Here is a 72,089-nt window from a genome sequence, read left to right as displayed (position 1 = left end):
ATATACTGGAGGGCCATGCATTATTCATTGTTATCCAATGAAAAAATTTCTAAGGTGCTTCAATGCTGAATGTCTGATTGATTAATTGATTGCTTGATAGTTACTTCCAAAAAGTAAGGACTAGATTTAATGTTTAGAACCAGGCGCTGGAAGCCAGAAGCCCTAAGTTCTTCCTCTATTGCTAACTAGCCTGCTGAAGGACTTAGATTTCCAAGCCTTTAAACGATATCTTGCTAATAGAGTGGTTTTCAGGCTTCATGGTTAATAATTAAGAGGACTAGTTGGATCTTCCACTGAAAACTGCTAGGTGTCTGGCTGCTTCTCCTCAGATCAGTGTGGAAAAGCCAAATATATTAATACCTAAATGCCCACAGCTTGTAGGCATTATGTACATGCTTAATGACTGTATTTTATGAATTCCATTAGATTCAATTATTTTTACCTCGTTTTATTATAGGAACGTCTCACAAGGGAAGAGCCACTACCTAACTTAATTTCAACTGTAAATGAAACTGGCTGCAATGGAGACCCCATCACTAGCACATGAACGGAGTTGTCTGTAGCTAGCTGACTCTCATCACCACTCACACACATTTGGGTAAATGCAATTATGGGAGAAAAGCCTGGAATATTTTACAGACCCACTCTCTCCACACTGGCACAGCAAATTTAGGGTCATATTTAATAAATGTACTTCTTCCCTAAAACTAAAAATTTTTAAATAAAACTTTCTGATGACTTATTTGTTTTGGCTATAATGAACGTTCTTCTATCTTGTAGGTATGTTATCTGCTTTTCCTATGAAGAAAGTGAGCACAAAAAAAATAGTTTGAACCCACTTTATATGGGTGCATCTGATCTCCCTCTTTCCCCCTTTGGACAATCTGGCCTCCTCTAGAGGGAGGGCTGAAAGGGTTAAAGGTTCTCTGGTCAAAATAGCCCAACAGAAGGAGCTGGGCCCAGAGCTGAAATCTAAGTGCTAATGACCGCTGCCCTTCACCCCACTGCTGTCCACCGGCCGGACCTGCGGCCGGGTGGGGCCCGGGACTGGGAGAGGGCACAATGTTCTGCATTTAACATTTGAACTTCTCATATCCGAGGCAGCAGGCCGTTTTGTCCTGGGGTCGCTGACCCTGGCTCCCCCATCAGCTGCCCTGAAACCTTAATTGAATGACAGATGGTCATTTTCGGGGGCGCCAGAAGCTGCGGGCGGCCAGCGGCGCGGGGGCTGCTGCCCCAGGCCCCAGCGGTCCTGTCCGGGCTCTGCCAGCAAGGGGCGGGCGGCAGAGGTAGCAAGAGGCTTGCGGGACCGACTCGGCCCCCGGGCGCGACGGGGTCTGCGGGCGTCGGGCGAACGCGCGGCAACGCTCACCTGGAGGAAACCCGGGCCTATGAGGCCGCGCGGGCGGTAGATCACTGGGTCCTAGAGTCCCTGCCAATTCCCAGACCGAGGGCCAGACGCAGACTAGGCCCGAGCTAGGCCACCCAGTAGCTTGGCCAGGCCTCCGGCCCGGGAAGGCAGCAAAAAGCGGACAAAACCTGTCTTTCTAGGTCGAAGGCCTGAGTTCCAGCATCCTGGGTCCCCACGCGTCGAGGTCTAGGGCCAAGTCTGCCCATGGTCGGCGTCCAAGCCCAAGACGCCCATCCCGGACCTGTCCCTCCCGCCAGGGTCCCCGCGTCCGGCGGGGAGAGACCAGATCCCGCGTGCTGCCTCCGCTACGCGCCCAGCAGCGCCTTCTCGCCAAAGCCTTGCCGGGCCGGAACCCACGTGGGCCTCCAGGTCCCCGCGGGCAGCCAGGTGGGCCCTGGCTAATGGCCTGGCGCTGCCACCGCGCGACCACCCAGCTGCCCGGAGCTTTCTGAGCTCTGGGGTAAAAGACAGGCGCCCCAAAAGGTCCCCGGAGGCACCGCAGCCCAATCACGCTGCCTCAGCCGCCTGCCGGCGCCCTGGTGTCCTATTTCTTTAAAATAAAAGCTGCGAGCCCTACAATTACTGGGATTACAGTGAGCGGGTATTGATCTGCAGTCGGCATTGTAGGATCAAGCTAGCGGGCGGAGGCAGACATCGCCGCCCCAACCCCCCGCCGCCGCTGCCTCGTCCCGCAAAGCGAGAAAAAAAAAAAAAAAAAAAAAAACACATTTCTAAATGTTTGATTTCAAACGCACGATCAACACCTGCTGCAAAAGAATGACTCCCCCCACCCCCACCCCACAGCCGAAGCGACTGCACCTCCTCCGGTCTCAGCCCGTGGGCCTCCCAGGCCCAAGCCAGCTACACCATCACCTTCAGCCTTTTCTTTTCTTTTTCTTTCTTTTTTTTTTTTTTTTTTAATTGCTGAGGGAAAATATACACATAAGCAAAAAAAAAAAAAAAAAAAAGGCCTCCCCTGCAAGCGCGAGCGGGGGTGGCGAGGAGGCCGACCGAGGCGGTAATGCAACCCTAATGCATAGATAGCTGACATCAACTTCCGTCAGGCAGCTCCTGGAGATCGAACCTTTCGATTGTAACTGGGACAATTTGCATAGTGATTCCCTTTCAGAGCTTTCCCGGGTCCATAGCAAGCCCAGGCAGCTATTCAAATGCAAGTTGCATCCCCAAATGCGAGGCTGGCCTGACCAAAAAGAGCCACTCGGCGCGCGGGAGAGGCGAGACTAGCGCTCGGGTTCTCATCCTTCTCTTTTCTCCTTTCTTTTTCCCTTTCTCCTCTCCGGTTCCTGATTTAGCTGGGAGCTGTTTATTTATGGCTGCAAATGTGTGTGTGCAAGAGAGAGAGGGAATTGATCTTTGCCTGGACTTAAAGATGGAGCGGAAGAAGCTGGAGGGAATTTGGGCTTGTGCGTCTGGCTCAGACCCTGGGCGCCTAGGGGGGCCGCTGGGCGCCAAGCCCGAGGTCTATCCTCCACGCACCTCTCGTCCCGCGACCTTGCAGGAATCCGCGGGCCCGGTTGCAGCCCGGCTGACCCTCCTGCTCCAGGCCCGGCTGCAGAGAAAGTCTTCGGGCAGGAGGCCATCCGGTCCCTGTCTTTAAAATGAGCACAATAAAAGGTATCACCTGCGACTTGCGCTGATTACCTTTTTTTTCTTTGCGGTGCAAGGGGCGTTTGGGTCGGGGTGCGGGTAATTTATAGGTTCGGGGGAAGGGAGGAATTAGGGGGCTCGAAATTCATTTCCCTGTTTCCCTATTTCTTTCTCATTTGAAATTATGAAGATTGACTCTTCTTTCCCTCCCTCCTAGGGGGCAATCCTCGAACGCGAACCTGATCTCATGTCACAGAAGCAACTTGCCATGAAATCCGCTAATGCGCCGCGACTCGCCCACCAGGGTAAGCCGGTCTCACAGGCGTATGAAGGGGTGGGGAGTGGGGGAGAAGTAGGGGGCGGTAGGCCCGTGCTAGGGCTCCTGGGGCCCGGCCACGCTGGTCCACCGCTGATCTTGTGGCCACGCAAACAGGGTGGAAGCCAGGGGCGGAGGGCAGCAGCAGCGTCACGCCCCTGGAGCCGAGCGGGGGGTGCCCCCCTCCCTGCCTGCCAGTCCCGCCACGGCAGCTTACAGTTCCTCCCCGCGAGTTTAAAGTAACAAATGAGAGCCTCCCCCGCCCACCGCCTGAGCAGGGTGTAAATAACACGGGCGTGCCCCGAGCTAGTGGCCAGTACGCGAGCACGCGTCTGCGGTTTGTGCGCGTTTCTCCCGCCAGGCAGCATGCGGCGGCCGAACTGCACCTGCGTTTGTGATCCTGGTAGAAATGGAGCCCGCAGGATTCCCTCACCCGGAGAAACCCCCAAATTGAAACTTGACTACACTTCCCAGGGCTGGTTCACGGTTTCATAATCTCCCAGGTTTGCTGGCTGTCTCACCAAATCCAAGCCAAACCTGCTACAAACATGATCACAGGCCACTGACCTTGCAGCACTGACAGTTAACTCGGTGGCAAAACCAGCTCCTCTGGTCAGAGGGCATTAAAGCAGCGGCTGAATTCGTGTTTGTTTGCTTGAATGGTCAGAAAAATGAAGTCTTCTTAAACCTACAAAAACAGCCAAAACACATTTTCAAATGTGTTTTGCTTATATTGGTTCGAGTGCTGGAAGCTGTGTGGCGGTGAGCTTTTTCGTTGCGCGTGGTTTATGCGGAGCACCCGGGATGTTTTTCTCATCTTTTACGTTTTGGTATCTTTTAAAAATGCAGAATGTGTCTCTGGTTCAGAGTATGTTCTTTAAAAACCAGATTTGTAGGAGAGCATTTGAAATTGAGTGTTGAGAAAAGCAGACTGGAAAGTACAAATAAACCCAATCCAAATTGAAAACAAATTAGATGAAATTATTATGAAAGAAGATGGGGGATTAACTTGTCTGGAAAAATCGAGTTTATAATCTGAACTTTACAGATGTAGTGGCAACACAGAACAAATCCAAAGGAATTATGTCTATTATTTTGCCCTCCCAGTCATCTGGGTCAGGTGCACATTTTGGGGCACTTTGAAGAACAGATAAGCTTTGGGACACTTCCATACTTTTTTGATAAACTGCAGTCAATTAGGTGACATTTAGTGCTGGTGGAAAACAATTTAAAATTTATTCCTGGCTTTAGGGGACAAAAGAAAAATTTTTAACCCTGGCAGTTAAATTATTACTGGTTTCTACAGGATTAATTTGATATAAATAATCTACTCTCCTGGAGGAGAAGGTGAGGCCTGGCATTCTAGAAGGGCCAGTCAGGTGGTGACAAACCTCTCTGCCTTGGGATTTTGAGGGGCATGTTGGGTGGCTCTGAACCTGGCTTTGGGTTTGTTGCATCTCTCGCTCTCTTAAAACAGTAACTCAAGATGTAAGTAAAAGTGTTTTCATTTTTTATTGATCCCGCTAACATCTTTCATTATCCAGCATGTAGCCACAACAAATTATTGCTCATTTGATACTGAGAATTCTATTGACCATCCCTTTCGTTGGAGAGAGAATTCTAACTACTCGGCTGCTCTGTCGTCAGTCAGAACTAAAGCTAAGGACTTTCCACGACTGAAACCAAAATAAATTGAGCCTTCTGCCTCCAGAAATTGATAGAAATGTGTTCATTACATTGTGCCACGTGACCATGCATAGAAATCTGCTTTTTACTCTCCCAGCCTTGCCCCCACTCAGGCAATAGGTCGGCCCCATGGAACAGAACTGCCCATTTGAAGGGCTGGGCATTCTTATGCTTTACCTGTATCCCTTCCGGCAACTTCTTTCCAGCTCTGACCAGGTTGGGGCAATGAAATGATGCAATGGGAGACTGCTCCTAAGCCCTATGATCAAAGCCACCTCTATTTGCTTAAGCTTAGAGAAATCATTAAAATCTCAACAAAAAAAAACCCTCCTAAAATGTCCAGATAACTGACTTTATGGTCTGGATATAATTTCCTAAATTAAACTGCTCCACCCCCATTAAGACCCCACATAATCAAAGAGAGCTAAGTTGGGAAGTGAAGGTTAAGCTCTGAGATATGCATCTGTTCTCTCTGGAAATGGGCGCCCAGCGGGAATGACAGGCCTGGGCAACTGGTGCGCTCACACCAGCTGCAGAGCAAAAAGGAAGCCTGTGGCCTAGAGAAGGCCTGACCTTTGACCCTTGGCCTGACAGCTCCAGGGCGCTAGAGTCTGCCAAGGGAGGGGGGTTAGGAGAGGAGGCTAGAGAGAGGGCCCCTCTGGGCAATAGGAGAGGCCGGGTTTGTTTCCCCGGGAAGCTGGTGGAGGAATCTACCTTGACGCCGAAAGGAGCTGGAGCTGCCCCACAGCAGGGGTCACCCAACGCCCAACCCTCGGGCTGCCTTCACCATCCCAGAGGCGGCCAGGTCAGGCCTGTCTGTTGGGACCCATGCTCCCTTGTCGCCTCCCTTCCAGCATCTGGGGAAAAGGCGCCGGGACTTGAGGGTGTTCTGGCCCCACACGACAGGGGCGAAGAGAGACAGAAGTCGAGCCAAGAAGCAGGTGGTGGCTGAGCTGGTGGGGCTTGGGCCACTGCTAGTCCAGCGTTGGTGCCCAGCAGGGCCTGTCACATTTACAAGCGACGGGGAATACGTCCGCTTCTTCCTAAGCCCTCGACCCCAAGAGGAGGCCAGGACGACCTCGCAGGAGCCAAGCCTCCTGGGGATTCTATGGAGGAGATGGTTTGGTTGGGTTTCATTTGCACCAGTACCAGGGAATGGACCCTCTCGGTTTGGTTTCAGAACAAACGGAGGACCAATTAACGACTGTACAAATTAGTCCCGTGTGCAACCCGCCAAACAACGCCAGTTCCAAATCGGAAGGCGCATTTAGGAGCTCTCAGGGACCCGGCTTGGTAGTGATGTTTCCAACGGTGCTATTAAGTGTGAGTGAAGCTATTTGTACCCCTGCCGGCCTCGCTCCAAGACCCTGGCTCAATGGGGAGCCACTTTGTTCTGAAAGAAGGCAGCGGATAAATAGGAGCTCTGGCAGCGCACCCAGGACCCTGACCCAAGAGCAGCAGCAGCAGCATCGGAAAGACGCGATAGTCTGATTCAGCTTGGGGAGAGGGAGAGAGGTGTAAGATGAGATACACACCGGATTTTTTAGTTTTTCTTTTTTTGTTTCTAACGTAGATAAATAACCCCAACGTCCGTGTAATCATCCCGTTCCCAATGAAGTCGTTTTCCTCGAATACACTCTCTGCCTGCCACACTTGAGGAATCCAGCCCACAGAGGTTTCAGAAACCCCGTTTGAGTGATTCCAGTCTAGACTGAAACCCCACAAGCCTCCCAGGAAAGGGAGCCCGGCCCGGGCCAGGCAGCTGGTCACACACACACACGGACAGGACAGTGTAGCTCCTCGCAGAATCGAAGGCTGGATGCGAATCTGGGAGGCGGTGACTACAAGGGCCAGGAAGACTGTGACAGAAACCAATACAGCAGTGTCATCTTGAAAGTTCCTTGGAAGAACAGGACCTGGGGTCTGGGTTTGAATCGAAAAATTATGAGCAAGGGACAGATCACACAGCACTTCTTTGGAAGGAGACACAACTGAGACCTGCCCAGCTGGACCAGCGTTGCCATATATTGGGGATTAGGAAATTATTCTCACACACAGTAGCACACGCATCCTCTGACAGCGAGCTCACTCCTGAGCAGTGGGTTTCTGGCCCCCCCACTCCACTCCACAATGGCCCTACAGGCCACCTCCAGGTTTTGCCAGGCAAATGAAACGAACAGAACTCGATAGTAAATTATTTTGTTCAGCCTTCTCTCTTTTTATCAAAATAAAAGGCAACACTTTGTCATTTTTAATCACATAAGTAGACAATAAATCTAATTTTGATATTGATTTTTTTCCAGAATCCAGTGACTTTTTTGTAGTGGTAGTTGTGTTTTCTTTCTGAAGAAGAGCTGTTTCCTGGTAGATTGTGTGGCAATGGGGCTGTGTCTATGCAGGCTGGTGCTTATCTGAAACATGCTGTGGACTTTGAAGCCAGACAGCTGATGGGGGATTCTTCCTGGTGACAGGAGGTTTGGATTTTGTCTGAGATAGCGATTTGAATGGGCTGCCCCTGGTGCCCTAGGCTAGATTCAAGGCTCCGATGGTGCTTTTAGGGGTTACAGCATTTGAGTTGACAGGTTTAAGTTTTTCTCAAAATAAAATCAAATAAATCAAAATACAAACAACCCCAAATCTTGCTGATGTCAGGGGCCCAGATGGTACCATGGGAATATTACTTCGAAAAAGGGATGCATCCTCTACAGATGTCAGAAATATACCAGGCTCAGGAAAGGGGCAGGACCCCGCCCGGAGCATGGACTGAAGCCTAGCTGAAAAATATCAGGAAAGACCAGTTACAGCGAAAGGGCCCCAGAAACGTAGGTACCCCCTCTGCTTACCTGGTGCTTTCCTGTCTTTCTCCTTTTTTAGAAACAGGATACGTTTCTCATGCCAAATGAACTGGTACCTTTCATACGAAAGTCTGGAGGTACAGAGATGTGCACGAAGCTCCCATGTAGAGAAAGAGGGAGGGGATGGGGGAAGAAAGCTAGGGAGAAGGAAAGAATAAGATAGGAGTGGAGAAAAAGAAAGAAAAAAGAGGAGGGGGAGGAAAGGGAAAAGAAAATAAGAAAGGAGTGGTAGAGGAGGAAGAAAGAATGGAGGGAGGGAACCAAGGAGAGAGAAAAGGAGGGAAGAAAAGGGAGAGGGAGGAAGGAAGACTCGAGGGACAGAAGGAAGAAAAACAGATCTTAAAAGACCTAATAAAGAAAAAAAAACACAAAATTTCCCGGTCTTTTCCAGGAAATTGTAATTGCCCTGGTGGACGCTTGGGCCTTTGCCTGCAGTACCAGACGGCCTCTCCTCCCCTCTGAGGCACAGACTTACAATAAAAGCCCCTCAACTTCCCACACCAATCCGATAGATGGCTCAGGGCACCCCGGACCGGACCGCCAGGCCGGGACACCGCCGGCTACCCCAGCATTGCTGCACCGCCCCCATCCCACCGCGGCCAGGGTTCGCCCCGCTCCCTCACCTAGCTTCGCCTCCGAGGGCCGGGGACCCTGGCTGGGGGAAGGGTACCTGGCGGCTCTATCCCCAGTAGTGGGGGATGTGACCTCGAGCCTGAGATTGACCCCCGGGCTCTGACCTTTCCCGCGGTCCTCCAGGGTCGGGATTTAACCTTTCGCTCCCCCACCCCCTCCGCTTCCTCTCCTCCCTCTCAGTGGCCCCTTGACTAGAGAAATTGGAGAGGGGGTCGATATTTGGGGCCAGTGGGCAAGTGGGGGCGGCGCCTGTGCCTAATTACAGGAGAATGGGGAGCAGACCTGAGCACTCACTCTCCTCCTCTAGCCCGGGAACTGCTAGCCTGAAATGTCCCGCGCTTGCTGGGAGCCTTATGCCAAGACCCAGTTAAACCCCAGGCCTAGTAAAGAATCCACGGAGGCACGGAGGAGGGGGGAGAAGGGTGAGCACCTTCTCCAGTTTCCCGACCGTGTTTAGAATGGTTTCTTTTCACATAAAGCCTTCCCTCTCCCGCCCAGGTACTAGCCACCCGTTTGCATTTTGGGGATCCCGAGATCTTTGATCGGATGCGCAGGAGGCCACAGTGCAGAGACCGACCTGGGTCCTCGACAAAGCCGCAGCATTTCAGCGGGTGCCAAAAGAACCAGGGAAAAAAGCAAGCCAAAATCCCAGACTGCTGGGCCCCACCGACCCGGCTTTTTGTCCCCTCCTGGACAGTAGGGACCAATCCTGTCCCTGCCCCATTCCACCAACTTCCCAAAGCTTCTGCGACCAGCGCCCCAGAGGGCTCTCCCTGCAGGGACGGAGAAAGAGGGACGGAAAGCCGGAGTCTGCCTAGGCAATCGGAGCGCCCCCCGTCCCCCAGCTCTCCATGGCTTGGGGTTTTCGCGGTCTCCCCAGCTGGAGCCGGGGCCGCCAGGAGCCGAGAGAGTTAGGTTCAAATGCATCAAGGCTCTGAAGTCATTTATCCGGTTTCATAAATAATTTTCTTATTACACTTAAGCCCGAATCCTGCCCCTTCCCGTTTTTATTGCGGGGTTTCAGAGGCTAAAAAGTTTCTAAGTCGGGTGGGCCGTTGTTTTCCTTTTTCCATCATTAACATCATTAATATAAGCTATCAATAACCCTGTCGTTGGGAGCCGAGTTTCACGGTATTGATCCACGCAGCTATTCATCTCTGCCATGCAAGACACGGAATAATTTTCGCATTACAGTAGCTTGGATTTGCTTTTAATTCATATTTAAAGCTGCAACCGGCTCAGTGGAGCGCTCTGTGAAAGACTAGAGGCGCCTAATTAATAATAAGTTAGAAACGAAGGAAGGCACCAGCGAATAAATAATTAATACAGACATCTATGTCTCTTTGAATATTGCTCCTTTAAAAATTTAGACTTACCAGGACCATACTATAAGTCTGCAATTTATATTGCGGGGATGATTTAAGAAAGCTATTTTTTTTCCTTGAAATACAATACTAAATTATTTACAGTGTTTTGCAAACCTAAGTTCCTTCATTAGCTAGCTTTTCCGGTCTGTTTCTTCCAGGTGGAAAACACCAATTTTTTTTTTAAATAATCAAAATAAGAAGCATAAACTCTCAACAACAATTGCCAGCTGAGATTAGCTGCAGGTGGCAGCTACATGACAGCAGAATGTGGGGTCTCCTACCCTAGGGAAGTGCTGGTGGCTGTTGCACAGGGGAGATTGCCAGGGAAGGAAAATAACAAAAGTGGTTACTTTGGGCATTTACAGGTGCTGGAAGGGATGAAGTTTGAGGTAAAATCGAGGACTTAAATGGCCCAGGAGAAAGTAGGATGGAATTTGAAGGGTCCCAGATTCCACTCATGGCCGGGGAAAGAAAGAAAGAAAAGGAGAGAGAGAGAGAGAGAGAGAGATCGGAAGTTTTAGAGAAGGGCTGTTGACACCCCTGATTGGACTCCAGATTAGCCAGGGACAGCCAGTAGACTAAAGGGGAATAACAAAATTCAAGGGGGTAAGAGTGACTGAAAATCGGAGGAGGTTTTTGTGTGAGAGCAACCAGGATTTGTTTGCAATGTTGTTAGCAATATTGATTTTTTTTTTGTTACTCAGATTAATGTATGTTAAACAGGAAAATACAGGCATTAGTCAAGTACATTATAATCATCTATTGCTGAGAGCGAAGTTTCTCAGGTGGGTGATAGAGAGGGGAACTGTGTGGCAGCTCTGGTGGTGTATAAACATTCCAGGCTCAAATTTGGGGCAGCCAGATCCCCAACTGTGAAGAGGAAGACACAGCTTTACCTCCAGCTCACTCCCCCTTCCCCATTTTAGAATTGCAGCCTCTTATTTAACCAACCATGGTGCATCAGCCTCCAACCTCGACCTCCCTGCTGAGCTAAATGATTATTGGAATTAAGAGTGGGGGTGTTCTTGGCCGCTAGCTTGGCCCAAAGTTCCTCACCTCACCCGTCCACCTGCCCCACAGCCCCACCTCCAGGTCTCTTGGCCCTGGTGACCATCCTTCCACCCTCTGGAGCCTCGATTCACAGCTGGGGGGCTCCTGCATCCCAGCGTTGAAGACCTGAGGGTCAAGCATGGCGCACAACCAGACTGTCTACACATACACAGGCGTCCACACCTATTAGGCCTGAAAAAGACACCAGGTGAGGAGGGAGATGCAGGAGCAGCTATACAGAAGGGCCTGGAGAACCTCCTGGCTGCACCTCCTGGACCTCCAAAGCTAACCTGGCCCAGAGAAGCATGTATCAGAGACTGCAGTTACCACACAACAGGCAGCTGGGAAGCCCCCACACATTCCCCCCGCCCCTAACGTCTTCTCTCCCGCCCCTAGGCCCAACTCCGGGCCGGGAAACGGGTTTTAGGGACCAAGGCTGTACTCAGCTTTTCCTCTCAACCCCCTTCCTGTGCCCTGGGTCACGGCATTTACCGGGAGAGACTCAGGCAGCCCCCACCCCCACACAGCACGTAAAGGTTTTTTTCAAAGCTCCACAGAAGCTAAACAGCCGCATAGAACCCCTCAGGTCTTGGGCTGGTTCCGGAAGAGGTAAGAGGGTGAGGGTCCAGGGAAAAGATAACTGGATGCTTGATGACTCCCTAATTCTACGCCCAGATGGCTCTCGGGCCAAAAGGCGAGTGCGCTCGCATAGAGACCCAGGTGTCCGACACTCAGAGGCCGGTTCTAGCGCCAACCAAGGGAGTGAAGAATGGGGGGACGAGGAGACCGAGGCTCGGAAGGCCGACAGGGTCGGAAGGGCAAGGAAACAAGGTAAAGTGTGGAAAAGTATGACCGGGAAGGAGGGCTGAAGAGAGAGGCAAAGAGGAGATTAGGCCTGGAGAAAGCAAAAGCCCGGATCCCGCCGAGCAGGTCCTGGAGCTAGGGGAAGGCAAGGGGTGGGGAGCCGGGAACACTGGCGTTTCATTTCAAATCTTCTAGGTGTCTGCGGGTCAAATAAAGACAAGGGCGATAACGATTATTCTGTTAAATCTACGGTACTTGACTGGGCAAACACTAATTGATTAGACACCAAAATGATTTGTTTAAAGAGTTTTCCTTCCCAAGTGCAGCTGTTGCTCTTGGGCCGGGGTCGGCATTACTTGGCGTTGGCTAAGTGAGCCGCGGGCCGGGCGGTCCAGTCCCCAGTCCGCCTAGGGTGGGGTGGCTGGTCCAAGCCCCGCGGATCCCAGGCTCCCGGCTGGACCGTGACCCTCAGTTTCCGCCCTTCCCAATCCCTTCAGGGCAAGAGAATGGTGAGCCTGAAGATTGTCGTGGGCCAACTTTGCCCTCCGTCAGCCCTTTCTGGGTTTTCCTCATTTCGGGTCGCCTGAAACTGCATCAATCAGTGGAAGGTTCTCTCGTCCTTTCCCTCGTCCTCTCCAGCACCTAAACGTGGCACTGTCTACCCCGGCGCGCGCGGCTAAGGGAACGCAGAGCCCCAGCGCGGGGAGGCACAAGAAGAGAAGCATTAACTGCCATCCCAACTCTGGATAATTCAGCCCTCGAGGCCTGAGCTGGTGTCCTTTGTAGACTATTTCAACGACATGAAGTTATGATCAAGAAAGAAAACCCACTGAACTGTTGGTGAGAGGAGGCCGACTCCCCCGCAATTGGGCTGGCCGCAGCCAGCTCGGGGTCCAGCTGCGGGAGAGCAGTCCAGGAGCCTGGAACCCCTCCCTCAGCCCTAAGGCATCAATGCCCTTTCTCCCTACAGCGCTCTTGGCTAGAAGCCATGACAAAGCCCTCAAGGAAGTAGGAGACCGCCAAGAACAGATTCCAACCCAAGAGATGCAGCCTCTAGTTTACCCCAGGACCCAGGAGAGCAGGAGTTTTTTTGTTGTTTGTTTATTTGTTTTTGGTTTTGTTTGCTTGTTTTGTTTTTTAATCCGCCCATGAAGTAACCAGAGATATGAACGGAGTGGTCTGATGTCCTCGGATGGCCGCCCAGGCAGCCCTCGGCAACTCCCAGAACCTGGAGTCAGTTACGGATGGCACGAGCTGACAGCCCTTTAATGGAGCATCTTCTCTTAGGGATATGGAAGGGAAAGAAGTAGATAAAACAGAGAAAAGTGCAAAAAGTGCCCAATTAAAAATATTTTCTCGAGCAAAAATTGTAATTTGAGAAGGGAAAATGTTGCCAAAGGTATAAATAAAATTATACGCTAAAAAGAGTAACAAAGATTAAAGTAAGGGGCTAGCATAATTAGTTACCACTTCCGTGGTCCCCAGAGAGTGAAGAGAAGTCATTGAGGGATTTTTTTAAAATGGTTTTCAATAGTGAATCACCAGGCCACCCCATTCAGAATTTCTTGGTGTTCTACTCTAAGCCAACAGCAATTTTCCGAATAAAATTTCTCCAGAGGTGCAACAGGAGAGCTTGACAGAAAGCACCCAGGACCGAATCCTTCACTCTCCAGTTAGCTAGTGCCCTACTGTAGCCAGACACCAACGAAATGATTCCTCCCCAAGAGTTTCATTTTAGACTAGCTATTGGCATCAGAAATGCTAGTAAGTTATGTCCTGGGGCTCTAGCCAAGGAGGCAGCCTCCCCCTGGATCCCTGGGTGGAGGAATTTGCCCTGACATCCAGGATCTCGCTGTTTGTGAGTCCAACAAATAGGAGGTAGACATTTCATGGTTCGGAGGAGCTAGAAACATTTCTTTGGAATGGTCCTGAGAACTGAGACTGAACCATGTGTTACATCTCTACTACTCACAAAAAGAACTAAAGCATTAATTCTGAAACCGATGTAAGGTTTTCAGAGAAGCTCATGTGGCCAGCATTTGGAGGAATGGTTTTATTCTCATTTCACCTTTTCTTTGCTAAACCTGGTAGGGTTGCCTGGTAAGCTCTAGCCTAAACAGCATAAGAAGGACAGCACCTGCTCACCCCACATCCCAGGTTCTTCTCCTGACATTTACAAAATAAACATCCTCAATTCCTTGTTTTCACACTGAAAATACTGTCAGCAGCAAGCATCCAGTCAGTCTTATTTTCTTTTTTCTTACATATATACATGTAATTTTTTGCTAGTGATTGACACTATTTTTTTTCTTTAAATTTCCTGCAGCTACTCAAAATCTAAGTAGCTCAAAATAAGTCCTCCCCCTCAATCACACACATTGACTTGACGTATGCCTACTAAATTTCCAGAGACTCTTAGGTGGACTCTAATTCCTTCAATCCCTATAGTGTACCTAATGGGTGCCAGGCTTTGTTCTGAGCACTGGAAGGGGGAAAGGAGAGGGATAAAACGACAAAAAGCAGTCCCAGCCTTCCAGCAGTTGACAATCTCTCTAGTGCCCCTCCTCCCTCTACACATGCAGATTCACCTCAATTAGGCCTAAGAAGAGCATTCTTCCTACCCATCACTTCCTTAGTTAGAAGACAAATTTTTAGAGGTCAAGTAAGAATACAGTAAATGTTGTTTCTGACTGAGAAACCACTGCAACTCAGTCAATTAGGGGAGAACAATGGTTAGATAAACGGTGTGAATAGCCAAGAAAGATTAGGGAGATTTGCAAACCCAAGCAAATCCTGCACATACGATTTTTTTTAAAGGTTTTAGAAAAAAAATCAAAAATTACTGAGCAAGCCCAACACATATCATGCTTGTTCAGATCTTTTCTTTGGCTCCTTCTTCAGGGACCAAATAGAGCCAGGCCCCTTTTCATAAATCCCCTTGGAGAAGGGGGGAAGTTGAGCTCACATGATGCCAGCCTTCTTCAGGTGGACTCCAGAGGCTCAGCTGAGAGCCTCACATAAAGGAGGGTTTCCAAGATCAGGTTCCTAATTAGCTACACAAAGAGAAAACCATGAACAATTTGTGCACTTGGTGATATTTATTTCTTTCTTTCTTTTAACAAACTGCCTTTTGGGAAGAGAGTTGTCATAAGGGCAAATCAATCATTTCAGTGGGATTAAAATGTTGGGGGGTGGGGGGACAACCATTTAGCTGGAAGACTGCCTGCTACTTTAACCCATTGTTTGGTCTCTTATGAAAGGCCCATGCTCTATGCTGTAGGAAATGAGAACAGAAACAAAAAAACCAAAGATGCAGCTTTCCACTTATAATCTACTAGGCAGGAAATACATGTTTGTGTTTGTGTGTATGCATGTATGAATAGGTAGATATAGATATAAGTTTAAAGAGTAATTGTGTTCCCTGAGTTCCTTTACATAAGTGTATTTTCCATCAAATGTCATTTCTTCTGTGGAGGTTCCTAAATTCCTAAATGTTCCTTATGCAAGTAGGCATGAAATCCATTGAGGTGAATTATTTGCAGAACCTCCATATGCAGTGTTTGGACAGGATGGGGTGATCAAACCAGCCAGAGTATTCAGTCCCAGGACATGGCCACTTTCAAGGAAATCACATTGACTGTACCCACTGAACTTGACCTACCTGGATCAGGATGTTGCCCTGGTGGTAGCAGGAACCTGGAAAAAGAGATAGGCCTACTCTTGCCTCAGCCAGTGGGGACTTTCCCCCGAGGGTTGTCCAGCCCAAACTTTTGCCTTGGAAACCTAACTCCCACCTCTACCGCAGCCTTGACGTCTCCGAGGCCTTGGGAGCATTTGCAGTGGAAACACCACTGGTGGGCTGCAGTTCCTGACCCAGCAGGCAAACCTACGGTCTGAGTTTGACCCAGCACATGCCACACACACTTTATTTCATATCTGAGTCTAGATACCCGGGCTCTACGAGGCTGTTCTCATTGTGACCACTGCTTGCCTGGGGCTGAGGCTCGGCGCTGACCCGGCCATAACTGCCACGGGCTGGACAATGGGCACATCTGTCCTTTCTCCAAAGGATGAAAGCACCTAAGCAGACACGGCTCTGCCTTTTGTTGCGGATTTTTTTTTTCTTTCTTTTGTAAATGAAAGAAAGCCGCGGCATGTGGCGGCCGGGTGTACCTCTCAAACTGGGGGCCTCCGCACGCGTCCCCACCAGGCCCAAAGACCAGGTTCGATTCCGGATTGGAGCGTGACTCCGGGAAGAGCGAAATTACTCCCGAAGCTGAATTAATTTTCAAATCTGGAGGCTTCTCTCGGGGACGCCGGGAAAAGGGAGTCCCTATGGGCCAAGCAGAGGCCCGCGCGCCGGCGTCCACCCTGCCTGCGTCAGTACTCCTGGAAAGCAACCGCCTCTGGGTGCTTTAGCAGGAGGGCCTTGGGAGCAACCGCAGGAACCGCCCGAGGCTCCGCGGCCTCACCAGCACCCGGAAGTTAACACGAGTACCCACCAGGGCACTCCCTCCGCTCTCCCTCGCCTCCCTCCACAGGCCGAGTCTGGCGAAGCGGACGCACAGCTTTAATTAAGAGCTGAGCGGGAGAAGGAGCCAGGAGGCGGGGGACAGTGAGGTATGGCCCAAACTAGGACTCTTGGCACTGAGTGCGTCATTGCACAGGGCATGGATGAGAAAGAGTGAGCAGATATGTATCCGGGAGGACGAAGGGTGCCGGGTCTACTGCTGCCAAGCGGACCCAGCCCTTGAAGCAATTTGCACCCACCCCACCCCAGCCCAGCTCCCACCCGCAATAGGCTGAGCATTCAAGGGTGGGAAAGCGCACTCCCAGCAGCCCCCCAGGAAATTAAATCTGAGTGAGCCAGAGCCAAAGGGGTGCTGACACAGTCCCCAGCTCCCCGGGCAACCTGCACCGGGAAGCAGCAATTGGAGGGAGAGGGGCGATGTCTCTAAGCATAGCGCGCCAGCCCCTAGGAGCCCAAACCGAGCGTCCCGGGCCTGGGAGGACAGAGCCCACCCTAGCTAGGGAGGCGAGCCAGGCGCGAGTCTCCTGGGATTGCAGCGGCGGCCTCGAGTCGCGCTCCGCGCTAGTCCTTCGCACGTGCCCGCAGCTCCCGGGCTATCCGGCGCCGCTGGGAAGGTGCTAGACCCCCTCCTTCAGTAGTACCGGGATGTCCAGGGCCAGCCGCCCGGGGATCGAGGGGGCGGGGCTGGGCTGTGCGCATGCGCGCTGCGCCCGGCGGGCGTGAGGGCGGGCCGCGGCGGCGGCGGCGGCAGCGGCAGCGGCGGCGGCTACCGAACCGCTGCCAGAGTCTGCAACAGTAACCGAGCCATGGCTCGAGCTGGTGAGCGGCGCGGGCAGGCAGCAGCCTTGGCAGGCGCGCGGGCCGCGGCGGGGGAGCCGGGGGCCTCACAATTTTAAGAAAGAGAGGGGCGAGAGGTGGCGGGAGCGGGCTGGCTGGGGCACTGCGCTCTCCCAACGGCGCGGATCCTTTTTTGGAAATTAATATTAAAAAAAAAAAAGGCCGAGGACGCAGAAGGGAAGGTGGGGGGTAAGAGGGAAGGCGAGACACACACACACGCGCGCGCACACACACACTCACTCACACACACACACTCACACACACACACACACGGAGAGAGAGACAGAGCCCCACAGTGAGAGGAAGGGAGGCAACAGTCGCCAGCAGCCGATGTGAAGACCGGACTCCGTGCGCCCCTCGCCGCCTCTGCCTGGCCACATCGATGTTGTGTCCGCCGCCCGCTCGCCGGGATCACGATGAACGCGCAGCTGACCATGGAGGCGATCGGCGAGCTGCACGGGGTGAGCCATGAGCCGGTGCCCGCCCCTGCCGACCTGCTGGGCGGCAGCCCCCACGCGCGCAGCTCCGTGGCGCACCGCGGCAGCCACCTGCCCCCCGCGCACCCGCGCTCCATGGGCATGGCGTCCCTGCTGGACGGTGGTAGCGGAGGCGGCGATTACCACCACCACCACCGGGCCCCCGAGCACAGCCTGACCGGCCCCCTGCACCCCACCATGACCATGGCCTGCGAGACTCCCCCAGGTATGAGCATGCCCACCACCTACACCACCTTGACCCCTCTGCAGCCGCTGCCGCCCATCTCCACAGTCTCGGACAAGTTCCCCCACCATCACCACCACCACCATCACCACCACCACCCGCACCACCACCAGCGCCTGGCGGGCAACGTGAGCGGTAGCTTCACGCTCATGCGGGATGAGCGCGGGCTGGCCTCCATGAATAACCTCTATACCCCCTACCACAAGGACGTGGCCGGCATGGGCCAGAGCCTCTCGCCCCTCTCCAGCTCCGGTCTGGGCAGCATTCACAACTCCCAGCAAGGGCTCCCCCACTATGCCCACCCGGGCGCCGCCATGCCCACCGACAAGATGCTCACCCCCAACGGCTTCGAAGCCCACCACCCGGCCATGCTCGGCCGCCACGGGGAGCAGCACCTCACGCCCACCTCGGCCGGCATGGTGCCCATCAACGGCCTTCCTCCGCACCATCCCCACGCCCACCTGAATGCCCAGGGCCACGGGCAGCTCCTGGGCACAGCCCGGGAGCCCAACCCTTCGGTGACCGGCGCGCAGGTCAGCAATGGAAGTAATTCAGGGCAGATGGAAGAGATCAATACCAAAGAGGTGGCGCAGCGTATCACCACCGAGCTCAAGCGCTACAGCATCCCGCAGGCCATCTTCGCTCAGAGGGTGCTCTGCCGCTCCCAGGGGACCCTCTCGGACCTGCTGCGCAACCCCAAACCCTGGAGCAAACTCAAATCCGGCCGAGAGACCTTCCGGAGAATGTGGAAGTGGCTGCAGGAGCCGGAGTTCCAGCGCATGTCCGCGCTCCGCTTAGCAGGTGAGCCCGCCAAGGTGCTGGGCGCGCGGGGGATAAGGGACCCGAAAGCCGAAGGGACCAAAGGAGGGAGGGTAGGAAAGACGGCCGGGTGCCCTTCATCCCGGCCGTCCCCTACCCGCAGAAGGGGGACTCCCTGTGCCTGGAGGGACCAGCACTGTGGGAGAAAACTGCCTATTCCAAGGCTCAGTGTGTTGGGCTGTTGAAGGCTCTGAGAGCTAAGCGGTAGGGCCTTGGCGACTGAAGAGGCGCAGTTGTGTTCCGGAACAGCGAGGGAAACGCTCGCACCGCCTGAGGCGGAGAGAAATCCCTGCATCTGGAGAGACACTGCGCCGCTTCTCAGTTTAGCGCTCCGGGTTTGGAAGAGGGAGGCAATGCATGCGTAGAACTCCACGTAGATGTTCCTCGCAGGTACCTCTGACACATCCCCGGCACTGGGCTGGAGCGTGCCGGAGGTGAGTCCATGTTGGCTGAACTGACTGCTGTGACCCTCTCCCGAGCTCATTCTTTTGACGCTGGCTGGGGTGACGGCAATCTACGAGTGTGGGCAGAAAGTTCCGAAGCCACTGGGAGACAGACGACGTGGAAGGGTTAGCACTCTCTCTGAGCATGGAATCGGCTGTGGAAAGGAGAGGGGGGCTGACTGTCCCAAGGTCCCAGTGAGAGCTGCAAAGCGATAGCCAAGTCCTGGGACTGCCTTTGCTGCCGACTCCCTTAGGACTTTGCATTTCATTTTATTATTCCTTTTCACAATTTTCGTCTGAATCCCCGTGCGGGGCGGGGGGGGGGGTGTTTGGGGATGGGAGTGTGTAAATGACGAACAGAGGTCTGCTGCCCAAAACCTCAAGCCCCAGGTGTTTCTGAGTTCAGCGGGAAGGTCTCCTTGGTGCGGCGCAGATACGGCGCCTGGCTCCAGGAGACTGAGGATAGGCCGGGAAGGCGGCTGAGCTCAGCCGGAACCCCACCGGGGATTTCAGGAGGATTCGGCGACCCTTGAGGATGGAGAACAGGAGGGGACGTAGTGCTAAGGACAGCGGAGGGTGGCCTGGGTTTGCTGAGATCCGGGCGGCTGTTGCCAAGTTGATTGACTCCTGGGTCCATCCCCAACCCCCCTCCACCTCCACCTCAGCCCGGCGCCCAGGCCTGAGCCTTGGCGTAGAGAAAAGGTAAAAGCCGGAATGGGGGTTTGTTAATTAACTGATCGTTCTCCATTAATTCGTCCCTGGAGAATGAGAGACAGTCAATCCGCTCTGAGCCGAGGGCACTGAGCCGTTTCACAGTCTAAAATCAAAGCGTGAGGCCAAGGCTCCCTCCCCCAACTCTTGCCTGCCAATGAGAAGCTAGGGGGTGGCAGGTGCCGACCAGCCTGAGATTCGTGCCCCAAAGCGACCCAAAGCTTTCTTTGGGTTTCAGCGCTCCAGGCCTCCGGTCCCAAAGCGCTATGTTGGCTGAGACTGCCCTGCCAGGTTTTCCAGCCCAGCCCTGCCTTCATTCGCCCCAGGCAAAGTCCTTAGGCTGGTTCCTGCAGCCAGTCTGGGGAAAAGAGGCTGGCTGGGTGCCTCCGCGAATTGCTGGCTCCCGAGTTTCCACTCTCTAGCCCTGGTGCTGCCAGCACCAAGTCTCCACCAGAGGGCTAACCGAGACCCCGCGAGCAGCTGAGGTTCCGGAGGGAGTGGGCGAAGGGGCTGCTCCACTCCCTGACTTATCCGCCTCTCCGGAGCCCAAAGTAGTGCCTTTTCAGACACCCACACCACCCCAGAGCCCCACTTCAGGGCCTCTAACCCAGGCAGTGCCTGCGGAAGCCAAAGAGTGGGGCAGGGGAATGTGGGAAGAAGATAGAAATGGAGAAGTGTATCCCTCCGGGAAAACTCGTTCCCCACCCCCACCCCCACCCCCTGGAGGCTCTTGCTCTGGACTTCCAAGTCCCACCTCCCCCTCTTTCCCCGCCTGCTGTCGCCCCCTGGAAGGACAGACTGACACGTTCCACTCAGAGGCGACCTCTGAGCCTTGGAAACCTGGCTGCAGGAGCGCCCTCTGACCTCCAAGCACGGAAAGCTACAGAGCTGAGCTTAGGGGACAGCACTGTGGAGGGGGAGGGAGTCCGAGTGCTGGGTCTCCCAGGCTAGGGGAGCAAACCTGGTGCTTGGCAGATGCTTATGGCACCCAGGGAGCTATCGAAGGAGCGCCTGCCTGGGTACCAAGCAACCTTTGGAGAACCATGCAGCCCTCAGTCCCAGATCCATGGCCTTTTCCTCGAAAAAATGAAACTCCCTGCTGGAGTCTCCATTTCGCACCAAACACCAAGCAGACCTGTGTCCTGAGACCCTGAGGAAGTATGTCTATTACATTTTTGTTTCCTTAACTAAAAGGGATGGTGGAGAGGGCTAGGATTCAGGGTGCTGTGCTGGTGGAGGAGGATCTCCTGCAAGGAACCAGGAGCAGTCCCTTCACAACCTATTTTTAAGTTATTGAAGAAAGCCATCTCATTAACATTTTCATATTTTAAAAAGAGTGGGTTGTTTTCTGAACTTTCCAAGTGATCTCTGGCGGGCTGAGTGCAAGGGCCTTGAAACGGATTGAAGAGCGCTTGGCCGTTGCTAGTTGCTACGGGATATTAGTGCCTGCCCCCACTACCAGCTCCCATATGGGGAAGTGCCCCTGGCAGCATTCCTTGCTGTTGCGCTCAGAGACCCTCCCCCAGTCTCGTTTCAACTGCTTTTCGCTTTTCGAGGTCAGAGCTCACTGAGTTCAGTTCCTTCTCTAAGCATTGAAAGAGTGGTGGCTTCTCCACGCCCCCCCCCCCCCCCCCGTCCTCCAGGTCCAGACAGCCTGTTGCAGAGGGTCTAAACCCTCTGCACGTGGCACGGTGTTTGGGCAGGCGCCTTCTGGTCACGAAATAAGAGTGGCTGGTGGAAGACCGGCAACGGGAGAAAATTCTCACCAAATTAACTACCTTTTAAAAATCAATATATGTTCCCTCCATGTACTACTTGCTGCAGCCCCATTAAAGAGCAGAGCGACAAGGTTCTCACCGCGTCTCCTCCCGGATGAGGCGGGAGGGTAGGTGGGTGGCCCGCCTCTGACGTGGGCACCTATCAAGATGCAAGATTAGTTTCCAATTAAAGATTCCAGAGGGCTTCAGCCTCGGCTGGGGCTGCCAGCTCGGAAAGAGACTGCGACACACACCCACCAGCAAGCGCAGCACCGCGGACCCAAAAGAAGGCGGCGCGCAGGCCCGAGGTTCAGGCGGGGGTGGGTGTCTGGCACTCCGACCCTGCGAGACTTGGAGGGGAGGATACCTCCAAACCACCGGAGGAGTTGGCGGGGCCTCCAGCACCCGGACTGCGCCCCCTTCCTGTCCCGCATTTGCCCCAGAAAGACCTGAAGAAGGACCTGAGCCCGGGGGGGGGGGGGGGGGGGGGGGTTCGGTCGGGAAGCGGCCATGAGAAAGTCTCGCCCAGCCCAACCTGGGCTGTGTTTGCCCTGAGTGGCCTTGCCGCCTGGTTGATTGATAACTGACCCCCGCACAAGTCCATTTGCTTTTTTGTTAATATTTATCCCAGGGGTGACATTTCAACTGTCCCCCGCTTTTCTGGGCCATGGGAGCCAGGCAGGAGTGCGGGCCCCTGGGCAGCGCCCTTAAATCCTGGAAGACTCCTGGGCGGGGAGAGAAGCCAGGACTGGGCGGGTGGGACGCAGGAGCTGGAAGGGTTTCTGGGCCCAAGAGCGGGGGGGTGGGGGGGAGAAGGCGTCAAGCGCAGCGGTTTCCTGGCGCTTCGCGTCTCGGGTTCTGGAGCCGCGCAGCTGCTCCCAGCTAGCTGCGGGGCGAACAAAGGGCCGACAGGGCGCGACCAACCGTGTCAGCCTCGGAGCCCCGGCGAGGGGCGCTGCCTGCGGGGAGCGCCTCCTCCGAAGGCCTGTGATAGCTACCTGCGGAGACCAAGGGGTCCCAGAGCCTGCCAGGCCTAAAAGTGGCAATGCGTCCCAGAATTGGGCTGGGGACACACAGACACACACAAACACACACACGCACACACACACACACACCTGCCGATTGCGAAACCAAAAGGTCTCGCTCTTGGGACAGTCACCAGAAGGCTCTGCATGGTGCCTGTCTCTCGGCCAGTGTCTGTCCCCTCGAGGGTATGGGAACATAGTTTTCTCCGTGTAACGGCCACAAACCCCGATGAGGAGAGGAGGTTGCGCTTGGGGATAAGAAGAAGTGGGCTCGTGGGGATGACTGGAGCCGCTAGTATGGCTGGGGCAGGGGAAACCTGCTTCTGGGGCTTGAGGGGGCCTGATGGCTGTTGTGTGGCGACCTTGGTATCAGCGCAGCTAGGACGCCTGCCAGAGACAAATTCCACTACCTGTTCAGAGGGTGTGCTGCTATCCCGTCAGCGGGTGCAGCCCCTATCACCTTGGAAACATCCGGAGAGGGATTCCGGTAATTGGGGTGACCCTTCTGGCCCAGGGCACCGCGGTCGCTAACGGCTCAGCCCCGATGTCACCGCTTACAATCGACACTTGGGTCGGACAGTGCCAACAATAGCACGGTTGAGTTATAGCACAGAAGACCCAAATCCCAGGATGCTCCTCTCCTTATCTGCAAGACTCGAGCCCTCCACACTCCCTGCTTCCCTCCATGCCGCTCCCCTTCTTAGGGTAGCCCGACTGAGCTGCAGAGCGGCGCGCGCCCCCTGCGGGCCGTCGGGGCAGGGCGCCCGGCAAGCGTCAGCGGCTCAGCCCGCTGCGGAGAGGAAAGGGATGCTTGCTGCGCCTTTGTTTTTAAAACGTCGGTGTCCTAGTGAATTTAAAAACATTAACTATTGTAATAGGAAGAAGGTGTGAAGGAGGAAGAGAAGGGTATCAGAGGGTCTGTCGAGCTCCCCAGCAATGCCTGGGTATTACCCAATTCATGAAGATGAAATTCTCATCCCCTGAAGTACAGCCTAGCTCTAACCTCCCCAAACAAGTTGCGTGGTTGGAGTTTGTATCCGAAGTATGCTTTTGTTGGCATGTTTTCATTATTTAAGAAAAGCAGGGTCAGAGTAGAGAAGGTGACCCTGGCAGTCTGAAGTCCGACGTTGGAGCTGAGGAATATAAGACCCGGCGGATCGGTCGTTCCTTTGTTTTGTTGTTTCCTCTTCCTGCAAACTGACCGGAGTCAGGAGGCAGCCCTGAGGCCTTGAGCTGGGAATTCTTTGTTTCCTCTCGAGTAGGGTGGGTGAAAGGGCCTTGGAAGGCCGACTGGCCTGGAGCCCTGGCGCGGCGTCAGGACCCTGGACAGGGTCCCACCGCCCTGTCGCTTTGTCCCATTTCTCTTTGCCCCTGGTGGGCAGATAGAATGTCTTTGGGAAGTCAGAGTAAGAAAACAAAAATTAACAGCTAAAGTTCCAAAGTTTATAAGGGCACAAGGCCCAGCCAGGAATATACACTGGCACAGTGAGGTAATCGGAAATATCAAACCTATCCTCGTCGATCCAGTGGTTAATCTTTTCGTCCCTCCATGCGGCTTTGTGCATCTAAGTACACGTGCGCACCTGCTTATAAAATCGGAATTCACGTCCCTGTGGGTGTGACAGGGGTTGGATCATTAAGCTAAAACGTTCAATTCAGTCCTTTTGATCCGCGCTGGGGAAAATCTATAGTCACCTCTAATCTACGAGGTCTTTAAGGAGGCTGTTACACGAGCTGTTTTGATGTCATCATTTCCACATTCATGGCAAATTCTGCTAATCAAACAAATGCTGCTATCCCAGGTTATCAGAAGAAATCGTTCTTACAGAGCATACCAACAAAATTTATTCCGGATTTTCTTGTAAGACAGAAAGCCCTCAAGTCTGGTAGAGGTGGGTAATTAAAAAGGAGGCTCTCCAGTATCCTGCTTCTCAGTTCCAGGCCTTGTTTCTCAAGTGACAGTGCTCGTGCTCTTTGTAAAGTCCATATATTGGAATATGTAAACACCGACTTAATATTTTATATCAATCTAGGAGCCTTGATGGGTTGAAATAGAAATGACTAGTTTCATTTCATCCCCTATTAAAACAGCAGGATTTCCACACTCTTGGTAAAATTGAATGGCCCCAAACCTAGGGTAGAAACAGAAGAAAGGTGTTCATAAAGTTGTGGTTGTTAAAGAGTGCATTTCTTATAATGCTGGAGAAAAACATTTGACACATTTATTAAATAATATTCTCATTGTATCGCTATTTAAATAAGATGGCATTTATTTAAATAGATATTTGTATGTAATTGGTATAGGACATGACATGGGCATCTTTGAGAGAATAAACGCACATTATTTCTACATGAAAAAATGTCAGTCTCATAGAGTTCAGTAAAACATTTTTTTAAAGTATTTCTTATGTGAATGGATTTAGTGCACAATCATAAATTCCTGCCTTCTATCAATAGGGTTGTACAGGTTTTTATTTTAATACAAGTGTGTTAATACTAATAAAGCTTAATTTCCTCCTGGGATAATAAAACTGGGCAAGGTGACTAGACCAATCACAGGCAATCTGTTTATTTTGATACAAACATAAAAATTATTTATCACAGGGCCTTGCTATAGAATCATCCACATGTCTCTCCCAAGAGATGTTACATTATCATAAAATTGGAAGAAATTAACTTCTAGAAATGTTCTTCTCTTAATAGCTAGTGGATGCTGGGCTTACTACCAAGCTGATGGGTTGATCTGTGCAGCAAACCACCATGGGACATGTTTACCTATGTAACAGACCTGCACATCTTGCACATGTACCCTTGAACTTAAAAGTTGAAAAAATGGAAATTTTCTTCTCTTTTAGATGAGGCAATTTAATAATACAACAGCTGGGCAGAACTAGATCCTAAAGTACAACCCATCTCATTTGTCATAGTAACCAATAAGGAAGAAGCTTAAGTTTTTTATGCACATTCTGTTTGTTGGGTACTGTGATAGGAACATAGATGTACTCATTGAGAACTCACCCTTGATACCAGTGGCTCCCAAATGTTGCTATACATTGGAATCACTTAGAGACCTGTAAAAAACTGATGCCTGGCTGCAGCTCCAGATATTTTAATGTAATTGGTACAGGATGTGACATGGGCATTGGGATTTTTATGAACTCCCAGGTGATTGTGATGTGTGGCCAAGTTTGGGAGCCATCAGACTATGTAGTAGTTATTGCTTTTTTCCCTGTTGCTCTCTTCAGTGAGGTTAATCTACCTGTGACAACAACACCACCGCTGGAAAATACTGATGCCCTGAACTCTTTCAAGGCACTGATGCCCTGAACTCAGCTTTCCCAGTTCAAAGCCCAGAACCTTTTATCCTCTACCCAATGCTTCTGTTGCCAGGGCAGCTCCGCCAGGTTAGTAGAGCCCAGAAGGTGGAAATAACTGATTTGAAAATCTCTACGTAATAAATCTCTTGCAATTAGAGAAAGTGTGTCTTTCCTCTGGGACTCTCAAAGACAGTCACTTAAGAAAACTTATTTCTGTTATACTCAAGAGTTGTAAAAGAGATTTTTTTTATGATTCTCTTTTGAAGAAGCAGCCAGAAAATGTGAGGGAGTACTAGAGGTAGATGTGGAACCCCAGCCTTCCCATCCATTTGTTCACTTAATTTTTGATGGACAAGACCCATCTCATTAGATGTGCCTGTAGGTGGAGCTGGTCCATTGGGTCCCTTGCCTTGGAAGAGGGTCCAAGGGCCCAGATCCTCCCCTACTTTCAGGAATTGTGGGGTTTTTTTGTTTGTTTGTTTTTGTTTTTGTTTTTTGGTTTTTGGGTTTTTTTTTGAGACGGAGTTTCGCTCGTTACTCAGGCTGGAGTGCAATGGCGCGTCTCGGCTCACCACAACGTCCGCCTCCTGGGTTCTGGCAATTCTCCTGCCTCAGCCTCCCGAGTAGCTGGGATTACAGGTACGCGCCACCATGGAATTGTGTTCTGATCTGCACTTGGTCAGCAGTTACAGTTCTTGGCTCCACGTCAGTCAGTGCCTGCCTTGCTATTTCAAAGCTTGTCTGTAACTCATGTTTTAGGGCTCTGCACTAAAAAATAATAAATTGACCAAAATTCTGTATATAGGCTGGCAGTTGTCTAAAGGGCATCTTGCAATTTCTTTCAAACACTGCATGTTTCCAGTCACCATGTGTATCTCATCTTCCTTTGCCTATGCCACGGGGTACTCAAAATCTACGGTTTCTGAAATCACTGCTTTCGTTTTCACATCTGGTGATGATCTCATAGTCCCAAAGAGAGGTTATCGAAGGCACACAATAAACCATGTGCTTTTTGCTTTCTTTCCTGTTGTCTTCTAAAACAGATCAATGGGGAAAATTAAATAAACAAACGAGCGAAGCGCGCCACCTAGTGACCTCTGTGCTCGCTGCAGATTCTGCGACTGGAGTGCGTGAGAGGAGTGGCTAACGCAATTCGAGTATTGATGGAGTCACAAAAATCGTTCATTAAGGCAATTTAATCTTTGCTATTAAATGTCCTTTCAATTCATTTGGGGTAATTAAGATGCAGTTAAAGTGATTAAATTCTAATTACTTATGCTAGACAAAGACATATTTGTCACACTAATGCGGTTAACTAAGGACTCAGAAAGAAAGTTAACATTTACTTCAAATGATGCAACTGGAAAAATCAGTTCCTCTTTTCATCATTAATCCAGTGAGTTGGGTGATTATGTAATAGCACTACCAGCTCATTAAAAGGGGAAGTGCTGATTAAAATGACTGCTAGGAGGAAAACTGGAACCAAACGTACCTCAGTACTGTTTGGTCAGCATTCCTGCTCAAAATTACCTGGTGTTCTTTCCCTCCAAGCCCCCCACCCCAGAGTAATAAAAAGCTCCTGGGTTTTATCCTGACATTAAAAAGGGCTGCCTCATAGAAAGCTTTCATCATCTGCCTGTAGACGTTGTTAAACCAAAAGATATCTTTAAATGGTCAAAGGGGACTTGGTGTAGAGAGGACCAGACAGATGGGAAGGGGTAGGGAGGAAGAGAATTACTGAAGGACACAGCTCCAGAAGGAAAATTTCCACAATAGGTTTCGAAAGCCCCCTTTCTTCACACCAACACCCATCCTGTTAGGAAGCACTCCTCCTCCTCCCAGCTCCATATTTGCTGTCTAATGGATGCAGACAGATGCCTCTGCCTAGACTTTTCCACATTCGGGTATTGTGCACTCTCTGAAGAGCGCTAAGTACCTCTGCTGCAGATTGGTCTCTTCTTGGCGTTTTTCCACATTCACGTGTGGATTAGAAACCAACAAGTTACTGGGCCTACTTTGCCATAATCTCCACAGATCATTCCCAGAATATTAGTATAGCCTAATTATGAGTGCTCCTAAGAGGAAGATGATTTTGAACTTAATGAACTTTACATTTTCATTACTCACAAAAATGGCTTTTTAAAGAGGTACCTAGTATTTGCCTGGTGGGGTATGTAGAATGATCCAAGGACAAGAATGATCAATCAGATAACTGGGGACTGTTTTCCCCCCATGAGACCAGTGTCTCAGTATAGTTAAATTTGCATATTGAAACTATAATTGTGGTTTCTTTATCCCATCGAATAATATCGCTCCTGTTTACTTCATAACCAAATAAATGAAAGTTATCAAATTTATGTCACTTAAGCACCTTTTAAAAATAAACTGGTCAGCCAGGTACCATGGCTCACACCTGAAATCCCAATACTTTGGGAGGCCAAGGCAGGTAGATCACAAGGTCAGGAGATTGAGATCATCCTGGCCAAAAAGGTGAAACCCCATCTCTTCTAAAAATACAAAAATTAGCCAGGCGTAGTGGTGTGCGCCTGTAGTCCCAGCTACTCAGGAGGCTGAGGCAGGGGAATCGCTTGAACCCAGGAGACAGAGGTTGCAGTGAGCCGAGATCATGCCACTGTACTCCAGCCTGGGCAACAGTGAGATTCTGTCTCAATCAATCAATCGATAAAAATAAACTGGTCAGTTATTTGAATATTAGAGTCACTATTAATGTAATGGATCATATTACACCATCTTCAGTTACAAAAGAACAAAAATGAAAGAAACCTTCTCTGGATTAAGAATCAAGTGCCCCAGAAAAAGGTTCCTACAGTATTAACCTCTGGGCCTCAGTCTCAATAAATGTAGAATGAAGGATTTGGCTTTAGGGTCCCCTCCAGGTGCCACAGTCTATGATTGATTGCCTTCTATGATGACTGTGTATCTATCCATGGGGAAGTTTTGTTGGAGCCCTACTCTCTTCTAAGTTTAGTGCTGTGTCCGCAGTTCAGGACTTAACAATGTGTAAGGCCCAGGGGGCCAATTTCTTGTCAGGTGGCCAGAAGGAAATAGCCTATCCACGCAGGAGCTGTACCTTCTGGCCCCAGAGTGCTGCAGCTTGAGATTCTATTGCTTGTGTTCTAGCAAGACAAGCTGTTGGCAAGGATTATGTGTCACTAGGAACTCTTATCCACTGCTGGTGGAAAGGAAAATAAATTGGCACCTTTACTACAAAAAACACAGAAAAGATGCCAATGACTTGGCATCATCGTATCAACCTGGACCTGCATATATCTAGCAATTCCACTCTTTGGCATGTATTATAGGAAAATTTATAAATGCTCCTAGGGACATGCAAAGACTGTTCATGGCAGCATTGTTCTTAAGACACACACACACACACAGAGAGAGAAAAAGCCAAAACGTTCACCGACAAGGAATGCATAAGTTAATTGTGATTTATAAAAACAATTTTTTAAAATGAGTAATAAACATAAATTTAGAAGAGTAGTTACCTCTGATAGGGGAAGACAGGGAGATGAGTCGAGAACACCCTGTAGCTTCACCAGGCAACTAATGTTCTAGTTCTTTTATCGGGTGGTGGGCTCATAGCTGTTCATTTTGTTACTGTGCTTCATATCTTACACATATGATACATAGTGTTTGGTTGGCAGTAATTATTTATTTTTAACATTGTGGAGGAGGAAACATTGCTTTTGTCTGATTCCCCAACCCAAGCAATTCGAACCAAACAAACCTCAAGATGTATTGTCATTTAAGCAGGTCCTAGCTCCATACTAAATGTCAGTTCATAGGAATTATATTCAGCCAATTGAGAACAGGAGAATCAAATAAGTGAAAGAGGGAACTTCATTAAATACGGAAAGAATAGTTCATTTTTTTACTCATTTCTGCACCTGCTATAGCAAGTTCCATGCTTAGGACTGGGAATGGTATGTACAATACACTTTTTCTTTGAAACTCACAGTCTAGCAGCAAGAAAACAAATAGCTGTTTACATGTTTCATGAGCACGTGTGTGTGTGTGTGCGCGTGCGCGCGTTTCAGGAAGGAGAAGTTTAAGGTGTGATGAAGGGACTATTTCGAAGATCTGGAGGATGAGGAGGACTTGGGACAGAAATGGAGGAAGAGGCTTCCAGGCAGAGGGAACAACAGCGTGTGTGGAGGCCCTGGCTAAACTCCTTTTGCAGAAGAGTTCGTAGACTGGAATTACCATGAAGCTAAAATCTTGTTCCTTCCCCAGCACGTCTGAGTGACACAATACATTGCCATCAGTTACAAAAGCATTCTCCAAAGCTGTTTTATTCAGTGGTGGGAGCCATGGACTGAGGGTTTCCTATTACTCTAGAAGAGCAAATCAGATTGGAGCGAGAGAAGGGGAAGAACGTGTGCAGCTTAAACAGCTTCCTAGCTGATCCTAATGTGAATTCACGTGGCAAGTTAGAATAATGGTGTTGAGAATTTAAGGGCGGATGACTCTTATTTTTACTCCCTTATTTATTTTAACCTTATTTCTGGAATGACCTATAGATCCGTAACTAACTCTGTATAACTCTGTGTTTGTGTGTGTTTATAAAATCTGTTAACTTCTTTTGATATTTTTGAAATCAAAAGTTCACTCAAAACGTCAAGATCCTTAGAGGAATCATTGATTCAACATGCTCCTCCATCTAAAAACGTTATTAATGTTCTATAGGCCCTCACTGCTCAAAGTGTGGCTCCCTGAACAGCAGTATTGACCTCAACTGGGAACTTCTAAGAACTGTAGACCTTCAGGTTCCACCCCAGACCTACTGGACCTGAAACTGCATTTCAACAAGATCCCCAGGAAATGCTTGTGTCCCTTAAAGTTTGAGAAGCACCACTGATGGCCATGATATATCACTCAAAAGTTCCATTTTTCTGTATTTGCCCAAACGCTAATCAAGTGCCTCCCGTGTGCCAGGCACTAGGCTGCGTATGAAGGCATGAAAGAGGAATGAGGTGTCTATCGTATCCTGGGGGAGCTCACAGGGAGGAAGCATGCAGGAAAATAAATACTGACAACATCTCTGATCTGGGTAGGAACAAAGTTCTGTGGGAGCAGGCAGGGAAACTGGAAATAAAACTGAAAGGAGATGACAAAGGATTTGGTGTGTTTGTGCAGCCCAGAGGAAGTTGTGACCTGTCAAGGTGTGAAATGGTCCGATTTGTGCTTTTGAAAGCATGCTGGAGTGGGAGATAATGGGAGGCGAAGTCACAGGGGACTAGCTAGAAGTGGCGATAGATTCTGAGAGTCTGATTGTGTGTCATTGTCAGCAAAGGTGGAGAAAATGGGTGGGAAAATTTGAGAGCTATTTCTAACGTTGAGTAGACATGGTGGAGAGTGAAAATGGAAACAGGACTGGCTCCTTCCTTCTGGCATGGGAAGCTGGGGGCTTGGCTATACCTTTAACCACAGAGTGGCTATGTGGATGTCAATATAAAGATGGAATGTTTCAGGATAGCCCACCCTCTCAAATGCATTCCTACAGTAAGTGGGCTTTCTGGCTTCTGTACAGATTTGAGGTAACCAATCAGGTAGATTTTTTCTGCCTCATGGGAAACTGTCACTTACTGGCAGAGACATGTTGTAAGCACGATGCTAAGGAGGTGAAGACTGTGTGTCCTTTGGGTCCAGGTTTCACTTCCCAGTGTTGGTGGGGAGTGATGGTTACTTACATTCAGCCAGCCACTTCCCTGGGTACAAGGAGCCTGAAGAACCAGGGGAAGGGGTTAGCCCAAATCCATCTCTGCCGTTAGAGAAACAAAAGTAAGTCCCCAATAATGGTAGCCCAAGAGCTATCTATAAACAAAGAAAACAGCAGAGGAGACAGAAGCACAGACATGTGGGTGGGGCAGACAAGTGTTGGAAAGTCCTGTTCTAAGTTACTTACAAATCTCTCTGAGATGGAAATTAAGCAGTTTAAAGGAAAACATATTTTCATAGGAAAACAAATTTTGCTTTCCTCCAATGTTGGTGTTTTCACAGTTGTTCCATGAGCAGCAGATTTTTTGAAAGAATTGTTTTTAATTAATAAATATTTTGAACATATACTATATGCACCACTTTTTTTTAAAAGTTGGACAGCATAAAAAGATATACAGAAAAAAAAACAAGTTTTCCTCCCAACTGTGATCCCTGGTTTTCTAGTCCCCGAGTCCCTATCCCTTAGAAGAAATCCCTTTTACCAGTTTCTTGTATATTCTTAAGAAATGGCCCCTGGCTTTTCTCGTGTGTGTGTGTGTGTGTGTGTGTGTGTGTGCGCTCGCACGCGCCTCTCTTAAAATAATCAAGGGCCTCTCCCATATCCCAAAAGATCACTTTCTAGGAAAAGTACTAAATGGCTCTTTCTTCTTCTAATTCTTTTGCCTGAAAATTGCCTCCCTAGAAGGTACTGCCCAGTGCGATTATCTGAGTACTAAAATTTAAAAAAAAGTAGCACAGGGTGACCACCCTCCTCCTAGGTTGAAAATGATCCCAAGTGTTTCAGGGGTGGTCCCCTTATTCTAGTTCTTATTTGTTTGTTTGTTTGTTTGTTTATGAGACAGTCATGCTCTGTCACCCAGGCTGGAGTGCAATGGTGCAATCTCTAATTATTACAACCTCCACCCACTGGGTTCAAGTGATTCTCCTGCCTCAGCCTCCTGAGTAGCTGGGATTACAGGTCTGTGCCACCTCGCCAGGCTACTTTGTATTTTAGTAGAGATGGAGTTTCACTATGTTGGCCAGGCTGGTCCCAAACTCCTGACCTCAGGTGATCTGCCCACCTTGGCCTCTTATTCTACCTCTTTTATGAAAGACAATTCAATGTGTGAAAGATGTTCAAAATGCGAGCTTCTAAAACATTCTACCATAGTTTCTTCTTTTATAGCAATAACTGTACTCAGACACAACTACAGTATCATTTTAGAGCACTGCCTTCAACACAAGCGTGGTGATTTTTTTCCAAAAAGTTAATTATCATACTGCATATATATACTTTTCTGATCCTGTTTTTGTCATGACATAGCCTTAGTAAATTTTTTTTAACATTTACTAGATACTTACCATGTTTAAGTCCTTGTATCTTATTTCATAATTTATTTTTTAATTCCAACGGCTTTTTAAAAAGTAACTTTTGGCTGGGCATGGTGACTCACTCCTTTAATCCCAGCACTTTGGGAGGCCAAGGTGGGTGAATCATCTGAGATAAGGATTTCAAGACCAGCCTGGGTAACATGGTGAAACTCTGTCTCTACTAAAAATGTAAAATTAGCTGGGAATGGTGGTGCATGCCAGTAGTCCCAGCCATTTGGGAGGCTGAGGCAGGAGAATCACTTGAATCTTGGAGGCGGAGGTTGCAGTGAGCCAAGATCATACCATTGTACTCCAGCCTGGGCAACAAGAGAGAAACTCCATCTCAAAAAATTAAATAAGTAACTTCATTTCTTGTTGTAAAATAATTATATACATCCTTTGAGCTGGAGCTGCAGGGTAAAATACTAACAAAAAAAATACAGGAATCACCCACAGCACCCCACACAGATAACCGTGTGTGTGTGTGTGTGTGTGTGTCCTTCCCATCTTTCCCTACGAGATGGTACATACCATTTTGTTACTTTTTAAATTTAAAAAATCCCATGTTATTAAATTTATGGTGGAGTTTTTGAAAATACATAAGAGAATAATGGAGACAATTAGAAATCTCTGGTAACTCCATCATCCCTTTCCCAAATACATCATGAATAGCATTCATTTATTTAACATATATACATGGAGAGGTGATATTTGCAAGATGGCAGAGGAAGAGGCAAATGCTATCCCTTTGTTCCTTGATCACTCTAGACTAGAAAATCTTCTACAGATCTTCTGTTTCACAGCTATGCTATGCTATAATTTCTTTAACCGTTCCCCTATTTTTAGGCACTTAACTTGGTCCATAAGTTGGTTTGGAATCAAATTTTTTTGATTTTATAGAAATATCTTCTTTACATAATCTTTCCAACAACCTTTCCTATCATGGGACATTTCAGTTGTTTTCAGGGGTTTTTCATTTTGTTTTTGCTATTATTAATTAATGGCATTGCAGTCAGCAACACTATACATGAAACTCTACAGACTAGTTGTTTACCTCTTTCAAAAATAATTTTTCTCAAATTATTATTTGAGAAATTATTTCTCAAATTGTTAAAGTAATACATTCTCCATGTAGAAACTGTGGAAACTATGAAACATTGTAAACAATAAAACAGAATCAAAATACCCGTAATCCCACAACCCAGAGATAATAGTTATTCATATATTGGTTTGTTTCCTTCTAGCTTTTTAAAAGTACACATATAAAAACATTTAAAATTTTTATTTTTCACAAAATTGAAAAAGGGAATTTTTTTTTTTTTTGAGACGGAATTTTGCTCTTGTTACCCAGACTGGAGTGCAATGGCGCGATCTCGGCTCACCACAACCTCCCCCTCCTGGGTTCAGGCAATTCTGCTGCCTCAGCCTCCCGAGTAGCTGGGATTACAGGCACGCGCCACCATGCCCAGCTAATTTTTTGTATTTTTAGTAGAGACGGGGTTTCACCATGTTGACCAGGATGGTCTCGATCTCTTGACCTCGTGATCCACACGCCTCGGCCTCCCAAAGTGCTGGGATTACAGGCTTGAGCCACCGCACCCGGCGCAAAAAAAAAAAAAAGGAATTTACAATAAACCTAGCTCAATGTCATTAAACATTCAAAAACATGATGTTTCACATTTTTATTTGGTAACGATGCCAAGTTTATAAAAGTTGCAAAACTAAAATCCTACAGAAAGCGTCAGTATTCCCTTTACCCCACTGTCAACATTGAGCAACCGACCAGTCGTTAACATTTTACCCACTGGCTTTGTCGTTTGCGCATGCGCTCTTGCCTTCATTCACACACAGACTTTCTTCACGGAACGACTTGAGGATAAGTTACATACATCATGGCCCCTTAGCCCTAAATACTTGAGTATATTTCCTTAGAATAGGGGTAGTCTCTTAGATAGCCACAGTTCAGTTTTTTGAGTTGATCCAGTCACGGCCTTTCCAGCATTGTTTCCTCCAATACAGGATTCAGTGTTGGGTTTGGTTGTCATATCTCTTTTACAGCTTTTAATATAAAACATTTCCACAATCTTTGTCTTTTGCAATATTGGCATGCTCTCTTTTAAAATAAGATTGTTCTAATTTCAGGTTTACCTGACGTTTCCTCGAGATTAGTTGGAGGTTGTGCTTTCTTACCCAGAAAGCGGGATAGGTCACAGTGTCGTTTTTTCAGGGGATGGCATCTGAAAGCCCTGTCTGTCCCTCACTTAACTGGTGAGTTCATTTGGATCACTCAGTCAAAGGGATCAAGGTGTTGTCTGATTTCTGTGCTGTATAATCACTGTTTTATTTTCTTCCTTACAACTAATAAGCAGGCTATGGGGAAATGCTTTCAGATCATGCAAATATCCTACCCCTCATCAGAATTCCCCATGGATTTAGCTTCTATTGATTCTTGCCTGATCTAATCTTTGTCATCATGGTTTTAAGATGATTTTCCCTCTCTAGCACCCTGCCATGTTTACCAGTCAGCCTTTAGCTTTCTACAGTCAACAAGAGCCTTCCTTCCCTCTCATTCTGCATTTATTATTGGAGTGGACTCAGGCATTCCTTTTTTTTTTCTAGTGGTTTACAGTTCATTACTGTACTTAACTATTTTGATGCTCAAATTCTCCCAGATTTGACTGATGAGAACCCTTTCTTTCTGACTCCTGTGTCCCTGTGACATGCTCATGTTTTTCTTTTTCTTTTTCTTTTTTTTTTTACTTTCTGTCATCAGATGTTCTACACTCATTTGGTACATATTCTGCCCTAGTCCAAGAATGTGTCACTTCTTTGATAAGCCCTGGTTTATCCTGGTTTATCAAACAATGTTAGAGTCCACCTGGGCACTAAGTGTGCTCACAGCTATTAGGGTGACTTTGGTTGTCTACCCTCTCAAAGTCAGGAAACAGATACATATACATTTATTTACACACACATACAAATATGTATATACACATTCATACATACATAATACCCATGTACACATAAACATTCTTATATACATGCTCATGTGCATATTTCTAAAATCATGAGTTCATACCAGCACCTCCACCTCCAATTGCAATATATCCTTACAGGATTTTTTTCTGCCTTCCCCATTCCCTATTTATATGTCCTTTCTTGCACAGTGAGAACTCTGATACCCAGTAACCTACCTCTCTTTCTTGTTTTCTTTCTCTCACACACGGATTTACTCATTTACTCAATCCTGTAATACATTTAAGTCACTTCAAAATTGCTTTGCCTATACCCATAAAATAAACAAACCTGCACAAACATGTTTTAGTTTGCTCTTCTCTCTCCCCACCCCACCCACCATATCCACGTCCAAGCATCACTTAGGAGCTTGTTAGAAATTCTACAGAATCAGAAACTAGCTAGAAACTCTGGCATGTTACATTTTAACAAGCCCTGGAAGTGATTCCAATGTCTGTTACAGTTCGAGAAACGCAGCCCAATACACACAGCATGTGTTTGTTATATGTGTATGTGTGTGTGCGCACTCATGTCACATGTGATGTAACACTTTAAACATACTCTAAATGTGACAACCCTAAAACAAGCCCAGTGCAAACTAACAGGGGTCCTGTCACAGCATGGATATGGAGGTGCAGAAATTTAAAAAACAAAAAAAACCCCTCCAGTTCTTTAGTTCTTCTCTTGGTGCCAGCCGGTGGATAATAAGGGCTGGCACAGAAACCTTGTTCTTCCTCTTTCTGGGCATGAGATACCCTTACTTGCCCACGAAGATGCCTTCCAGTCCCACAGCTCCTTGGCTTCCACGTTGGGCACTTGGCAGTAAATTCAGAGAAGTCAAGATGAAGGAGCCCTGTCAAGTAGTGCTAAAAAACTCACAGCCATTACTCTGATATCTTCCTCCATTCTCACCCAACTTCCTCTGTCATCATAATCACAGAACAAAACCCTCTGCCTCCAGCAGTGAGCTCCGTGGACACTTCACACACATCCCCCCTTTTTTATTTCCTCTGCCAGACTGTCTATGACAATCAGTAAAGCTGGGTTTTACAAGTCCAGTTTCTTTGTGGGGAGAGAGAAGGGTTACCTGGGCATTGCCCAGTCCCACAGAAAGATCCCACAAAACAGGCTTTCCTGGACCTGAAATCATAGGAGTTATCTGGTATTCTTCTCAAAGTACAGATTCCCAGGCCACTCCAAAAATTCTGATTTAGTCGGTCTGTGTTTTTGTCAAAGTATGGAGTGATTCTCTTGATCTTGGAAAGTTTTAAAATACTGTCCTAGGAGCAAGTGGCTCTCCGATTTATTGGGTGTATAAATTACCAGGAAGCTTGTTTAAAATATGTGCCTGTGATGGGTGCACCAAAATCTCAGGAATCACCAATAAAGAACTTACACAACGAAACACGACCTGTACCTCAGAAAATAACCTATGGAACAAAAATGAAAGAAAATTTTGTGATTACCAAAATCACATCTGTTGATACATGCTCATTGTAAAAAAAAAAAAAATCCAGACATTACTTAAAGGTATAAATAAGAATGTAAACAACGTCTATAATCTGACCATTCAGGAAGAACCACAGTTTATATTTTGGTATAAATTCTTCTAAACTTTTTTCCATACATATATACACACGTACATTTGCTTTTTATGCAAAAATGAGATGATTCTATCTATGCAGTTTTGTCATCTGCTTTTCCTTCTCATAAGATATGATGAATAGTTTTCCAGTGCAATAAATGTACATCTACAGCATCATTCTTAATGGCTACAGAATTTTCTACTATATTTATTTGTTCATTTAGTCAGTAAATGTTTATATGTAGACCAAGCACTGAGCTAGATCCTGGGGATGTAGTCATAGATAAGCAAGTCTTTCAAACACAAATTTACTGTCATTCATTAACTCCCTATAGTTTTCACTACTATAAAAAGGTCTATGATGAATGTGTGTACTTTTATTTTTAAGCTCCTGCCTGAATATAGCCTTAGAATACTAAATTCCTAGAAGTATTAATTACGTGATCAAAAGCAAATATATTTTAATATTGATATAAATGCAGATAGTTTTTTAGAACAGTTGTTCCTATTGATGTTCCCATCAAAAGTGCCTATTGTTCCTTATTCTTATCAACATTTGGTATTAGCAAGGTTTCAAATCTTTGCCAATGTGATAGACAAAAAAATTTAAATAAATGTTCCCTCTCTCTCTCTCTCTCTCTCTTTCTCTCTGTCTCTCACATAAACTGACAGAGTTCATATCCTTTTCCCTGAATATTCATATATTTCTGAGTGTATTTTACAAAAGAAATTGTTGTGTATTTTACAACTGCTTCTCGCTTTTTGTCTTTGAATTCGGTTTGTGGTATTTTTTAAAAATTTTTTTATTGCATTTTAGGTTTTGGGATACATGTGCAGAACATGCAAGACAGTTGCATAGGTACACACGTGGCAGTGTGTTTTGCTTCCTTTCTCCCCTTCACCCACATTTGACATTTCTCCCCAGGCTATCCCTCCCCAGCTCCCCCAACCGCCGCTGGCCCTCCCCTTTTCCCCCAATAGACCCCAGTGTTTAGTACTCCCCTCCCTGTGTCCATGTGTTCTCATTTTTCATCACCCGCCTATGAGTGAGAATATGCGGTGTTTCATTTTCTGTTCTTGTGTCAGTTTGCTGAGAATGATGTTCTCCAGATACATCCATGTCCCTACAAATGACACGAACTCATCATTTCTGATTGCTGCATAATATTCCATGGTGTATATGTGCCACATTTTCCCAGTCCAGTCTATCATCGATGGGCATTTGGGTTGGTTCCAGGTCTTTGCTATTGTAAACAGTGCTGCAATGAACATTCGTGTGCATGTGTCCTTATAGTACAATGATTTATAGTCCTTTAAATATATACCCAGTAATGGGATTGCAGGGTCAAATGGAATTTCTATTTCTAAGGCCTTGAGGAATCGCCACACTGTCTTCCAGAATGGTTGAACTAATTTACACTCCCACCAACAGTGTAAAAGTGTTCCTTTTTCTCCACAGCCTCTCCAGCATCTGTTGTCTCCAGATTTTTTAAAGATCACCATTCTAACTGGCATGAGATGGTATCTCAATGTGGTTTTGATTTGCATCTCTCTAATCACCAGTGATGATGAGCATTTTTTCATATGATTGTTGGCCTCATATATGTCTTCTTTTGTAAAGTGTCTGTTCATATCCTTTGCCCATTTTTGAATGGGCTTCTTTGTTTTTTTCCTGTAAATCTGTTTGAGTTCTTTGTAAATTCTGGATATCAGCCCTTTGTCAGATGGGTAGACTGCAAAAATTTTTTCCCATTCTGTTGGTTGCCGATTCACTCTAGTGACTGTTTCTTTTGCCGTGCAGAAGCTGTGGAGTTTCATTAGGTCCCATTTGTCTATTTTGGCTTTTGTTGCCAATGCTTTTGGTGTTTTGTTCATGAAGTCCTTGCCTACTCCTATGTCCTAGATGGTTTTGCCTAGATTTTCTTCAAGGGTTTTTATGGTGCCAGGTCTTATGTTTAAGTCTTTAATCCATTTGGAGTTAATTTTAGTGTAAGGTGTCAGGAAGGGGTCCAGTTTCTGCTTTCTGCACATGGCTAGCCAGTTTTCCCAACATCATTTATTAAACAGGGAATCCTTGCCCCATTGCTTGTTTTTGTCAGGTTTATCAAAGATTGTATGGTTGTAGATATGTTGTGTTGCCTCCGATGCCTCTGTTCTGTTCCATTGGTCTATATCTCTGTTTTGGTACCAGTACCATGCTGTTTTGATTACTGTAGCCTTGTAGTATAGTTTGAAATCCGGTAGTGTGATGCCCCCCGCTGTGTTCTTTTTGCTTAGAATTGACTTGGCTATGCGGGCTCTCTTTTGGTTCCATATGAAGTTCATGGTGGTTTTTTCCAGTTCTGTGAAGAACGTCAATGGTAGCTTGATGGGGATAGCATTGATTATGTAAATTACTTTGGGCAGTATAGCCATTTTCACTATATTGATTCTTCCTAACCATGAACATGGAATGTTTCTCCATCTGTTTGTGTCCTCTCTTATTTCGCTGAGCAGTGGTTTGTAGTTTTCCTTGAAGAGTTCCCTTAAGTTTTTTGTGAGTTGTATTCCTAGGTATTTTATTCTTTTTGTAGCAATTCTGAATGGCAGTTCGTTCCTGATTTGGCTCTCTTTAAGTCTGTTATTGGTGTATAGGAATGCTTGTGATTTTTGCACATTGATTTTATATCCTGAGACTTTGCTGAAGTTGCTTATCAGTTTCCGGAGTTTTGGGGCTGAGGCGATGGGGTCTTCTAGGTATACTATCATGTCATCTGCAAATAGAGACAATTTGGCTTCCACCTTTCCTATCTGAATACCCTTTATTTCTTTTTCTTGCCTGATTGCTCTGGCTAGAACTTCCAGTACTATATTGAATAGGAGTGGTGAGAGAGGGCATCCTTGTCTAGTGCCGGATTTCAAAGGGAATGCTTCCAATTTTTGCCCATTCAGTATGATATTGGCTGTTGGTTTGTCATAAATAGCTTTATTACTTTGAGATACATTCCATCGATACCGAGTTTATTGAGGATTTTAAGCATAAAGGGCTGTTGAATATCTGCATCAATTGAGATAATCATGTGGTTTTTGGTTTTGGTTTTGTTTATGTGGTGAATTAGGTTTATAGACTTGCGTATATTGAACCAGCCTTGCATCCCCGGGATGAATCCTACTTGATCATGATGGATAAGTTTTTTGATTTGCTGTTGCAATCGGCTTGCCACTATTTTATTGAATATTTTTGCATCTATGTTCATCATGGATATTGGCCTGAAGTTTTCTTTTCTTGTTGGGTCTCTGCTGGGTTTTGGTATCAGGATGATGTTGGTCTCATAAAATGATATGGGAAGGAGTCCCTCTTTTTGGATTATTTGGAATAGTTTCAGAAGGAATGGTATTAGCTCCTCTTTGTATGTCTGGTAGAATTCGGCTGTGAACCCATCTGGACCTGGGCTTTTTTTGTGTGATAGGCTCTTAATTGCTGCCTCGACTTCTGACCTTGTTATTGGTCTATTCATAGTTTCGGCTTCCTCCTGGTTTAGGCTTGGGAGGACACAGGAGTCCAGGAATTTATCCATTTCTTCCATGTTTACTAGTTTATGTGCATAGAGTTGTTTGCAATATTCTCTGATGATGGTTTGAGTTTCTGTGGAATCTGTGGTGATTTCCCCTTTATCATTTTTTATTGCATCTATTTGGTTGTTCTCTCTTTTCTTTTTTATCAATCTGGCTAATGGTTTGTCTATTCTGTTGATCTTTTCAAAAAAACAGCTCTTGGATTTATTGATTTTTTGAAGGTTTTTCGTGTCTCTATCTCTTTCAGTTCAGCTCTGATCTTAGTTATTTCTTGTCTTCTGCTAGGTTTTGAGTTTTTTTTATCTTGCTCCTCTAGCTCTTTCAATTTTGATGATAGAGTGTCAATTTTGGATCTCTCCATTCTTTTCATATGGGCACTTATTGCTATATGTTTTCCTCTAGAGACTGCTTTAAATGTCTCCCAGAGATTCTGGCATGTTGTGTCTTCGTTCTCATTGGTTTCGAAGAACTTCTTTACTTCTGCCTTCATTTTATTGTTTATCCAGTCAACATTCAAGAGCCAGTTGTTCAGTTTCCATGAAGCTGTGTGGTTCTGAGTTGGTTTCTGAATTCTGAGTTCTAACTTCATTGCACTATGGTCTGACAGACTGTTTGTTATGACTTCAGTTGTTTTGCATTTGCTGAGCAGTGCTTTACTTCCAATTATATGGTCAATTTTAGAGTAGGTGTGATGTGGTGCTGAAAAGAATGTATATTCTATGGATTTGGGGTGGAGAGTTCTGTAAATGTCTATCAGGTTTGCTTTTTCCAGGTCTGAGTTCAAGCCCTGGATATCCTTGTTAATTTTCTGTCTGGTTGATCTGTCTAATATTGACAGTAGAGTGTTAAAGTCTCCCACTATTATTGTGTGGGAGTCTAAGTCTCTTTGTAAGTCATTAAGAACTTGCCTTATGTATCTCGGTGCTCCTGTATTGGGTCCATATATGTTTAGGATCATTAGCTTTTTTTGTTGTATCGATCCTTTTACCATTATGTAATGGCCTTCTTTGTCTCTTTTGATCTTTGTTGCTTTAAAGTCTATTTTATCAGAGATGAGAATTGCAACTCCTGCTTTTTTTTGCTCTCCATTTGCTTGGTAAATCTTCCTCCATCCCTTTATTTTGAGCCTTTGTGTATCCTTGCATGTGAGATGGGTTTCCTGGATACAGCACACTGATGGGTTTTGGATTTTTATCCAATTTGCCAGTCTGTGTCTTTTGATTGGTGCATTTAGTCCATTTACATTTAGGGTTAATATTGTTAGGTGTGAATTTGATACTGCCATTTTGATGCTAGCTGGCTGTTTTGCCCATTAGTTGATGTAGATTCTTCATTATGTCGATGCTCTTTAGCATTTAGTGTGATTTTGGAATGGCTGGTACTGGTTGTTCCTTTCTATGTGTAGTGCCTCTTTCAGGAGCTCCTGTAAAGCAGACCTGGTGGTGACAAAATCTCTGAGTACTTGCTTGTTCACAGAGGATTTTATTTTTCCTTCACTTATGAAGCTCAGTTTGGCTGGATATGAAATTCTTGGTTGAAAGTTCTTTTCTTTAAAGATGTTGAATATTGGCCCCCACTCTCTTCTGGCTTGTAGAGTTTCTGCCAAGAGATCTGCTGTGAGTCTGATGGGCTTCCCTTTATGGGTGACCCAACCTTTCTCTCGGGCTGCCCTTAGTATTTTCTCCTTTATTTCAACCCTGGTGAATCTGACAATTATGTGCCGTGGGGTTGCTCTTCTTGCGGAATATCTTTGTGGTGTTCTCTGTATTTCCTGCATTTGAGTGTTGGCCTGCCTTGCTAGGTGGGGGATATTTTCCTGGATAATATTCTGAAGAGTATTTTCCAGCTTGGATTCATTCTCTTTGTCACATTCTGATACGCCTATCAAACGTAGGTTAGGTCTCTTCACATACTCCCACATTTCTTGGAGACTTTGTTCATTCCTTTTTGCTTTTTTTTCTCTAATCTTGGTTTCTCATTTTATTTCATTGAGTTGATCTTCGACTTCTGATATTCTTTCTTCTGCTTGGTCAATTCGGCTGTTGAAACTTGTGCATGCTTCACGAAGTTCTCATATTGTGTTTTTCAGCTCCTTCAATTCATTCATATTCCTCTCTATGTTATCCATTCTTGTTATCATTTCCTCGAATCTTTTTTCAAATCTTTTTTCAAGGTTCTTAGTTTCTTTGCATTGATTTAAAACATGTTCTTTTAGCTCACAAAAGTTTCTCATTATCCACCTTCTGAAGTCTAATTCCATCATTTCGTCACAGTCATTCTCCATCCAGCTTTGTTCCCTTGCTGGTGAGGAGTTTTGGTCCTTTGTAGGAGGCGAGGTGTTCTGGTTTTGGGTGTTTTTCTCCTTTTTGCGCTGGTTTCTTCCCATCTTTGTTGATTTATCCACCTGTCATCTGAGTAGTTGCTGACTTTTCTATTGGGTCTCTGAGGGGATGCCCAGATTGTTGATGATGAAGTATTTGTTACTTGGTTTTCCTCCTACCAGTCTAGCCCCTCCACTGTACGACTGCTGAGGTCCACTCCAGGCCCTGCTTGTCTGGGGTGCACCTATAGCAGCTGCAGAACAGTGAGGGATGCTACCAGTTTCTTTTTCTGCTATCTTTGTCCCAGAATGATGCCTGGCAAATGTCAGTCTTCTGGATATAGAGGGGTCAGGGAGCTGCTTGAGGAGACAGTCTGTACTTTATAGGCGCTCAAGTGCTGAGCTGTGAGCTCTGTTGTTCATTCAGGGCTGTTAGGCTGCTACATTTAATTCTGATAGTAATGGTTAGTAATGCAGCAGAACTCATAAAAAAAAAAAAAAAACCTTTTTTTCTCAGATGCTCTGTCTCAGGGGAGTTGGGGCTTTCTTTATGAGTGTCTGTTGCGCTGTCCTGTTCAGCTAGGAGGCAGTCTAGTCACTATTTGCCTGCTGAGGCTCCGCCCTGCTGGTGTGAGGTCCGCCCTGTTTCTGCAGACTCTGCCCTGCTGCTGTGGTCTCCGCCCTGCTGCCACGGGCTATGCCCTGCGGCGGAGTCTCTTTGTTGTGGCTGGTTGCCTCAGCAACGGCAGGCTGCATCAACAATGGGAGTGTAACCTCAGTAGGGGCGGATTGCCTCGGTAATGGCAGACACCCCTCCCCCACTGAGCTGCACCGTCCTGGGTTCAGCTGTGCCCACAGTGAAACTCTCCACCCAGAGTGTTTGGAATCGCCGTTTTGTTTGTCCCACTGTGCTGGCCCAAATGCCATTTCCCTGAAATCTCCTGGCCTGGCTCACTCTCCAAGTCCCGTTCAATCTGATGGATATGCCAGTCTGCCCTCTCAAGTCTCAGATTGCCAGTTAAACAGGGCACCCGGACCAGTGCGCTTTGTGCAGAGCACTGTGGAGCGCCGCTGCGATGTAGCGCCAGCCGCAGGCTGCACCAGCCAAAACTGCTGCGCTGGTGTTTTGCATCTCTTTTATACCTGGGAATTTCCCCGTTCTGTGGGCAACAAAGATCCGTCTGGAAATGCGGCCCTGACTCACCCTCTGCGCGTTCACCGAGAGCTTCAATCCTGGGTTGTTCTCACGGCGCCATCTTGAGTCGGTCATTTGTGGTATTTTTAAGCCATATTAAAGTTCATTTTTTTCCACGTTAAAAAATTAATTAATTAAAAAATGAAATATCTGCTTGTGAATCTCAGTCTCAGAGACAGTAGGTATAGGATGGGGTTCCAAAATGTGCATCGTGAACAAGCTGCCCCTTTGTGCTCCCAGGTGATATTGATGTATTTGGGCTGCACCTTTATTAGAGTTCATGCTGGGGAATCTCAGCCCTTGTTTCTCAGACTGCGGTCCTGGACCAGCAGAAAGACGTCACCTGGGAGCTTGTTAGACAGTCAGAATCTCAGGGCCCACCCTGACCTGCCGAATCAGAATCATCGTCTTAACAAGATGTCTAGGTGATTTAAGTTTGAGAAGACTGATTTAAAGTAGTGGTTCTGAGCCTTGGCTAAGTATTAGAATCACCTAGGGAGCTTTCAAAAATCCCAGGCTTAGGCATCTGCGAGACTGAATAAATCAGTATCTCTGGAGATGGATCCCAGGCACGAGTGCTTTTAAAGTTTCTCACTGGTTCCCATTTACAGAGAAGACTAAGAACTTCAGATGGTCCTTCCAGTCTCTCCCATTGCAGAATGCAGGCCAGCCCTGAAGCCCAGGAGAAAGAAATGATACCCCAACCTCTGAATCCAAGGCTCTATAATAGCCAGAGGTCCTACTCAGAAAGCCCAATGATTTGGCAGTTGCCAGAAGAAAAAGAAACAAAATGGGGTCTCATTTCACCTTATTTATAAAGCATTCTTTGTCTGAGTCCTTGAATTTCCTCAAGACTCTCTTGCTGGGGTCATCTCATTAATTTATTGTTAAGGTTTCTACCACACTGACTCTGGATATTTGCTGAACTTATCCATAAATCTGATCCTTATCTTCTCTCTACTTAAGGCAGATATGGACCAGTCACCACCCAGACTTAGCAAGAACAAACACAGACAGTACACCTCTGCCCTCTGGTACTCAGTGGCCCCACCTGGGCACCTAATCGTGGGAAAGGGGGCTGATTTCCTACTCCCAACTAATGTCGATGTCCCAGCCCAAATTAATTTCCTCTTCACCTTCTGCTCCTCCAGCTCTGTTGCTCCAGCCTGCTCCTTATCTGTCCCTAAGCCCACTTCAGACCCAGTCATGGAAGTGGTGGCAATACAGCTTCCTTCACCAAGAGCTCATTCAGCTTTCACTGACCTCCCAGTGACATTTCAGAAATATCCCCACAGTACCATTAAACTACTGCAAAAATCACTATCCAGGAAAGGGACTAAGGCTATCTCATGGAACTTCATTCTATGTACACATTTTCAAAACTTAAAAGAGTTGCATCTTTCGTGGTCTCTATTTTCCCTGGAGCCCCTTCCAACTTGCTTTTTCAACAAGGGTTCTGAGTATGCCAAGAAAATAATCCATGGTCTAGTGTTATGGACTGTGTGAGAGAGATGGGTAGGTAACTAATTATGTTGTGGGGAAGGTGCTCTCCAGGCACAGAACACAATTCTCCCTGGATGGGAGAGGGGATAGAGAAGGCTTAGCAGAAAAGAAGATGCTTGAGGTTGGCCTTGATTGCATAAGGAGCTTTTTTGTATGGAAAAGAGAAAAGGAAGGACATTCTGGGTGCAGAACATATCTTGGGCAAAGCAGTGGGGGTGCAGAGGTTCATATCTAGGAATGACTTCTGAGTAGTATGGCAGGTGATGGGTAGTGAGTGGGCAGTAGGAGGTGAGATGGGAAAGGTGGTTAAGGTCAGAGTGTCAAGGTCCTTGAATATCGTGATAGAGCAGTTTCCAAGGGCTTTCATCTTGGGCTTTTGGGAGCCCCTTGTGAAATTAATGGTATAATGCATGTCATTGGAAGAACAGCATTTACAGTTTGATTCTGCACACAACTTTCCAGAAATGTGAAGAAGGAAAATTTCACTAATTTGAAATTAATGAGAGAAAATGTCTGATGACTTAGTGAAAACTCAAGATTGTAGGTTTTTTAAAGAAATTCTGTCATAACTTTCAATTACTGTAAATACTAGAAAGTAACAATACATCTATTAATAAAAAAAATGGGGTCAATAAGCTGACTTACAATTCACAATAGGCCTATATGAGGTAAAAATGCATAATAAGCATGTAATTAATCAGGCATGCTATTTGTTTTGACTGTTTTGTGGAATCATCATTATAACTAGAGCATTCATATCACATATTTCCAGTTATTGGGAACACACTATTGAGAGTCTTTTTTTTTTTTATTTTTTATTGCATTTTAGGTTTTGGGGTACAAGTGCAGAAAAGAGTCATTTTTAAGTGAGGTATACTGATGTATTAAAAACTCCAACTGAGCAGCCACTAACAGAAGTTTAGGAATTTAGAATTCTAAAAGAATTTAGAAAAACACTTTTTAGTTTTACTTTGCATAATAGTTGTGTATATTTATGGGGCACATGTGATATTTTGATACAAGCATACAATGTGTGATTATAAAATCAGGGTAACTAGGGTAATCATCACTTCAAGCATTTATCATTTCTTCATGTTAGGAGCATTCCAATTCAATTCTTTTAGCAATTTTGAAATATACAATAAATTATAATTGGCTGGGCACAGTGGCTCATGCCTATAATCCCAGCACTTTGGGAGGCCGAGGCGGGTTGATCACCTAGATCAGGAATTTGAGACTAGCCTGGCCAACATGGAGAAACCCTGTCTCTACTGTTAATACAAAAAGTCAGCTGGGCATGGTGAGGCAAGTCTGTAATCTCAGCTACTCAGGAGGCTGAGGCAGGAGGAATGCTTAAACCCAGGAGGTAAAGGTTGCAGTGAGCCAAGATTGCATCATTGTACTCCAGCCTAGATGACAAGAACGAAACTCTCAAATAAATAAATAAATAAATAAAGCTAGGCGCAGTGGCTCATGCCTGTAATCCCAGTACTTTGGGAGGCCGAAGTGGGTGGATCACCTGAGGTTGGGAGTTCGAGACCAGCCTGACCAACAGGGAGGAAACCCCATCTCTACTAAAAATACAAAATTAGCCAGGCATGGTGGCACATACCTGTAATCCCAGCTGCTAGGGAGGCTGACACAGGAGAATCGCTTGAACCCAGGAGGCAGAGATTGCAGTGAGCCAAGATCACGCCATTGCACTCCATCCTGGGCAACGAGAGCGAAACTTCGTTTAAAAAAAATTCTAATTAACTGTAGTTGCCCTAATGTGCCACCTAACACTAGATCTTATGCATTCTATCTAACTGTATTTTTGTACCCATTAAGTAATGCCTCTTTGTCCCCCATGGCCCCTACCCTTCCCAACCTCTGGCAACCATCATTCTACTCTCCATCTCCATAAGTTCAATTTTGTTTAGCTCCTACATGGGAGTGAGAACATGCAATATTTACCTTTCTGTGCCAGGCTTGTTTCACTGAATGTAATACCCTCCAGCAACCCTCTGTGTTGCTGCAAATGACAATATTTTATTCTTTTTATGGCTGAATAATATGTATATATGTACATGTAACACATTTTCTTTATCCATTCACCCACTGATGGACACTTAGGTTGATGCCACATCTAGCCTATTGTGAATAGTGCTGCAATGAACATGGCAATGCAGATATCCCTTCAATATACAGATAGAAATCAAAATTCTTGAGCCAACCTTCCAGAAAAGAGCCATATAGCCCTTTGCTGATGACCAAACTAGCAGGTGCAAGGCCGCAGCTTCTCTCTTTCCACCAGTTCGTTTGAAGCTGCAGAGCAGGGGGAGAGCTTCATGGAGGGAAGGGTCAGGTTGATGGGTGTCTCTTCCTATGAGTATAAAAACTGGTCAGCCTGTGCTCAAGGAAGTGTGTGCATGTGAGCATGAACAGCCAGCAAGAGGACGATGCCAGTGTCATTGGTTATGAAATGCATTTTTTCAATGAGAAATCTCAGCTACAGTTATTCTTCCAGTTAAGGTTCAGCATCTATCACAGGGAAAACAGAACAAAGGAGGGAAGTCAAAGTTTGTGGAGAGAAGAACTGAGATAGTGTAAAATCACACCCAAATAGCTGTTAGGCGGGATCAAAGAAAGTGAAAGCTGGTATGGTTCTGTTTCTCCACAGCCTGTGCCTGTGGAAGAGCGGGCTGGGGCAGGGGGTGCACCTTCCGATATCCTCCAGTGCAGTTATGGGGCCCTGCACTAGCTCAAATCCCAGCTGTACCGTTTTGCTTTTGGGGTGACTTGGGCCAGTCCCTTAACCTCGCTGAGCTTCAGGCTGCTCATTCGTCAACAAGAGAGAATAGTATCTCCCTCAAGTCATTGTCGTGAGGACTGGTAAGGTGATTCGTGAATGGGGCTTAGCTCAGGAGATGCTGTCCATCCCTCCCAGGCCCAGGCAACCTTGTCCAGTGTTCCCTTCTCTCCTGGGATGCAACTGTGGAGCTTCTCCTGGAGGAGTTAGGTCCATCACCATGCTTTATTCACTGACTCAGGAGAGACTCCAGGCAGCAGACTGTGGGTGGCAGGATTCTGTCCCGGACAGCTCTGCTAGGGAAGCAGACCAGGGGCAGGGAGAGGCTGCAGTGACTTCCCTGACCTGGCTTTAGCCAAAGCCCTCTGCTCCTGCTCTTTCCTTTTCCACTGGGTGAACTGTTTCCTTCAGCTTCTTCTCAAAGCTGATACACACAAGCAGACAGCCATCCCATGCTCCCCTGCACCCTTTCTGACATGGGACCACTCCAGTCCCTCTCCCAGGCCAGCATGGATGTGCTGTCTGCTACGCTGCCAGAACCCCCTTGTCTCAACTTCCAACCAGCCCACTTTCCTGAAAGGCCAAACTGTAGTCCTTTGAGCCACATTAAGACCGGTCTGGCTGACAACTGACCTGCTGCTTGGCTGACCAACTGCTGCTGTTCTGTTCACGTTGGGTGCAAGTTCTCTGAGCTCCACTTCACCCACTGCTTCAGCTCCTGCCCCTGTTTCATCATCCTGGGGAAAGTTTTCATGATGTGTCTACTGGTGCTACACTCTGCTTCCAGGATCTAGTGAAGTTGGTGGCCCAACTCCCCTACTAAGCAGCTGTGTGCCCACAGGCAAGTCACTGAACCTCTCTGACAGGGTTTCACTTACAAAGAAAGGAAGAATAGGCTGGGTGCCATGGCTCACACCTGTAATCCCAGCACTTTGGGAGGCCAAGGCAGGCGGATCACGAGGTCAGGAGATCGAGACCATCCTGGCTAACATGGTGAAACCCCATCTCTACTAAAAATACAAAATAAAAAAATTAGCCAGGCATAATGGCACACACCTGTAGTCCCAGCTACTTGGGATGCTGAGGCAGGAGGAGTGCTTGAACCCAGGGGGCAGAGGTTGTGGTGAGCCAAGTTCACGCCACTGCACTCCAGCCTGGGCAACAGAGCGAGACTCTGTCTCAAAAATAAAAAGAAAAAGAAAAATATCCATTTCTACCTTACCTGAGTTTTGTGGGGAATCACATGGTAAGGTTTCATGGTAGTGTTTTTAGCACTGTAAAGCAAGACAGGAGGGTGAGTTACAGTGATTATCCCCCACTGGGGATGTCTGCTCTTTGCATGTTTTTATTAAGCTTTCCATGTGTGTGACCAAAAGAGTTTCCATAGTTGCTCTGGCTATCCACAGAGACACAGCAAACGTAGCTCATGTCCAGCAGGTTGTTTGGGCTCCACCGCCCTCTGCTAACCATCTGTTTCCAGACAATCTGCCCAGGACTTTGCTTCCCATGCGGAGGCTGGCCTTGGCCATATCAGTTAGAACTCACCGGTGTTGCTTTTCAGACTGCACATTGGACTGTGCTCTCTTTATCCCCCAAACAACTGGGGATCCAGCTTATAAAAATACACATAGCACAGTAAGATCACTCAAGGCAAAGCGGATAACATTCTGACCTAGGACTCCCGGAGTCTGAGCTCTAATCTTGACCGTCTCGGTCAATCCAATGGCTCTTTAATCTCCACACGTAGATACTGGCCTGGAATACAAGCTCAGGAAGAGTCCTGTGACGTTTACTTGCAAGGTTCCCCCTTCATGTGTCTCTCCCTACCCCCACTGATTTACTGAAATCTGTTTATTTGTCTGCTCGCTTGTCCATGTATATTGTCTCTAAGAGTTTACTTTGAGAAACAGCTTCAGCTGAGAAGAGAGGGTCTTCGAGGCTCAATGCACATGAACAGCCAACTACCTCTTGTCCTTTGCCACAACCCAGAAAAGGGTCTCTCTCAGTAGCAGGTAGGGGTGAGTGCAGAGGGCTCACCCTGTGTGCCTGCCTGGCTGCCACTATTCTTACAACTTGATGGAGAGATGGAATTCACATAACATAAAATTCACCCAACTGAAATCATCCAGTTTGTCACAGAGCTTTGCAACCACGGTCAATTTTGGAACATTTTCATCAACTCCCCCCAAAAAAGAAACACCATACTTATTAATCCCTCTCATTTCCCACCACCACCCCTTCAGCCATAAGCAACCACCAGCCTGCTGTCTATTCCTATGGACTTGCGTATTCTGGCCCACACGCTTTTTGATATTTTTGTTCCCTACCCCTGAAGCCCTCCTGAGCAGGGTTTGCAGGGATGTCACAGCCAAGCGCATCAGGAACCTAGGTTGCAGCCCTGGGCTGGCTCTTGAGAACTTCAAGATGTGTCTTGCCTTACCAGTGCACCCAAATCTGAACCAGAGGCACAGGAGTGGCAAAGGAGCTGAAGACCGCCTGGATGTTTCTCTTCTAAATCCAGGCCAGACTCCCCTTGTGTGACTCAGACATGAAAGGCTTACCTATGCAAGAACACTTGGTCCTGCAGGCTGCTGAGGGGTTGCAGTTGTCAGCATCTACATCAGACTTTAGGGTGAAGATGCTGCATCTCCAGCAGGCCCTTATGAAAATGACAAGCTGTCTTTAAATATCAAGACAGTTTCATGGTGTCCTGGACATCTCAGCCTTTTCCCTTTACTGCTCTGTAATCCTGTCTCTGCGATGTAATCCACAACATACTCTTGGGCAGCTATTTTGAGGGAGAAAATACTTGGCTAGAGTCTAAGGACTCACAGAGAGCAAACTACATATGAGTGGATAAGCTGTCGGCACACAGCTCAAGCCCAGCCCTGTGGCCACTGATAGATGTGTGATCTTGGCCAAGTCTCTCGCCTTCTTTAAGCTTAGTGTCCCCAGCTGCAAAATGGAGTACGATGGCTTCTCTTACCTCACAAAATGGTCCTAAGCATTACTAAGAGAATATATTTGCTATGGTTTGAATGTGTCTTCCAAATTTCATGTGTGGGAAATGTAATCCCCAAATTCATAGTGTCGGTGGTATCTACAAGTGCATATCCACAGAGCTGGGCCAAGGTTTGAATGTGTCTTCCAAATTTCATGTGTGGGAAATGTAATCCCCAAATTCATAGTGTCGGTGGTATCTACAGGTGCATATCCACAGAGCTGGGCCAATGCTTCTGTCTTCTGAGTCCAGGCTTATTCAAGAAGTTGTATCATAAACTCATCTGGCTTCATTAATGCCTCCCAGGTCAATACGTCTGTGCCCACATAGTCCCAGACAAATTCTTGGCAGACTTTTGCCTAATTCAATCAGCACTTTATACGTTGTTAAGTCCTTTGTATCATGAAGTCAGGAAAATGGATATAAGTTGGTGTACAAATGCTTGAGTGACAACTGATCCTCCGACGCTACCGTACACCGTGTTTCAGAAAGTGTGTTGTAAGATGGGGCTTCTTAAACTCTAGGCAGTGAAGGACTAGTTTGTTGGTTTGTTTTTAACTTCCGTCTGTCCTGAATGGGTCATTCTGATGAGACTATAAAAACTTACTAGAAAAATAATCACACATTTGAATGTTGTAGCAATGTCAAACTGCCATGAACATTTCTAATCGCTCATTCTCAGTGTTTTGTACTAATCTTGTTGCAGGTCACTAATGGCTCACAGACCAGCGCAGGTCGGCTTACCTTACTTTGAGAAACTGTTCTAAGGAATGTTATTTCTGAGAGACATTCCTTGAATAAAGAGTTCTTTGATCAAATTAAGTTTGAGAGACCCTATAAGCTAGAAACTGTTGATGCTCATTAACATATTAAAGGCTATGAGACGTCCTGCATTCAAGAAGCTTGGTTAATCATTAATTAACTCACCATTTCCAAATCTAATCTGACTCACAACTCATTGTTCACAAAATACCTTTCAGCCTCCTGCAGAGTTATATTTCTTGAAATCCACTTGGCTCTGCCTTGCCTACTATGGGCAAAACAGTCCCCAAGCCTGCCTGAACTAGAAGCCTCTGTCCTTTGCTTACACCTTCATGCTCTGTCTTTTTTTTTCTTTATAATCTTTTATTCCTGTGGCATAGAAAGTCATGCTCTGACTCTTATCATCTCTCATGCCTACTTCTACCTCCTACCTCATACTCACTCTGGGTGACCTCACCCATAAACATCAGTCACTTGTCTGTAGCAGCCCCCACTGCACTTTGCCAGTGCATCCTGCAGATCTGTCTGCTTGCCCACCTCGAGGTGACTCATGACAGGTCTTCATCATTAGTACCACCTTTCGCCAACAATGGCCGTCTCCTTCCCCTTAATCCCATTCACTGACAAGTGTTTCTCTAGTTTTAATGGAAACTGTACACCTATATAAAAAATATTATGTTCATATAAAACATGTGTGTTGCTGTTCCCTAAGCAGCAGTACTTCTTGTCATATTCCCTTTTCATTCCCTTTCTCAATTTCTCTCTCTCCACCCCCCACATCTTGCACATTCATGTGGACTCTCATAATGTCCAATTGGGGGTTTCCTACTTACCATGGGTACTCTCTACTCTGAAATCCGCTCCGTGGAAATTCCAGCTCTCACAGCAATAGTCGGTGAAAGCTTCTAGAAGTCTGACTTGTTTCTGTGGGTTGCTCCTCCTGGCCTCCTCTGGTCATTCAGTGACTCTCAATAAGCTTTGGTCTTCTCTCCATTTTACTGGTATCTCTGCTTTCTTCTTCAGCACCTCCAACTTGGGCAGCATTTCCTCCAGATCTAATCACATCTACTTATTCACAGACATACCTCTGCCCATACACACATGATCTGCCCTTACAACCAGCTACTAGGCCAGGGTGCCCTGGGGATGCTATAGAGCGAGCCAGCCAGGGTCCCTGCTCCCAGAGAATCTCACTTCCCAGGTTCTGGTAGTGCAATGTCTACAGTGATGGAGGTCCCGTGGCAGAAACTTCCAAACTGCATTTCCCCAATATTAATATTATATAAGACATTAATTGACAGTCTCCACTGGGGTTCTGGGGTCAAACAGATTCGGTAAACAGAATTATGTGTGCTTACATTTATTATGAATCTTGAGAAAGAGGCAATAGATAATAGATTATTTTAAATATCCTTGATTATCTGCAAACCGTCTTTTCAAGGAACCCATGTTTGAGAGAGTATCATTCCTCTGATGCCATTTGGGAAATGCTGGCTCAGGGGTAGCTTCAGCAGATAGTCCTGCCAAATGCCAAGGGCCAGACTGAAGTCACCTAAACATACATCCTGGTTAGGTGGAAAATGAACATCTCTTTCTGATTTCCCTTAGCTCTGCCATTTGAATGATAAATAAGTCGAGTCTATGCCCAATGCTCGGTTATTTACTTTCCCATTGTTCTGTGTAATTTACCATCTAGAGACATAATGACTTCTGAGTCTATATTTCTAGCCCAGACCTCGCCCTGAACTCCAGATCCCATACATCCCACTGTCTGCTGGACAACCACCTATTGGAGATGTTTAACAGAATGTCCAGCAAGCACATCCAGTGCAATTTGTTCCATATCGAAGTGGTTACTACCCTCATAAAACTCATTTCTCCATCTGCATTTCTTAATGGCCCCATTACTATCATCCACCCAGAAACCTGGCAGATGTTCCAGAATACACCTTCACAGCCAAGTCGTCAGTAAGTCTTCTTCATTTGACCTCCCAAAAAGTTCTTCTCCATTCTCAACTGCCATTATCTAATTTTGAGTCCTCATTACAGTGGTTTTCTTTTCTTTTTTGAGATAGTGTCTCGCTCTGTCACCCAGGCTGGAGTGCCGTGGTACAATATCTGCTCACTGCAACCTCCACCTCCTGGGTTCAAGTGATTCTCCTGCCTCAGTCTCCCAAGTAGTTGAGACTACAGGTGCCCACACCATGCCCAGCTAATTTTTGTATTTTTAGTAGGCACAGGGTTTTACCACATTGGCCAGGTTGGTCCTGATCTTCTGACCTCAACTAATCTGCTTGCCTCGGCCTCCCAATGTGCTGAGATGACAGGCGTGAGCAACTGCGTCTGGCCCTACGGTGGTTTTCTGACTTCTATCTCAGGTCTGGTTCTCTGTGAAACACACTCTGGGCTTCTGAGATGTATGTGCAGAAAGGCTTTTGGAGCATGTTATGGAAAATAACCCCCCTGGGGGTAGTGAAGGAAGTAAGACTGGACAGAAGGAAGAGTTGAATGTCAGTATAAGTGCAAGAATAGCCTCAACTGGATGACCCTTTAGAGTTGTCCCACTTGATGTATGGGGTTGGGTTGAGGGGCCTTAAACCAATACATTTCCACTCTCCTAAACTACCACCTTCCATATTCCCATCTCCTACACCCCCACCCACCCTCGCTAGATATGAGCAAACTCCCACCCATCCGAGGGTGGCATAACCTTTGGCCAAAGGCAATTCCAACAATGGACCTCTTCTGGGAGCCACCTGTCACCAAGCCTTCCATCAGCTGGAGGAACGAGTGCCTCAGTCCTGAAGAGGTATCTGGGTGGCAGACCACAGCACCCACTGTGGCATCCTTGTCCCTGATCTTGCTGCTTTCCAGTTCTCCCTCCACAACACCACCAGAGGAGTTTTTCTAAGCCCAAGTGTAATCACACTACACCCTTATACATCTCCATTCCTCCTTCTCACCTTTGAGATGATTCGTATCTGACCTCTGTCTACACATGAAGCCATCTCCCACAGCTTTCCTTCTTGCGTGCCCTCTTGCCTCACAAATACTCATCTACTAATACTTATCAGTCCTTCACAATACTGCTCCCTCTGCAGGGAATGAGCTTTCCCACTCCTCTCACTAGCAAGCCTCCATTTATCCTTTAGGGCCCATCTGAAGCACCTTCTCTATGATGCCTTCCTGAATATCTTCCAGCAGTAGACTCTGTATACTTTTTTTTATACTCTTATACTCTTGTAGTTATTTGCTTATGTGCAGTTATTTTCTTAAATCTGGCCTCCTTAAGGGCAAAACCTGTGTTATATTTATTTGTAAGTCAATGAATCAGTCAGCCATCTGCATCAGTATTGTATGAGGCTGTGTCTACACGGGCTGACTCAAACTAACTGGAGTTGACTTTAGCCATTTTTTTCTGGGACTTAATCTAGGTACCCAGTGAGGGCTGTAGGCCCCTGGGAGAAGGAGCTCGATTTGCAGACTCTCACCTGGCTCAGGATATATACATAACTCAAGGCTCTGAAGGCATTGGGCATTTAATAATGCTGCCCACTAGGTTGATACTGCCCCTCATGGTGGGCAAGAGGCAAAGCAAGTGACCTACAGGACATGTTATAAAAGGAACCATAAGGCCTGCCTTGCCTGCAAATCTCTTTCATAACTGAGCCCTCCCTTGATGTCTGTTCTGAAATTCTCACTTTTATATTTACTGATGGTTGGACCAATGGCCTCATAAGTGACGTCAATACACTCTAGAGCCTGGGCAAGCAGATGCATCTCTAGAAGAGAATTCCATGTCTATTTATTTTTATTTTATCCCTTAAAAATTTTTAGTATTGTGGGCTGGGGGCCGTGGCTCCCACCTCTAATGGGGGGACGAGGTGGGCAGATTGCTTGAGACCAGGAGCTTAAGACCAGCCTGGGCCAACATAGTGAAACTCCATCTCTATAAAAAATACAGATAATTAGCTGGGTATAGCGGCATATACCTGTGGTCCCAGCTACTCCAGAGGCTGAGGTGAGAGGATCACTTAAGCCCAGGGAGGCAGAGGTTGCAGTGCACCAAGATTGCACTATTGCACTCCAACCTGGGCAACAGTGAGATCCTATCTAAAAAAAAAAAAAAAAAAAAGCTTTCTGTATTGTGTATGTTTCATAATGTGCATAATGTAGTATACTAACACGTGTATGATTTATAAATAATGTAAGGGAGTATACACTCAGAACTTTCTTTACTAAGAAGTGCATTGTTTTAAAAAATTGGAGCCCTCTGGATTGGACTCTAAAGTCTTGAGTCCTCTCCTGCTTTCACCTATGAGCTCTGCAGCTGATCTGTTGCAGAGCTAATTTGTACCAACAGGCACCTAAAGTTTCAGAAGAACTCTAAAGTCCAGGATCTATCCAGCCAGGAATGAGAGGGAGGGCGGGCTGAGGAAAGCACAGAGGCTGAATCTAACCAGAGCTGGTGAACCATCAGGTAAGGAATTGAGAACCTGGAATACATAGAGGCATTCGGTTCAGCAGGAGGCAGCAACAGGCAGAACAGCAATGGGAGGTATGGGGTATGGAAGAGTAGCAGTCCCTCCCTCCACCATGAAGCATGCCCCATCCATCTTCTGCTATAGTCAGGGTGAGAGGTGCAGCCAGCCAGATATAAAGGTGGCAGTGGCTGCTCTAGAACACCTACGTGGGGAGCTAAGAGGCAGCAATATGACTGCAGTGACAGCATTGGAGCCTTGTCTTAAGGCTGTATTTACATATGAGAGCACTGTTTTTACTTGGGTTGTACGGTTATTTGTGGATGGTTGTGAGGATTGATTGATGGTGGAGACTGAGTGGAGGGGCAGTATGCATTGTTAGCAATGCAGCCTTGAGAATCCTTTAGCAGGTGGAAGCTAGTGAGCCCCATTAGGGTGGAAACAGTAGTATGGCCTCAGGAGAGACCTTGATCTGGTGCCAAACCCTGGGGCCTAAGGGCTGCATTGGGACGATATGTTAGAATAGCTCCAGCAGCCAAGAAGCAGCTTTATAATACAGGACCAGACATGCATGGGCAGGGAATGGGCCCCTCAGTGGGAGACCAGGTGAGAGATGAGGGGGACTCCAAGAGCATGACTTGCAAAAACAACAAAAAGGAGGCACAGAGGTACCCCAGAGATGAACATGGCTAACTCGGCAAGGGTAGTCTCAATGGTGAGGAAGAGTGGTTCACACCTCCACAGTTCCCGGCTCCAATAGAGAATCAGTAGACAGTTAGATGGCCATGAAAGAAAACTATACACTGAACTTCCTTATATACAGATTTTCCTGGAAAACAAAAAAGGTCAGAAGGAAAACAAATGCAGTTCCTTTCTGTTATGTTTTTAGACTCTGATTAGGCTCTTAGTATTCTACTAGCAGCAGACTATAAACGCTTTGAGGGCTGCAGTTGCTACTTGCTGATACGGCGTTGCATTTGTAAAGTTAGCATAAACTTTTACATACATTATTTAATACCACAACCCAGCAAGGTAGGTATTCTTATATGCATTTTTCAAATGAAGAAATAAAAGTTCAAAGTGGTAAGTTCATTTAGCCAGGAACTTACCTTCTACAGGTGAGGAATCTGAGGCCCAGATGGAGTTAACTAACTTACCCAGGAAAAAGAGCAGACACTCATCAAAGCCACAACCCACACCCAGGTCTCACAGAACTGCACCTGCATCCCAGTTCTCCATCTTTTATTACACTTTCCTCCCAGTCCCCATGGTGTTTAAAGCAGAGGTCAGCAAACAGAAAGCAGGCCATGAGGAAATGGCTAACAAATATTATGAGCTCTGTCTTTCTATTCTTGATTCTCCCTTAGATAATTTGCCCTAACATATTCTGTGTTTCTTCACAGCATGCAAAAGGAAAGAACAAGAACATGGAAAGGATAGAGGCAACACACCCAAAAAGCCCAGGTTGGTCTTCACAGATGTCCAGCGTCGAACTCTACATGCAATATTCAAGGAAAATAAGCGTCCATCCAAAGAATTGCAAATCACCATTTCCCAGCAGCTGGGATTGGAGCTGAGCACTGTCAGCAACTTCTTCATGAACGCAAGGAGGAGGAGTCTGGACAAGTGGCAGGATGAGGGCAGCTCCAATTCAGGCAACTCATCTTCTTCATCAAGCACTTGTACCAAAGCATGAAGGAACAACCACAAACTAAAACCTCGGTGGAAAAGCTTTAAATTAAAAAAATTTTTTTAAAAGACCAGGACCTCAAGATAGCAGGTTTATACTTAGAAATATTTGAAGAAAAAAAAAGTGTTATTTATAGTCCAAAGAAACCAAAGACTTAGCTCACCTGCATTCTGACTTTGTTTGGAGACACACACTTCAGCGGGGCGACGACTTGGCAAGACAAATGATGAGCAGGAAAACACCACTGGATGTCACACCCTCAATCCATGACCATGCTCACTGTGCTTGGCTGTTTAGTGGTTTGGAGCAGAGTGATTTTGAGCCATTGAGTGGACATCTTTTAAGATCGGACTTTCTCATCTGTCTCTACCATGCCACGAGGGTGTATGGTGTCTCAGTACTGTGTGTGTGTGTGCGCATATGTGCACGCACACACACATACACACACAACCACCACCACCAGTGGTTAGAGACTTAGGCAGAGCTGGTCTTCAGAAATGGTTGTGCTTTAGGAGTGCAACCAACATGGTGTGGGGTTGTCTGAGTTCATTGGATTAGGAGTGTGATTTTGCTCATCTAGCCTAGCGTTTGAACCTGCCAGGCCCGCAACCTAAATGCAGATTCAAACCCAGCAAAGAAAATTTGAATGACACCTAAACCAGTGCATTCTCTTTGTTTGTTAAGGGATGTTCAGATATTTTTTAAGAGATGAAACAAGAGTCCATCCATTAAAAAAAAATCACCTAGGTACCAAAGAACACACTTAATATTATAGTGCAGGTATTTTATTGCAATGATTTTAATAACCAAAGCTATTTTTACACAAGATACTATGTAAAGTTATACGTATGAACTGATCTAGCTATAATACACATGCCACATAGAACCATGACTATTATTTATGACTCTTGAAGCATTTGAAATATGAGTTTCAGAACTGGCAAGAAAGAATGTAGCTTCAGGGAAGCAATTAATATCATGGCAGAGAGGTCGATGCAGTACACGTGTATATCCAGATGGCACACTCCTTTTCAGGATCCATAAATGTCACTTAAGTAGAGAGATAGACATGATTCCATAATCTGTTTCTAGCTGAGAAAACCAGGGGATCTTTCCAAAGTAGGACCCCATTTTTACACTAGAAAACTAAGTTTAACAGGGCGGGTAACTAAATTGGACAATTTATTCAAAGTAATGCCTTTTAGTAAAAGGTCACTAAATAAAGAACTATCCTTAGATTAATTGACTTATATTTGCTTTATGCATTTGGCACCAAATACCTCTTTTAAATACTTAACAAAAATAATTAAAGTGAAAACAACATTATTATTAAAATGAACTTTTCAGTACTTGTAACTATCCTAAAAAGTAATCAAACGAACTTATTGCCAATCCCAGAAATTTTATGACTTGGAAATCAATAAAACAGCAGGTGCAACTGAGAAATGATGGAATTAGTGGAACTGCATAGAAAAAGGCAGTGTTCATGTGGATAACAAGACATTTGATCTATTGGTATTAATCAATTTATTTAACTAAGAATAGCCTCCAAAGCATTCTGCATTCTTTCTTGCTACTACATTAAGCTGGAAATTTTATAATATAGATTTCACTCTCTAACAGGGACAGATGAAAAAACTAGACCTGAGCTTACAAATACAAAATTTTAAGTTTATATTTTTCCAAATCACTTAACCAGAGCTGTAGAGATAAAACCAAAAAAAAAGGGACAATGAAGTGGTACCCCAGTAAATCACTTGATTCGCAGAAAAATTCTCTCTGAATTCATTTGGACTGAAACTTATCTAAGTGGATACCTCTTATGCCATTAGGTAAAGAATTGGATACTCTTAGTTAATTACCACCCCTACCTAGAACTATAAAATTAAAATGTTATCCTAATGATGTTGTTTTTTTGAGATTCATTAAAATGCCAAAGAATAAAACTGAATCATCTTGACACAAAACCTAACTCCTTAGCATCAAATCTCAGCACCTTGTCTATGTCTGTAACAGGCAGCCAACTAGACAGGTGAAGCGAAACCAACAAGCCATCTGTCTGTGTCTCCTTCATGTCTGCTGTAGAATAAGAAGAGGAAACCAACATATACTTCTCTTTTGATGATATACTGCATTTGCCTTGACGTATTTTGTCTTTTTTTTTTATTTCACCCACAATTCCAGCTTAAAAATTTCCCTTCTACATATGGCACAATTCTAGTTCAGCTATTGAAAGAGACCTTTTAAATGGCCACCCTTCAGGGTTTACTAAAAAACAGAATCTTGTCAATGACATAAACAAAAAGGAAAAAACTGATTAACATTTTCTCTCTCTCCAAGAATGGAGGGAGCTGGGGATACCGCTACATAATGTATTAACAATTTAGGAGGGAGGAAAGCCTTATTTGTTTAAAACGTGATAATTCTGAATGCAGGGAAATTCTAGCTGTGTCTACACACAATCTTAACAAATTCAACATCCCAAGAAAAGAAAAGCAGAATTCAGACAACTTTTTTTTTTATTTTTTGTTACTATGTATTACCCCCAAAATTAATCCAACTGCACCGTTACTTTTTTTTTTTTTTTTTTTTGAGGCAATCCCACTCTCTTACCCAGGCTGGAGTGCAGTGACATGATCTCAGCTCACTGCAACCTCTGCCTCCCTGGTTCAAGTGATTCTCCTGCCTCAGCCTCCCAAGTAGTTGAGATTACAGGTGCTACCATGCCCAGCTAATTTTTAAATTTTTTAGTAGAGGTAGGGTTTTACCACGTTGGCCAGGCTAGTCTTGAACTCCTGACCTCAGATAATCCACCTGCCTCAGCCTCCCAAAGTGCTGGGATTACAGGCATGAGCCACTGCTCCTGCCCCATGTTACATTTTTGACCAATTATTTTGGTACTGTGTAGGCATAGTCTCATAGAATCCTGCTTCATTTTCAGTATCCCACCATAATGGTTTTTGAAAAATCTAACCAGTTATCCTATTTGCTAACACCAAAGATAATTTTCATACCAGCATTGAATTTGCACCCATTATGCAATTTCAGGGCTTAGAGATGTATTTTCTCATAAACAGATGCACAAATCAGAGCCTGAAAAGCAATTTTTTTACTTGACTGTTTTAAGCATATTCACATCCTTTGCGTTTTAGAAATCATGATAGACAAACTCAGCTTCTCACAAGCAATACACTTATTACATCATGTATGACTGATTCTTTACTTGCTCCTGAACTAGCACGTAGAAAAACACAATGCTTCCATTCCTGTTTAGTGTAAAATTAATTTCTGGCTTGAGTTTTTTTAACCTACATTCCACAGAGAAGATCATGTGCCATTTGTTCACCCATCATTTCTCAATTCTTTTGCAAAATTAACCAGAAAAAGGTATCTATCTTCCTCTTTATTTGCATGTGTGTTTATTCCAAAACTGCACTTAAAGTCATCCTTTTTTTTTTTTTTTTTTTGGTAGTGTGGAAGTTAGTCTGTTTTTGGCCATAAGTCATTCAAGTCCTCTCATGACGGGAAGCTTTCCTGTAGAGGGCAGGGAGGTGTGAAGTCTGGACACCCCCAACCCCAGACTTCAGTAAATGTTCAGGTAAAGAGCTCTGGATGTCAGAAATTGAGTATTCCAGTCCCTGGATGCAGCTGGAATAGACTCCAAAGACCAAAGAAAACGTGGGAAATCCAGAAGTTCTAAATGAACATGTCACTCACTATGCCCCCACAAAAAAGCGAAATTATTTTTCCAGGAAAATATAAAAGCACTATGCTACTTTTGGATTCATTCCACTCCCATTGCTGCCCCAGGTGAATGACAGTTGTTGCAGGTTAAATGCAAACTTCGCTATACCAAAGAGTCCTAGGACATTTTCACATGAGCTATAAAGGCATTTTCCCTAAGAAAGGTCCTCCCTCCTTTGTACATAAAGGATGAAAACTATGCATTTAGCAAACAAAGAGAAAGCACTTCTCCTTTTTCTATCTAGTTGTTTAGGGTGCATTCAAACACCAGAGGCTGTTTTGAGACACGTTTGGCCTTCTGGGTTATTACTGTGGTGTGGTTAGCTTTACAGTACATTTGGTAACTATTTCCTAAATAGTAAGGACAAAGAAGCAGAAGGTAAGAAATAGCTACTTCCATGTGTAAAAAAAAAAAAAGAAAAAAGAAAAAAAGAAAAAAAAAGAAAGAAAGAAAAAAGAAAAAAAAAGTGTAAAGATCTACTATTTATAGTGTGAACCAAAGACGCTACCTCACTCAATTTCCATTGGTGATTTTAATCACATTGATGATACCAAAGAATACCAAAGATATTTACATGCACGGTCTTGTCTGCAGAGGGAACTCCGCCCCTTCCCCTCCCCCGCCCCCTTCCTCACTCTTCACTCAGTGTGTAAACTTGTCTTCATTCTTAATAATGATACAATAATGACAACAACAACATTAGGAAATACTACTCTTATTACTGCTAGTTCTACTTGTAAATCTCTAGGCAAACATGTTGCAAACTTTGTAAACTCCTAGGACGAGTGCCTTGCTTGAACCAAAGTGTTAAACCGCTGTTGACCTCTTTCACCTTATACTCTTTGAATACCTCAGCCTCTTAGAAAGGCCACTAATGGAAAAAAAAAAAGGAATAATTATTCACCGTGGTGCTTTTTCCGTGCAACCATGCAATGAAACTTTCTTTGATACCAAAGGATGACTTTTTTTTCCCAATTTCTTGCTGATAAACCAAAGCTCCTCCTCCTTGTTCCCCCTCAAGTTCCCCTCACCTGACTTCACCCACCTCTCTCTACCAGGCAGGCCGTGCATAACTTTACCAATTCCTCCAAATACCTCATAGTAATAAAGCTTTAGGGTTATGTTGTATAGAGAGTCTATGTGATAAGGCAGAACTTACTAGTTTGATAATTGTTAAGGTTACTTTAAAAAAACTTTATAATTCTTATTTATTTTGTAGTTTGTATGTTTGGGATGTCCCCCCTCCCCTTTGGTTTGGGGTTTATTTTCTTGGCAGAACTGCTCTATTGCTCAAGGAAGACTTAATTTCTGAAAATGTTCCCCCGGTGAGTTAAGGGTTGTGTAAAAATGCAAGAATGGAATAAGAAATGATTTTCACTTTAATGGTTACTTATGAAGTTTTTGTGTTCCGTAGAAAATTTGTTTCCACAGGGTAAAAAAAAAAAATTATATATATATATATATATATATATAATATCTCTTTTTTGTGAAGCTGGTTCCTATTTTTCTCTATAATGTGCTGTGATTTTTTTAATTTAATTACATTTTATATGAGCTTATTTAATCACTGCTTTAATTTATGACTGTGTAGTTTTTAAAATGTATATAGTAGAATCAAAATGGCCAAAGCTTTATGTTACAAGCTTTTTGTTCTCGATGCTAAGATAAGCTGAAGGCAAGAGCTTCTCTTAACTGCAGGGTGTATCTTTAGCTTTTTCTTAGTAGGTACTTCAATGTGTGCTGTAAACACTGCCAGGTCCCCCCTCAGAAACCTGTACATGCCAAAGGGAGTGTTTCAAGATAGTCCTTTTTGTCATTTAGAAAGAAGAAAGGCATTATTCGTGTTCTTCCTTTAATTTATTAATTTCTTTAGAAAAGATTACTTTGCAGGTAAGACCTGAAATTCCAAAGAAGTTAAGACCTTTTTAATATTTCAAAGCACCGGCATCTGTGAGATACTTTGCTACTTTTTTTTTTTTTTAGCCATTAGCATGGGTATGAGAAGTAGAGTGTAAAAACTCAAAGAGACAAGCTAACTTGAATTTGGAAATCCTCTAGGTTTTCCCAAGTTTCTGAATTGCTTCAAGGCAGGGGCAGGGCATGGAGATACAGTACCTTTTGCAAAGCTGAGAGGAGAGTGTAATAGCTTCCTGACCTTGAACAGAAAGTCAAGGCTGGGGAGCAGCTGGCCCCGCCCTCTGGCCAGCCCACAGTAGACGCAAAACTGGATTGCTTGCCCTCAGTTAACAATAGAACTGAATAAAAAATCAAAGTTACACACCCTTCTCCACATCAGTTTATTGGAATCTGCTACTCACAACTGCCCCTCCTCTCCCCACACTCCCCTACCAAAGTCACGGGCATCATCCTCAAATGTCAGTCCTGGAGTGGATGTACTCCATGCCTCTTTGAGTTTGTCTCCACTCACTCTTCATCTTCCCACTGGTTTCTTTTCTGCACTAGAGATGACTCCTGCCCTCAGCTCCCTTCTTGGAGGCAGTTCAGATACTTGGCCCTACTTGAGATGAGAACACACACACAGAATTCTCAACTGAGAGTGGCATCCCCAGAAGAGTCGGTGCCCACTGTTTTGTTTTATTTTGCTGAAATAAGTTGCTCCGACTACACATCATAAACCCATAGATGTAAATACGTTCCCTCTCAACATACAAATTTTACCTTTTTTTTCCCCACAGGGGTGTTTGTGGTGGGGAAGGAAAGAGAGGGTTTAGACTTCAGGTCAAATGTTACATTTTCTTAGGAACATTTTTATACTCATGATGTTTTAATAGGGCAATAAATCTGCTTTGGGTTGCAGGCTCACTCAATGCTCTGTTGGAAAGCATTGACGAATTATATGTTTTTAATTCCAATGCTGTGCGGTGAGTTATCAAAACCTAGGACAATGGTTGAAGGAGTCAACTCTTAACATCAGCAGTGACACGCTGAGCGGCATTGTATTCACAAGGTCACGTCTTCTGTTTCTGTGTTAGTCTCAATTTTTTCTGTTATGTTCTGCATTTATCACATAATCACTGTGGGCTCATTTTAGATTTGCCGTCTGAACCAAGTGACAAGTATTTTTCAGAAAAATAAAGTTGAAAACCTTGTCTTCCACTCACTTTGGTAGTTGTCTTCATAGCTCCCTGTGCTTATTGTCTGTCTGAATCAACCCATCTGTCACTCACTGAGACCTGTCCCTTCCCCTCTTTCTCTGTCTCCACTACACCTTTGACCTTAGCTATTGTTTGAGCATGACTCAGTTTCCTTGTGCAAGTTAGCTTGATGGTTTATTATGTAAGGAGGGTGCCTAAGACAATCATCAGGTAAAAATAAATTAAAATTAAAAAAAGATCGGTAGAGTAGAAAATCTTCCAAGAGCAGAGGGAGTTCTTCCTTAGCAATGAAAAAAAAAAGACAAAAAAAAAGCGGGGGTAAATACATAATTAAATAATTAATTAAAAACCTAACCATGAGGGGCTTAGAAGATTTTTTGATAAAAGACAAATGTTGCTGTCATTTTCTTTGTCAGTTAGAAAACAGTGGTAGTTTCTACGTTGCATCTACATTTCAGACTAAATGATTATTGTACCCAGTTATGGTTGTTTGCTAATATTTTGTCTCTCTCTCTCTTTCTCTCTGTCCAATGCTTCTTCTGTATTTTTGTGTGTAGCAACAAAAAAGTGTAATGCATTAGGCATTATTCTGGTTTGTTCATGAGTATCTCCTGTACTGCATTAAGGTTTCTTTCATTTATTTGAAGCTTCGCTACTGTTCTCACTTTACGCCGTGCAATATCATCTGCTGTGTTTGCTAAGCAAAAAAGAAAAAAAAGCAAGTGATGATGCCATCATGCTTTTCAGTGTTAAAATGTTTCAGCATTTATGTAGTCACCAAAATGTAGTAAATAAAATGTTGGATTTTCCAGCACTTTAAATTTAGACAATCTTGCCTTCTTTTGTTTTTCTTCTACCTGAAATCCTAAGAAAGTAGCTCATTGATTTTCTTTGGAGGAAGGATGAAACAGAGAGGACAACGCGCTGGAGAACAAAACCCAGTGCCCTGGTCAAAGAAAGATTAATTCAGGGAAATAAAAAGAAGTGTTCTCCAGTGTAGCAAAATAATGCTTTTAAATGAAAGTGGACATTCTGTTTCTAGAGATTAACCACTTCTATTAACCTGATTGACTCTCAGAAGAAGTAAAAATTATTATTAGAGAGGATGGTCCTTAAAAGGCCTCCTCAGTAAAATGACTTGTGTGGGTATTCATGTGTCTCAGAAGCTTAGGGTAGGGGGCGGGCAAGGAAATAGAGGTCCTCTTTAATAGAATGTAGTAATTGATCAAGAGGCCTGGCTTAGGGAACAGGGAAACCAGGTTTGGCTTTCCTGCTGTGTTGATTACTAACTGTAAGACCTTGGGCAAATTACTTAACTTCCTTCAGTCTCAGTTTCCTCATCTGTACAATGGGCATACATATCTACATTACAAGATGGTTGTGAGGATTAGACACCAGAAGTAGATAAATAAAATAAATCCTGTGTCTGGCATAGAAATCCTCAATAAATCTTAGCTATATTTATTATCAGCAGATTAGATAGATAGATTGATTGATAGATTGATTCAGAGACGAGGTCTTGCTATGTTGCCCAGGCTAGTGTCAAACTCCTAGGCTCATCATCCCAGGCCTCAGACTCCCAAGTAGCTGGGATTACAGGTTCAGCAAATATCTTAAAATGCAGATGTTTTCCAATTAAAAAAAAATTCTAAGGTTTTTTATTTTTTAAATATAGGAGCAGGACTGCTTTCTCTTTTTATTTTTATTTTTATTTATTTATTTATTTATTTTGAGTTACAGTCTCCCTGTGTCACCCAGGCTGGAGTGCAGTGGCTTGATCACCGCTCACTGCAACCTGGACCTCCTGGGCTAAAGTGATCCTCCTGCCTCAGCCTTCCAAGTGGCTGCAACTACAGGCACATGTCACCATACCCCACTGATTTTTGTTTTTTTGTTTTTTGGGGTTTTTTTTGTAGAGACAGGTTCTTGCCGTGTTGCCCAAGCTTGTCTTGAACTCCCAAAGAGCTGGGATTCTAGGCATGAGCCACTGAACCCAGCCTTGACTATTTTCCATGACAGTGATATTAATGTTCTTGTACAAAGCTTTTTGTGGACATTTTCTTAAAGGCTTTGTTTTGAAATAATTTCAAACTTACAGAAAAATTGCACGGATAGCATAAAGAATGCCTGTGTACCTGTTAGCCAGATTTAACAATGCTTTACATTTTGTCACATTTGCTTTATCATTCTCTATGAATATGTTTACATAATTATGCTCCTGAAACCTTTGGAGAACAGGTTGCATATAACATGCCCATTTATCTCTCAATACTTTCACTTAAATAGTCATGAGTGGGCTTTGGGGCATACTAGTGGGATGGTGGGAGATGAGCTGAACTCTGCCTCAAGGATGACGAATATCAATTGCAATACTATATAAACATTTTGTTCCTACATAGCTCTGTTCTCTCTTGTGATGATCAGTTTTATGTGTCACCTTGACTGGTCTCTGGTCCCCAGTTACTCAATCCAACACTAATCTAGGTGTTTGTGGATGTGATTGCTGTTCATAATCAGCTGACTTTAAATAAAGCAGATTATCTCACACAGGTGTGCAGAGCAGTACAGATTCTCAGGAATATATTGAAACTTTTCAAAGCCCTCAATGGTGTAAAGCAAAAAGCATCTGAGATGGTCTCCATCCGTTTAGAAGTTTATTTGGCCAAGTTTAAGGACGTGCCTGGAAGAAAAAAAACACAGAATCACAGAAACAATCTGTGGTCTGTGCCTTTTTCCAAAGCTGAATTTGGGCACGTCAGTATTTAAAGGAGAAAAGTGGACTGAGGGGAAAGAAGGAAGGCATGGTTGTTCACATGTTGCAAGAGAAAAGGAGCAGTAGGGGAAGTCAGTTGTACATTCCTCTCACTCTCAGTAAGTCAGCTCATCAGATAAGACAAGGTGAACAAAGAGCAGCTACCTGTGAAGGTATTTCACCTTTGATCTGCAGCTATCTGCTGAAGAACAAAAGAAAAGGCAGCTTCTTGCATGACTCAGCTTTCAGATTAATTTTTTCCTTTTGGCAGAGCGAATTGGGGTCTCAAGTTTTTACTTTCCTTTCACATTTCATATGTCATTCCCCAACTTTTCCTTTAAGATTTCTGGTCAGCTTTTCAGTTGGTCTCAACTGTTGTTACTGGCTCAGGCAACTGCAATATGAAACAATCATTCCTGATTGTTTTTGGTTTTTGTTGTTTGATTTTTGTGGGGCACAGAGTCTTGCCTTATTGCCCAGACTGGTCTCAAACTCCTGAGCTCAAGTAATCCTCCCACCTTGGCCTCCAAAAGGGCTGGGATGACTTGCATAAGTCACCACACCCAGCCCCCTGACTGGTTTTGACAAATGCCTCAGGAATTATGGAAACTGAGATGAGACAGGAATAGTACACGGTGGTCACAAGAGAAGAGAACATTCCAGGCAGTAGTTTCACATGACTGAGCAAAAGGAAACTGTCAAAATAGCCGCAGAAGTTAGGGACTGAGCCCAGGTGTGAACCAAGATGGCTAAGACTGACCGGACCCAACATGGCTCTGGATTGGACCTGGTTTCTCCGAGGATTTCATTATATGCTCATTAACATACTCAATCACATGCCCACCAGTACCATGACAGTTACAGGAATACCTATATTCGGTGTAAAACCGAGTGGCACCAGAGGTCCAAGACATCTCTACCTTTTCCCAGGAATCTTCAGGAATATTCCACCCCTTTGGTGAAAGAAACCAATGAAGATAGAAACCCCCAACCCCAGTATGAGACTCTCTTGAGTATGCACACTCCCCTTTTCTGAGTTTTCCCTTTGCAATGAATCTCCATGGTTTCCCTATTTTCTCACACATCCTTGAATTCCTTCTCACAATAATGTCAACATCCTGGACACTGAATGGAGTCAAGGTCCCACCTGCATTTGGGGGCCTCCCTCAGCCCACCAGCATCAGAGCATGGTAAAATGTTTACAAGTAAATGGAGGTTCCCAGAGAACTTCCAAATAAGTCAAATAATGACAATCATCTGAGGATGGTGTTTTGAGAGACAGCCAAGCCCCTTCTCCCCCTCTCCTCCCACTCCAGCGGCTGCAGAGCTACTAGTTTTTAAGGAGTCTGCAAAGCTGGGGAGGAGGGTATATGAGTACATTCTCACACTGCAATAAAGATACTACCCGAGACTGAGTAATTTATGAAGGAAGGAAGTTTAATTAACTCACAATTCAGCAACACTGGGGAGACCTCAAAAAACACAATCAGGGCAGAAGGGGAAGCAAAGAAGCAACACCTTCTTCACATGGTGGCAGGCAGGAGAGAGTGAGGAGTGAAGGGGGAAGAGCCCCTGTAAAGTAAATCATCAGATCTGTGAGAACTCACTCACTATCATGAGAACACCATGGGGGAACCTCCCCCTGATCCAGTCACCTCCCACCAGCTCTCTCCTTAGTCATGTGGGGATTATGGGGATTGCAATTCAAGATGAGACTTGGGTGGGGACACAGCCAAACCATTGAAATGGCTCCGTTGTCTGGGGCAAATACCTGGGGTTTGTTGTTTCACACCAAGAAAAGTAAGGACACACACACACACAAGGAGTGGGTTTAGGACCGCAAATTCTAATAGACAAATAAGAGGACAGGAAGAGAAAGCTTCCTCATGTTCAAAAAGCAGGTTGCCCAAGAGAGGGTTTCCGGGTTTGGGGCAGAATATAATTTATTTCATAGAGAGGAGACAGTCATCAATTTACATAGGGGCCAGGGGATTGGCTTGATCAGGTTGCCATTTAAATAGCCCGCTAAGCAACTGGCCCTCCCACCCTAATTGTTTATTATGGAAATGTGACTTGTACCTGGCCAGTGCCATGACACCTGCACATGTGGCAACAAAGAAAAGGAGCGGGAATCACCATATTGAATGCACCTGGCTTCCAGGTGCCCCTCCTGGCATCTATACTTGCAGCCTGAAAGGTCAGTAAGTAAAGAAATGTTAGTAAAGAAATGGTTTGGGGGCTGCTTTTCATTAAAGGAAAATCCCACTGAGAACTCTTTTACCCTCTCTAACTGACTAAAATAATTCTTAATAACTCCTGTATTCTTCCCCCGTCAGGAGATGTAAAGCTAACTGCTGTTAGGGGTGTCAGATGAAGATTCTTTCTGGCTACTTCCTGCTGAAAAGAAGTGTGGGGGGGGACAGCAGCTGGGACTCCTCCTGAGATTGATCTAAGGGTTTTCGGAAGAATGGTATGTCCACATGTGGCTCTGTCTGTAGCACCATCTGGAGTTTGATTGCTTCTAGGCAAAAAGAGATAAATTTTACAAGAAGGTTTAAAATATAGGGTTATAATATGGGTATTCAGATGACCACTATTAGTGGCGGTATTATAGACCTGAACTATGACAGTAGAGCTGGATACCCGTTAGTTAACCCAATGCATTGTAATACCAGTTGGCCTCCACTAGATGTTGCCGGAACCATTAATATAAAAGTAACATTTTTCTTTGATAAAAACATACATTTTCCCTATTTGATTTGCTGTTAGGAGATAATTTTGGGTTTAGGCTATTTTTTATAACTTGCAATATGATTGGGAGAAATACGTTATTGGGTGACTAATTCTAGTGTTAATCTTGGCAATTCCTTTTCTTTAATTATTAAATTTTTTCATGACTTTCACAGACAAGCATACAACATACTTAAAGTTTCTGTCTTGCCCTAAATGTCTTTCCTTAAACAACTAGTTATTTCCTTTCAGGACAAGAATTTAGCATACAAGATCCTTCCTTATATACAATCTCCTTTACAGCCTTCTTTCCGTAGCTTAGAGTGCACCATGTACCAATCTGCAAGAGAAAGTTCCATCAAGCTCAGTGATAGTCAAACTTTCATGCTTACTTGTCCCTGACTGCTATTCCTGCTATAAAGATAATAAGCAAAACAACCTTGACTAACTTTTTTCTGCAATTATTAATCCTGTTATAAAGATGATAATTAGGCAAAATGTTACAGCAAGTAGAATTTTACAACCAGAATTCCACCTTGTGGTGCCACAGTGCATAGTTCTATTGCGAATAGTAGAGTATAACAATTCCTGCAAGAGTGGTGTAGTAGATAATTTCCATTTAAAATTTTACTTTCCAGGATATACAATTTCCCTCTGGAGTTCTGTGGAGTTACTAATGCAATTCTATGGATATTTAAAATTTCCTTGAAAATATATATATTAATATATTATTTATATATATGTTAATGTATATAAATTTAATATACATTAAAAAGTTCTAATATCTGGCAGTGAATTGTGAGAGGAAAGGGTAGAAGTGAAAAAGTATCTGTTGAGGTGAAGGTGGGAGTGAGTAAGGTGCC

The 72,089-nt window shown here is 45.4% G+C and overlaps 1 protein-coding gene across 1 annotated transcript; it reads left to right on the top strand.

Annotated features, from left to right (window-relative positions):
* The first annotated feature begins 16,995 nt into the window (after positions 1 to 16,995).
* ONECUT1 (one cut homeobox 1) lies at positions 16,996 to 60,850 on the top strand. Its single transcript, XM_017976878.4, has 2 exons — positions 16,996 to 18,619; positions 58,597 to 60,850. Exons 1-2 carry the CDS (start codon positions 17,515 to 17,517, stop codon positions 58,887 to 58,889), a joined length of 1,398 nt encoding a protein of 465 aa, XP_017832367.4. The 5' UTR covers positions 16,996 to 17,514; the 3' UTR covers positions 58,890 to 60,850.
* Positions 60,851 to 72,089: the final 11,239 nt, after the last annotated feature.

Source organism: Callithrix jacchus, chromosome 8 (assembly GCF_049354715.1).
Source record: "Callithrix jacchus isolate 240 chromosome 8, calJac240_pri, whole genome shotgun sequence".
NCBI lineage: Eukaryota > Metazoa > Chordata > Mammalia > Primates > Cebidae > Callithrix > Callithrix jacchus.
This window is presented reverse-complemented; position numbering and strand designations above follow the sequence as displayed.

Coding starts and splice junctions, on each gene's coding strand:
- ONECUT1 (XM_017976878.4), top strand. CDS start 17,515: ATGAACGCGCAGCTGACCATGGAGGCGATCGGCGAGCTGCACGGGGTG. Junction 18,620..58,596: donor GTCCGCGCTCCGCTTAGCAG/GTGAGCCCGCCA, acceptor GTTTCTTCACAG/CATGCAAAAGGAAAGAACAA.